This window comes from Carex rostrata, chromosome 7, assembly GCF_964058835.1.
Source record: "Carex rostrata chromosome 7, lpCarRost1.2, whole genome shotgun sequence".
In the NCBI taxonomy this organism is placed as follows: domain Eukaryota; kingdom Viridiplantae; phylum Streptophyta; class Magnoliopsida; order Poales; family Cyperaceae; genus Carex; species Carex rostrata.
Window position 1 is genome coordinate 6,742,643 of NC_135924.1, and position 56,908 is coordinate 6,799,550.

The following is a 56,908-nucleotide window of genomic DNA, read 5'->3' on the forward strand; positions in this document are numbered from 1 at the left end:
AACGACAAAATGAAACACAACAAAATGCTTGTAACTCGGTGCATTGACCGTGAAACTACCGGTGGTGGTCCATCGCCATATTAAATCATCCTTTCGTTGTGGCACGTACCAGCTGTGATAATTGCACACTCATGTATGCCTTAATTCCATTTGAGCCCGGTTTGACAGATTTGACCATGAATAAGTTTGCTACCGGCATTACCTCCTAGGCCTGCCGCAATTAATGTGATGTTCCATGCATGAGCGTAATGATTTGGTTTTTTAAGATACCACAACCCCAATTGTTGTAATGAGTCTTTTAGATGAAACTTTTACATAACTACTAGAAATATATATAAAATTTGGTCTAGAAGCACATGGACTGAAATTAACAAATATATGATAGGTTACACTCATATCGATCGGAATGATTTTCTGCAAAATTTCAAATGATTTCAATAGACATAATTTGATTTCAAGTTCGTTGATCAAAATGCTTCCGCTGATGAGATGATTTCAATGTCAATGAATTTTAAACATGGCACACATTTTGTTTAATTTACGACCATTCTGCTGCACAACTCTAAAATTTAAGGTTTTGGCACCTCAACTTTAGTTTCCTTAAGAACTCCTTAACTCAATCTACCGAACAACAGTTCCTTGGAAGGACTTAAGACCTCCCCTTAGACAAAAATTTTAAGCCCGCTCTCTCCTCTACTTAACGGATCGACCACCTTAGTGTCTCCTTAAGCCCTTTTTCATTATCTCCCTACCTTATTAAGGAGCTTAATGTCTAGATTCTGCAAGGGTTGTGATTAAAAGTTAAATTTTCGGAATTAATATCAGCCATTCAATTTTCAGATCACATACAGCAGAATTTTCTAAATTTTACTCTTCAACACTTAAGACCCCACTGTTCGCGCCACATAGGATCCCTAAAAACCTAAAACAATTCTGGCGCTCCATCTCTTCACTCCGCTAAAAAATAATTCTGGCGCTCCGTCTCTTCACCCCACTCCGCCCTTCTCTCTCTCTCTCTCTCTCTCTCTCTCTCTCGCGATCTCTACAGTTCGTATTCTGTCGCAACTTCGCCTCCTCCTCTCTCTCTTTCTACATTCGCACTCGCAAAATTGCAATCACAAGGTTAGTGTCCTCATTTCGAATCGCACTTACATATGATATTTGTTTAGCATGATGAAGTATTCAACTTCAATTTTAAAAACCAACTCCAGTGAAATTTGCCCTAAATTAACGAAATCTCTTCTTACTTTTCACACCATAGCAATAGCTTCACATGGCTGCTTCTGGAATCAAGCCTGGTTTTCCTGTAATTTTGCGAGAATTGGAACCTTCATCTCCAATTTTCAAGCATGGTCAATCCCTTAGAGTTACAGGAAGGTGAGTTAGAACACTCATCCCATTTAATCTTTCTTCATTTCATTTCCCTTTTCATGTATCAACATATCACCTTGTACCAGCATTGGTACCATACTGACCGGGCGGATGTGGCATTGATGTACCAGTATTGATATATTATAGTAATAATACTATTAGTTGTTTTATTAACATACCACCTTGCACCATCACTGATACTGTAAAGTGAATCACAGTTATGTATTGATTGGTACCGTTTGATTCCTTTTGTTCCATCCTCAGTCTGATTGGAAATTTGGGCAAATCCGGTCCTTGGTGAAATGGGGGCCCAGATTCAAACTCAAAATTTGGATTACTGTCGGGGATCCGAGGCATTGATGCACCAATATTGGTATATTAAGGTAATAATACTGTTAATTGTTTTTTATTATTTTGTCTAGGCTTGAATCTTATCAAGCTGAGACTGGAATTGCTGAGATTAGCGACGGAAATGTCAGTTTGAAAATCGTCACCCAGCATTTGATCAACCTCATTTTCTGTGCTGGCTCTTTGTACCAGTTCATTGGTGAACTGGTTATTGACTTTGATACCCAAGATGTATGACAGTACAAATGAATTTGATAATATTACTGAAGGTATATGTTTATAGCATTCCATAACATTATTTTACAAGAATTATTAATTTAGAGTATTATTCTTACTAACAAATAAGAATCTTACAAATATAGAGGAAATCAACATAATGGATTTGTGTGAAGAATTTGTTGCACCTGTCATCACTGATCGATGTGAAGGTACGATTGTTATCCCATCATGAAACATTTTAATAAAACAAAGTTGAGCCTCCTCTTGTCTGGTTTACCTGTATCCTTCCTGGTACGAGCTTGTATGCTTGCTGGTACAAAAACATAGTTTTAGCTTGTTGACAGAAAATTCTAGTGATCAACTTCAATTCCTTTTTTTTTCTTTTTTTTTATGTTCTGTGTGATTTTAATGCTTTTATGGGGATTTTGGTACCAGTTGGGTATTTCCTAACTTTGCCTTGTAACTTCTCTTTTGATCTTTTACAACTATGCATAGCACAGATTGGTCCATACTATGGATCAATATTTTCGTTGTACAGACCCAGAAAATTTACTAATTAGAAATTTCAGAAAAAAAAATAAAATGACACCAATATGTTGCAAAACTACTGATACTTGCTACAAACCAGGCTTTTGAAATCAATGATTGTACCAGCCACATACGTAAGTGAAATCAAGCCCCACACATACTGGTGTAGCATATGATCAAAACAGCCACTAAATAGAAAACAAATAGAAAAACATAGATCTAATTCAAATATGTTCAAACTGCTACATCTACATGTAGAGGACATTCATATGAATATAATGAAAAAGGAATTTCTCTATTTGGAATTTTCTGTGATTTATAATCGATTTTAGAAGTTCATCTTTTGAAATTGGGACTGGTTCAGGAAAATTGCTACCAGCCTGAAATTTGTCAGTTACAAAACCACCTGTTCATCATAGTCCCTGAGCCATAAAAATTCTGAAATTAATTAGGCATAAAGTTCAAGTATTGATGGTCATTTTCATATAAAGAACTCCAAATTTGGCCCAGCCAATTGCTCTCAGAAAAAATCACAAATCAGACTGTCAGAATAGAGAACTGCTGGTTCCTGAAATTTGTCAGTTACAAAACCACCTGTTCATCATAGTCCCTGAGCCATAAAAATTCATCCAAATTTTGCAATTTACCCAACGCCATAACCCATAGATCAAATTAAGGCGATACCACGCGGCAAATATCTCACAGGTAATTAACTTGTGACTACCTATTTAATTAAATATCTTAATCTTAATCTTAATCTTAACTATCATTACTAAACTATATAATTGGCAACATATATTGACTTTGTTTTAGATGTTCTCGGTCAAGTGAGTTATGCTCACCAAGTGAATTTCGTCGAATGGAGAGGTCGAGAACTTGTGCCTTCCGTTAAGATATATCTATTTCATCCGACGTGAGTAATAATAATAAACAATACTTACTAATTATAATTTGAATATTTCAAATCAAACATTAAAGGTTCACATAATTGCTTACAATGTTTTCAATGTTTAGAGGAACTGTCATTCCATTGTTGATGGTAGGCAAACCCTTCGAGAACAACCCGGGAGTCCTCCAAGCTATTGAACAAAAGTCTATTATTTTCGTCACTCGGGTGAAAGTACTTGTTGATACACCATGTATGTAACAAATTTATATCTTTTATGTTTATTTGAAATTTTAAAAACTAAATTTAAACTAAATAAATAAGAATATTTTACAGATAATCATTTGCTTGTCACGGATATTTCCACTGTCCATTTTAATCCCCAGATGTCAGCGTATTGAAATTACTTACTTTAGTACTTTTAGGTTGTTTGTTTTGTTTTAGCTTTGTATGTTTATGGTTTTTATTAGAGAATGTTATGTTTTTTTATTTCTATATTCAATTCAGAAATAATATCTTTGGTTTACATTCAGCGATATTTATTTTCTCTATTTTTTTATGAAAAAAAAAATTTAGTAAATTAGGTTTTCTACTACATAATTTGTTCCCGTTGCTGTGCACGGGCACGATTACTAGTTTAATTATTATATACCATTTGTTCTCTCTCCTACTTTGAACGGTTCCCTAGGCGTGCAAAGAGAAAGTTCATCTTCTACGTTTTTTTTATTATTATTATTTGAAACCCGTAGGTATTGCATATATTGAAAATAGTCTCACCCGATTACATCATTCCAAATAAAATTACAAATTAAACCTACAAGAAATTGAGATAGCAACGAAATCGTTATACGTACATAACCTAACCTCCGTACCAAATTCACCGGCAATGGTAGCAACGAAATCGTTCATTTGATGCAACAGATGATTTCGTGCCGAGATGCTCTACCTATAAAGATCTCATTTGACGGGTTTTCGTTGCCACAAGAGGCTTGGTGCTAATATGGATGAGATGGCGTTTGGCTTCTTTCTCTCTCACCTCCACCGTGCCAACGTCAGATCCGGTGCTTACCACAAAAGTTTTTTTTTTCTGTCTTTTATTTCTAAAATGGCGATCTTCTTTTCAACCATTATCAAAGTAGAACATGTTTTAATTTAGACATTAGAAAATTTGCACTACTGCTGCATTTACAAAAATAAACATTTCTCAGACGTAGCGCTTGTAGGACCTCTGTTCTCCATAGTTTATTATCTTTGTTTGATGTGATAATACCTCAAACATACAGAAATCTCTAGACATATTATAAATTTATAATTAGATACCCCGTAAACATTCGTAGTGTACAACAAACGTACATATAATATATAAAATGAATCTCGACTATAGATAAATAATTTCAGTTCCACCTTAAAATTAAGCTAGTAAATTGTTAATGAAATGACGACTAATAAGGATGAATTTTAAATCACAGATTAAGCTTTAGTTTTAGGCTTTTGACTGCAGAAGCGATTAGAGTTGATAGATCATGAGCTTCTCAACCTTTCATCCAGACCAATTTTGTAGGCCTCTAAGATTTCTACAAAATTTGGAATGTTAATTTGCAACTCCCTTAGCTTCTTACGAACTCGACCTGTCCACGTATGAAACTTGCTTACCTCCGTCTTTGCTCCTGGCAATCCGATCATTCGAACTGAAAAGATGGATACAAGCTAGAGATCAGTTTTCCAGAAACTTAATTACTCTTTGAAAAATAGTAATTAAAAGTAGGTCCAGTTGATTTAAAATGACAAAAATTGCAGCATCTTGGCATATTATGCTCGGTGATTGAGGTAAATTGGTTTTATGTAATAGATCATCAAGGAGGGTTTAACAAGAAGAATGCTTCAGTTTTGGAACCTCCAAATGAAATAGCTAGAATAAATTAAGAAAAAAGAAAAGACGATGATGTGCATACGATCAAACAAGTTGTGCTGTTTTATGTAGTTTCTCTGCTCGTATGCCATTGCACTGACAAAGAAGTGCGTGGATGATGCCACACTTCCCCAAATGTGTTGCACAAGTGCCCTCTCTTCTTTGTCTAGTACAATATCTGAATCTCCAATGCGTCTAAGATCATTGATAATGTCCTCTAAAATTACGACATTCTCATCTTGGCTCTTTTCATGAAGATTATGCTCATTTTTCCTTGTAGCTTTGTGATTCTCCAAAGGCACTAAAAATATAAGAACCGTTAATATTAATTAGTGTAATGGATGAACTCGACCTGTTTTACTCCTTTTTTCAAATATTTACGACTATCACTAGTTCACTACTATAGAATCATCAAGTAATCGGATACTTTATCTGTCATATTTTGTCTGTACATGTACATATAATGGAAACGTATATGAAGTAATACACAGATACCATGTTTATGTGGGCTTCGTAATATAGGTTGCTCTTGAAACACACTTCCAACAAAAAAACCTGAAAGTTCAAAAGCACACAGTTCTTTGCTATTCAATGCACAGTATTTAATTATTCCAATCAAGGATTGCCAAACCACTTTATGCTGGGGATTAATAATCTATACATTTTACTAGATAAATAAGCAACACTAATCACCTGTTTTTGGTAATTTCTAATCATTCGTTTGTAAAAGCATACTAAAGCCCCTTCGTTTGAATAAAATTCCAAAACAACAGAAGCAGAGGTGCATTCAGAAACAATTCCGGATATTCACAATACTCGTCTTTATTAAGGTACTCTAACAAGCATGGATTTGTAATTATGAATTCTGCAAATTAGATATGTCCAGAAATAACTTTAGTAGGAATAGAAAAGAAAGAACATGAAGCCCCTCATAAAGATTCATTCGCTCAAATTTACACGAATAAAACTTGAAAACCTTACCATCTTTTAAAAGAGTCAAGGCATGAACAGCTTCCCAGCCTACCTCCTTCCATCTTTTAAATTCTCTAATTCCAGTAAACGTGAAACAATTTGTAGTCCTTCGAAGGAGTGAATCAACAAGTAGAGCAATAGTGAGGCAATGGTCAACTTGAGAAATATAATCTGGTAAATTTTCATTTGAGACTTCACATTTCTCGGTCAATTCTTTTCGAAATGCAGCTGACTCGTGATCCTCATACTCATCACGGTATGCATAAATTTGTTCTGTAAAATGTGTCCCACCATTCTCCCACCAGTCTACCAAGGATAAGTTCTTCAAAATCCAACCTTTTATTTGTAGAAAATGTCTCTCTATGTCCACAATATCCTGATAAATCCTCTCGAGGTAGAGATTAAACAACTCATCAGAGAAAACATTCATCTCATCTGAAAAGGACCAAATAACAAATACAAATCAAATAATAATAATATAATAATTACATAAAATATATAATTGTAAGAGTTCGTCTTTCTAAAAAGATCCGATATCATTTAACAGAAGCTATTTGCCTAATGAACTAACCTTCAGCTCCAATTAAAGGTGCCGAAATACCATCCAATACTTGAACATAAGATCTCTCCTCGTCTTCGAGGGGAGGGAAAAATGCAAATGAAGAACATTTCAAATCTTTTGAAGCCAACATGAACTTGTGCTTGTAGAACATGTAGCTCTTCTCATTGCTCCCACGAATTACTGTTGCTATCTCATATCCTTCTCTTGTACCCATCAAAGGTGTAAGTTTGGAGACTGCTTAACAAAACAGGGATCAGTTCATTTAGACCAATTCGGTTTGGGCTCTTAATTAGTACAATGAACTACAAATGTTTCTTGAGATGAATATATCACGTGCAATGTAAAACAAGATTGATGGTTTGTTTTTGTTATTTGGAATATTGATTTTGAATCATAATTAAGGCAAGGGTAAGCCATCTACATTGCAAAATTGTAATATAGTTTGTTCTATACACAGATGACAAGTTCAGCCACTTTTTATTTTCGGCAATACTTCACCTTTCTAATCTTATACAAAAAAAAAAGAAAAAAAAAGGTTCAGAACTTCTAAACATAAAAGCATCACTCGTGAAATAGATCATGATCAATGTTTTTTGTTTGTCACCAATCTGAAGGTGATTCTACCATCATGCATGCGTATACGTAGGCTTTTTTCGACACTAGAAGCAAATACAAAACCGATAACCCCTAATGAAATTCAATACTATAGAATCCTTTTTTTTGTAATAAATTAACTTGCAATTCACATGTCCATTTTTGTGGTCCATAAAATACACATCAGCGTCATAAACATAGCCATTATCAGCAGATAAGGTAATTCTCTTATCACTTACCATCTTCAATATCCACCTTCAACAAATATTCTGACAAATCTGCCAAATGTGGATTGAGTTCCATGAGCTCTAATGCATTGTGAAGTGTTAGAAATAGGTTAACCCTCCCTGCAAATATCCTTGAATCGATATCCCCTGTCACTAAAACAAAATGACAAATCAGTCATGTAACTTTTAACAAGTGCAAAAGAAATAAGAGGTATCTACAAATAAGATGAGAAGCAAGAGATGAGAAAATAAACATAAGAAAAGCAAGAGAGATGAGAAGTACATAAAGCATGTGAAGCCCCAACATGGAAGGCCAAGATAGATCTTGTGTATTTTTTGATAAGTAGGTAGCGTCCTATTTCATTATCTGATGGGGGATCATACAAACGTTTTCGCTCCAACCAACACAGTTGATACAATATGTTCTTCAAGCATTGTTTCCTGTCTCTTGTTTTAATGCAAGCGCTCAAATCACAACTGAAAGTGCCTATCAATTCAGATCAGAGGTCCTTAATTTCCATTAGATATTATGAATAATAGAAAGGTTCCATATATAAGTGGTTTGAAAGTTGTTTTGGTTGGTCAAGCAATGCTGTACATAAACTATGTTGACCTAATTAAGCCATGTTATACTCTCCAATCGATATATAAATATAACAGGAAAACATACCTTCAGCCGAGGCAAATTCTTTGCTCGAAACAACATGAACTACATGTCTGAGCGCTTCCTCAAATAATCTCTCTTCAGCAGCAGTTGGAAGCAATGTGCTCTTGCTTAGTTTATTTATAATTTTATTAATATATGCAGTTCGGCCTTCTTTGGATTCCTTTGCATCCATGGCTCTGGTTGATGCCATTAAGAAAGTATCGGTTCATATATATATATGAGCTTTAATTATTTGATAGAGAGATCAGTACAACTTAATTTGGAGAATTTATTAATAGATATATATAATTAAACAAAGGTTGACGATACTTCGTCCACTGCAATCTACACGTACCAAATTGAATAATTTAATTTCAGGATTAATACCATATTTAGGAAAGGTCTGAATTTTTTTACTAACTTATTTTACACATTAATTTAATTAATTTTATAAACCTTAATTTTCATTTGTATGTACGTATAATTTAAGAAAACTAAAAATATAGATGTGTGTATAACTAAAAATATAGATGTGTGTGTGTACACACACACACACACACACACACATATATATATATATATATATATATATATATATATATATATATATATATATAGAGTTAGGCTGGGGTGCTATGGATAGCATAGTGGCCTCCCGTGCTACGGCTCAATATTCAAGTTTTCAAAATCCAAACGGTCGATCCGAACCGTTCATCTTATTCTCGATATTAATATCTGCTTGGAGACCAAATTTTATAATTTTTTGAATTTTTTTACTATTTATTAAGCCACTTTGAAAATCGCTAATCCAACGGTTTTACTGTTTTGTGCAGCCACCGTTGGATCAACAATTTTGTAAAATACTTAATAAATAGTAAAAAAATTCAGAAAAATGTAAAATTTGGTCTCCAAGCAGATATTAATATGGAGAATAAGATGAACGGTTCGGATCGACCGTTTGGATTTTGAAAACTCAAATATTGAGCCGTAGCATAGAGGCCTCTATGCTATCCATAGCACCCCAGCCTAACTCTATATATATATATATATATATATATATATATATATATATATATATATATATATATATATATATATATAGAGTACGGCTAACGCGCTTCCTCTAGCATATGGGCCGAAATGCTTCCGGTGAAAATTTGAAATTTCAAAATCCAAAAAGTCGATCTGAACCGTTCATCTTCTTCTCCATATTAATATCTGCTTGGAGATCAAATTTTACATTTTTCTGAAATTTTTTACTATTTATTAAGCCACTTTGAAAATCGCTGATCTAACGGTGGCTTAACAAAACAGTAAAACCATTGGATCAGCGATTTTCAAAGTGGCTTAATAAATAGTAAAAAATTTCAGAAAAATGTAAAATTTGGTCTCCAAGCAGATATTAATATGGAGAAGGAGATGAACGGTTCAGATCGACTTTTTGGATTTTGAAATTTCAAATTTCCACCGGAAGCATTTCGGCCCATATGCTAGAGGAAGCGCGTTAGCCGTACTCTATATATATATATATATATATATATATAGAGTTAAGCTGGGGTGCTATGGATAGCATAGTGGCCTCTATGCTACGGCTCAATATTCGAGTTTTCAAAATTCAAACGATCGATCCGAACCGTTCATCTTATTCTCCATATTAATATCTGGTTGGAGACCAAATTTTATAATTTTCTGAATTTTTTTACTATTTATTAAGCCACTTTAAAAATCGCTAATCCAACGGTTTTACTGTTTTGTGCAGCCACCGTTGGATCAACAATTTTGTAAAATACTTAATAAATAGTAAAAAAATTCAGAAAAATGTAAAATTTGGTCTCCAAGCAGATATTAATATGGAGAATAAGATGAACGGTTCGGATCGACCGTTTGAATTTTGAAAACTCGAATATTGAGCCGTAGCATAGAGGCCACTATGCTATCCATAGCACCCCAGTCTAACTCTATATATATATATATATATATATATATATATATATATATATATATATATATATTTATAGGGGGGATTACATATATACCACTCAAAAATATTGAAATTACGTATTTACCACTCTAAATTCTATAATTACGTATTTGTCATTCTAAATTCAAAGAACTCACATATTTATCCAATATAATTTTAGTAAAGAATTAATAGCACTCTCTCCTTAGACTCGTTCTCCTGTACATGGAATCTGAATCAGGCTTTGAATAACTTGCGCAACTGCTTGAATCAAAGAATATATTAACAAAAGCGGTTTTATTATCATCAAAGTCCGTAGGTCATACTACCTTTCATTAAAAAAAACCAAAATATACATTTAAAAGCCCATCATTCGTTGTTATTTCCTCTATTTCCCTTACAAACTAACCAATACCAGTAAATACCAGTATAGCTTTTAGATTCTCTTTTCATCTGATACACTCCTCTAAGCACATGCATGCAAGAATAAGATGTATTCCAACCTCTATATTTGAAAATTTTCTTCATAAACTCTCCAATCAACGGTTACCGGTGGACCAAACATTAAACAATAACTTGTCATGATTGAATTGTCAGTGTAAAAAATGCACTCCCCAATCCCTTTTTGTATTACAGCTTGAATTTTTTAGTGCCCTTGCTTGTACACTTAGGGGACAACATACTTGTTTATTTGCTGATTTAGGGAGCACCATACCGGTACAAATCATGTACCAATCTCCTGTACATTCAAATTATTCATATGATTATACTATACAAATCTCCTATGCATTATCTTGTATTGATTTTTATTAAATAATTATCCAGTTACTATGATTCACTCCATACATTGATTTAGACCATACTGGTACATATCTCAGTTCGTTCTTTTTTTTTTTTTTTTTAGAAACAATCCTTAAGCATATATTACAAACCAGAGAAACAAAAACTGTATTGTACTGGTGAAGGGAGAATAGTGATTTATAGCGATATGATCAAGATTAAGGAGCTTACTCGATTACGGGTAATTCTACTCCGATCTCCCATCTTGGTCTCTCTTCCTCTTCTTCGTATATCATCTCTATAGACTGATAGATTATTAGAATGATGTTGGAAAAGCAGGAGAGATGAGAAGGTTTTAGTCCACGGGAAGATAGAGTCACAATTTTGGCGCTAAAGAAAGGCGGGAAAAGTCATGCATCAAAGTGGGAGGAGGAAGCAAAATCATTAAGTTGTTAAATGCCACTAAAAGTAAAAATATTTTTATGGTTAGTAAAAAATTCTTACAAATAAAATTCAGACATGTAGTTTTGTGATGATCTCGAATATAATGACCATTTTTTAAATGCCCATTAGTTAGACAAATTTGGATATGAATTGCTAATTTCAGTCATTTTCAATTTTTTTTGTGACACGGCACAGAGATTTGTGGTATTTAGATACTTGTGTATCTCTAAATAACGAATTGCTAGTTGAATTAATTAGAATTTGGTCTCTAAGAACATCTTAATTTAGAGATCATGGGATACGGAGAGGATAGTAGTAAAATCATATCCATATCTTCTTTTTTTCTAGTATGAATAAAAATTAGATATTAGACAGATACGCATACAGATACATATCGGATCACATATTTGTGTAAAAAAAAAAATAATATTATTGATAAATACTAAAGTTCATAATATTTATCTAATTATAATAATGAAATACATAATTTTTTATAATATATTTTAAATTATAGGTATATATTTACTATTAGATACGGATATTTATATTCACATGAATATTCGAACAATAAATATCAATATGTAATTTTTCAAATAAGGATCGGATGTTATCAATTTCGTTCTCACCCCTACCTATATGTATACAAGAGAATTCCCCATGCAACATCAATGTACTTGTAATTCTCTGTTTTCTATTGAATTATACCTACCCACCTACCAATACTTTTCAAAAAAATAAAAAATAAATGGTTAAAAAAAGAGTTACATCTTTGGTCCTTGTTGTGGGCCGTAATTTAAGCCCGATTCCCAAGCTTGCAATTATTACAATTATTACTTTCTCAACTTGGGTCCTGCAAATTGCAATTCTTTAATTTAGTGCTGGCCCCAGTTTGAGTATCATTTATTTCCTTATGTCAGTATCGGTGGAGAGTTGACACACTTCTAACATTTATGGCTTTTAAAGTGTTACAGAAATTCAGTAATGAAGCTGTTGTACAAGAAATAATTAGCAAATATCTTTGAAAATATTAGGCAATGTCTCAACTTTTGCACCTATAATATTGACAATTTCATGTGAAATTAGACTTCAATTGACGGCCTAAAAAGGTTACTCCGTGGGGACCTCAATTAGTCATCCGCACCAACAAAAATTAATAAATAATCAACCGACTCACAAAAGAGTCGTCAAATTTCCAATGACTATATCACTAGATAGAAAAGGAATACTAAGTATTCTAAATTTCTAATCATATATATATATATATACAACCAAAAAGAGTCAATATTAATTTTCTCAATTAGCTTAATACCTAATTAATGTGCACGATTTTCAAACTCTCTAAGACTCTAACACACCCCTCAAATGTTTTATTGTTTTGGAAAAGCTTTCTCGCACTAGAGAGAAAACAGAAAAGATAATTGAATCCTCAAAATTGCTCAACTGGCATCAGACCATGTAATATCCAACTCATTACTCTGTGATTGCGGCACACCGAGCTGATCCCACACGGCTGGTGAAGCCATCACGACGTTCTCCACACACGGTGGTGCGTTGCCTTGCGCCACATCACATCCATTCACCGAATCACACTCTCCTACTACTCGCGCAGACACGCTATTCCCGTTGTTCGCATTGATAGTTATATTTCTCATACACCGGGACCCACCGTTATACCAGCCGGTAGACAACACGACCACCACGTCATCATCAGTGTACGTCTTGTTCTGGCACTTGGCAGTTGTGTTAGCAAAGCTAGTTTTGTACATGATTGCGGGTGTCGCGCTGGTGACAGGTGGCGAGCAGTGATATTGCAGATAAGTCTGACCGGCTTGACAACAGCTAGCAGCATTTCGTACCCGGCAGTAACCGCCTTTGCTTTCAATGAAACCGGAGGCATGGCACGTCCCAACGATTATACGAATGGTTGCTTGATTTAATTTGGGCAGCATGAGGATTGTAAGAATTGCTGCAAAAAGGAGATGGAGGAGAGGTAGAGAAATGGGCATGATAGATGGGAAAGGGATATGGATGCAAATGTAAATGTAAATGTAATATGTGGTGATAGCGATTCAGGTGTGAATAATTAATTTTGGACGGTTTCTGGTCATGAAAGGTCAGTTTGGGTCACATTTTTTTTTAATGGTAGATTGGTAGGTGTCATTTGTTATTATTTCCTTTTTGATGTAATGAATTGCTTTGTAATTCTGTGGGAATTTGTAATTCAAAATAATAAATAGGTTAATTTGCCCCTAGAAATCTTACAAATAAGTCCCAAATTGTTCATTAATTATGTAACTTCTGTAAATGATACGCGACCTATTCTCGTATTACTATTTTTTGACAGAATTCTTTTTTAATTTTGAAAATGTAAAAAAATTGATATTTTTTATATATTAAAGATAATTTTTTTTAATTATGTTCATATCACTAATTTCAGATTTCTAGTTCTAAATTATAAATATCACTACTTACATATTAAACCTGAGCTACACTACAATGATTGTATTTTAGAGCAAGAGATTGAGAATATTCTTATGTCTGAGTTCCTAATGACTAATGAGCAATTGTTTTTGCTTGCTTTGTTACATGATCCCATGCTGTGAGGTTAGTGCCACTAAATAACAGATTAAGTTGCTTTGTTAAATGATAGATATGGCATCCAAGCTATATTACCTCAGGCCTAGGAAAGGTTTCTGTCAGAAATTAAAAGAGGAAAAAAAACGGGGGAAAAGAGTAGGCGACTAAATTGCTTAATTGTGTGAAATTGTTTCCGGCACCGTTGCATATGTTAGACTATTGACAAGATAAGTATGACGTAGTGAGCGGCTACATGCACACCCGCCAGCATTTTGTCAGGTACCTGGCACCGTGTTTTATCAGACTGGTTTAATAGATTATTATATCAGTAGTGTAATTAATTTTTGAAAAAAGATCGTGCAACACAATTTACAGAATTTTTTTACCCCTAAAAAAAATTAAGGAGAAAACCGAGCCCCATCTTATTACTAAAAAAGTTTAAAGAAAATAATAGAAAATGGAATCCCAACTGTGCCGTACTTCACAGTTCACACGGTATGGATTCTCCCTAGTGGGATCCAGGGGCAAATTTGTGATATTATATCTATTTTCCACATAAATCAGAAAAGAAATAAATATTACAAAGTTACAACTTCCAATCAACAAACTTTCTTTTTCGCTCAGTGCGGATTGTGGAGTACACTGAGGAAAGGACCAAACCCACATGTTGTCCCTGTTCTTAAATCTCTTTACTTGTCTCTGCTATTTGGTTCTGGTGTAGTATATATTCCCCGAATACAATTTAGTGAATTTGGAAAATCAGCTCATTAATTATCCTAGTATCATCCTAAATCGCACCCCAAACCTCGCAATGAACACCATTAAGCATCAGACCAAGTAATGGGCACTTCCTGCTCACTGGTCGGTATACCGAGCGCATCCCAAACCGCCGGTGAAGCATTAATCACATTAGGAGGGCATGGCGGTTCGTAATTCTGATCAGTCGTGCAACCATTAATCGAATCACACTCATCTACTACCTTTGCCAGCACCGACTTACCATTGCCGTTTAATCTTATCTCCTTTAGACACCGGTTTCCACCGTCATACCAACCGGTAGATAGCGCAACTACCAGTTCAGTGTCATTGTGGTAATTACCTAAGAACAGAAAAAAAAAATTAATATTTTACTAACAAAACTGATTGAATAAGTTGTATTTCTATAAACTACATTTGACTATAGCAGCATGTAAATAGAACACGATATTGGAACACAACATACCGTCGCACTCAGCCGGAGCCCCACCATCACTGCCTTGGGAGAAGCTCCCGATATCCAGCTTGGCATTGGTGGTGTCGGTGACAGGAGGAGAGCAGCGATACTGGGCATACAGTTCGCCGGCCTGGCAGCAGTCAGCGTAGTTCTGGGTGGTGCAAAACCCAGCCTTGCCGGTGAGGAAGCTGCTTGCGTGACATGTGCCGACCAGTATGCGTATAGCTGCTCTGTTGAGGCTTGGAAGGGAGAGAAAGATGAGCAGAGAGGATAGAAGGATGAGGGAATTAGAGTTTCTCCAAATCATGATGTGATTTGGAGAGTCAAAATTGATGAGAAAAATTGGGAGAGTAGGTGTGGTGGATGTTAGTACATACTGTGGTGGATAATAGTAGAAAGAGGGACGAATGGGACATGGTGACTTGGGAAGACTATACTGTTGACTTCATCCCCTGTTCGGTCTCCAATTGAAAATGGGTATGAAGACAGAAAATTGAACTAAAAAAATACTGTTTTCATGAGAAAAAAAAATTCAGTTAAATTAATTTTTTTTTTTTTAACACAAAAACAGTAACGCAACCGAACAACCTCAACGAACAAATTTGTGGGAATATCCACCTGAACTACTTTTTCTTTTCTCAATTATATGCCCGTACGTATGTCCGTCTTTTACAATGGTGGAAGACTTCATCTCATCCATGCTTTTCAACTGTTCAATTTGAAAATTAAGTAGTTTTTGGTTTAATGGCGAAGTAAAATGGTTATTATGTGAAATGTAATAGATTCGAAATTTATATAGAAAAAATTATTTATTGTAATAACAAAAATATTAAATAATTAGACAATTTACTTGACAAAATGTGATACTGTAATATTTTGATATCATTTTTTTTTCAAAATAGATATAGTATCCTAGAATTTGAATAGTTTAGAAGAACTATGATATTTTTTTTATTTACTCAGAAGTGACTTTTGAACTGAGATCAATAACTCAGATTCAATTTTTTTTCTAATAATACACAGATAAATATTTTAATTTTTCTTACAACTACAAAAATTTCAGTTTGAAAAATGTTGATCCGGATTATTTGTGACAGTCTTTCTAATAAATTCAATTATATAGTATTCCATTTATTTCAAAGAAATATAAATATATTTCTAATATTTCAATACAAAATAAATAAATCATAACATTTTCTATTTAATTAAAAAAACAAATCTGAAGAACAATTTTTCAGAATCCCAAATCTGAAAAATATTTGGGAAATATTTCCAAAAAAAATTCTCTGTATCAGGAAAATAATTATCCGATTTGAGCAGATTTAGAAATAAGTTGAATTTGGATGTGGATTTTGAAATTTTAAAAAAAAAGTTAGATATTAATAAAAATTTCGCTAAATTACCTCATGTCTAGGAAAGGTTGTTGTCAGGAAAAAAAAAAAAAAAAATTAGGCGAGGGGTGTGTTTGCGTATCCTCTGAGATATCTCAACTTCTGCGTGACCGGCGTTTACTGAATAAGAACGGGGATAGTGGAGGCCTGGAGGGGGCGTATTATTTGTGCTTTAAGATTCGTGCAGAACGTCTTTCAGAAAAACCTCGAGTTTGAGATATCTCAGGAGATTCGAATTAAATTGGTGACTTGTGTTGTGTGAAATTGTTTCATGCACTGCTGCACTTATTAGACTATTGACGAGATAAGTTTGAGGTGTCACACGGCCACCAACATTTTGTCAGGTAACGGATGCACCCGGAACTGATTTTATAGAATATTATATTAGTAGTTTAATTATCTTTTGAAAAAAATATCTTGCAATACAATTTAGAGAAAAATTGAAGAAAATCAACCCTTATATTACTAAAAAAATTAAAAGAAAATAATAGTAGCCCATGACTATGTCCAGCAATTTTTTATTTTTAGAAATATATAAAATATTTTGTTAGTAAAGAGATGAACTGAGCTATATTGGTCCGAATTCAAACTCAAATTTGGATTAATTTAGAGGAACCGTACCCGAAGGTCTATGGATCAGTGTTGTAAAAAACGCCCGTGACGGTCGATTAATCCGTGACGGTGGCCAAACCGTCACGCATATCCTTAACGGAAGCATGTTTGTGGTGGGACCCGATTAATCAGACGTTTTTTTCGATTAATCAGTTGTTTTACCGATTAATCAGCCGTTTTACCGATTAATCGGCCGATTATTTCCGTTTATTTCCGTTTATCTCAATCTTTTTCAGTAATTTTTTTTCACATTGATTTTTTTTTTATGTGATAGTGTGTGATAATAAGTTTTATAAATCATGTATTGCAGTTTTGTTTGTGCTTGAACATACGTTCAATATTTTTTATATATGTTTTTTTTTCTTACTTAATTTAAAATTAATTAATTCTTCTTCTATTTATTTATCATATATTTTTCTTACTAATTACTGATGTAATTTTTTCAATTAGTACGACATATTTATTTATGAAATTAAGTTGTTATTATAAATTAAATTTAGTGATTTTATATTAGAATATTTCATTTCTTTCACATAATATGTTATTAGTATTTGAAAAAAGTTTAACTCTATAATTTATTTTTTCATTAAATAAATGTGTTACTGACTCATGTAAAGTGCTTGTGCGTTAAAAAAAAAGTGTAATATCATGTTATAATAATAAAATTGAGTTAAATTAAGTTAATTTGATAAGTTTAATGAGTTAAATAAATTATTTTTAATAAATTATGATATACAAAAATTTAATAAAAACATTAAATTATTCGTATAATTTCGATTAATCGGCCGCACCGATTAATCAATTGACGGTACTCTGTCCGTCCGATGACCACATACCGTTCTTGTACGGCAATAAAATTACCTTTCCCTTTCCTCCCCATTCACCCGCCTCCTATTCTCTCCCCTGATTGTACGGCAATAAAATTACCAAATTAACCCTAGATCTGTTCTAATACGTGTCGGCGAGCAAGTGAATACATTCATTGAGTCGTGAGCTCAGTCCGATTCAACCTTTCCTCAATGATCGGACAGGGGGCCTAACCTAGCCGGTTGCCTCGGCCGCTTTCGAATCTGCTTCATGTCGGCATCTTTGTAGGGGGGGGTTTCTGCCTCTCATTCGGAAAGCTTGAATCCAACTGAGCTCACGATTTCTAATATTGAGTTTAGGGTTTAGCATTTAGGTCATAAATGTGGGCATTCTATTAGGGTATATCTCAAATTATGCATTTTTGGGCTGATCTGTTCATATAAATTGGGATGTCATGCTAGTTGTTGAGATTTTTCCATCAGTTTTTATTGGATTCACATTAGTAGTCATACCAGAGTCACCTAGATGGCTCGTGATGCAAAACCGGGCTGATGAAGCCCGGTTTGTGTTGATCAAGATAATAGGTTCTGAAGAGGAAGCGACCGAGAGGTTGGCCGAGACAGAGGTGGTTGCGGTGCTTAAAAGGATGCTCATTACCAGGTTGGGAATCCAGTGCTTTCAGCAGATAACGGGTATAGATTCGACTGTGTATTACAGTCCGACAATACTCAGAACATCTGGTATACAATCTGATAACACACTTCTCGCAGCAACAGTTACAGTTGGGTTCATGAAATCCTTATTTATATTTATTGCAATTCTTCTTATAGATCGTGTCGGGAGAAGACCACTATTGTGACAATTTGCTAGTTTGTTTTACCAAATTCTCTCTATTTACCTGTCAAAGGATTGGTTTTTACACCAACCGGGATCGCTGTAGCCATAGCAACTGTTTGTGAAATGTTGCATTTTTTTTTTCAATTGGCATGACCCCCATATCTTAGGTGATGGGATCTGAGTCTCTGAGATTTATCCTCGGAGAGTGCGGGTCCAGGCGGCAGCACTTGGATCGGTTGCCAACCAGGTTAATTAGTAGCGGTCTGTCATTTCTGTCTATCTGCGATGCCATTTCTGTAGCTGGTGCATTCTGTAATTTTGGGATTTTGTCAGCACTTTCGGTGGTATTTATGTATCAATACGTGCGAGAGACGAGAGACGAGAGACGAGAGACAAAAACTTGGAGCAGATTGAGGCGTTGTTTGGTGATGAAAATGGGGGATGGGAAGGAAAAGAGATGAAGCTTGGTTATGTAAAGTTTTAAGGCATACTTAACAAAGGACTTCAGTATTGATCACGAGCTGATTCACTCACACGACCATTTTTTTTATTTGTTCATTTTTGGGTGCTTGAAGGTGGAAATAGGAGAAGTAGAAACGAACAAAATAAAATTAATGTCTTTGTTTTTCAGACTTGCCTGCATTTCAAAAAATTACATATCCATGGAATATAATTTTGTACAATGGATATACATAAATGTCAAAGTTGAGCTGTGGTAAAGAAGCAACATTCAAAAAACACAACCAATTATTTTCAAAAAAGAGGGATTTATATGTAAAGAATAGACATATTTTGTTGAGGAAACATGTCAAGTACTTGAGCACACTTTGTGAATAGTGAAGTGTTTTGCGTTTTGCATTTGGATATAGATTCCATATGTTGTCTATACATTTGTTTACTGCATGTCTCTGGATACAACAATTTACTGATGAAGTAACAACTAAAGTCAAGGGAGAACGCATTTGTGAAAATCTCCGGGAAGGAGAGCGAACCGAGCGTTGCAGCTGGAGAAACATGACTGAAGCTATTGTAACAAGATTTAAATATAATAGCATAATTGTTTCTTTTTATATTACTAATTTACTATTAGTCAGTATTTTTAATTGATTTAATTGATAAATGGGTATAATTATAATATGGCAAAGTCATTTTTAGATGAAGAAATAACTAATTTTGATGTTTTGATGGACTTATATCTAAATTTCTCATTTTTTTTTATTATCGGGATTGGTGTATTATTCTTTTATTTAAACCGAAACGGACAAACGGTCCTATTAAGAGAAATTAACATCACAATGACATTTCGACAAAATGAATTAATAATCAATTATCCAAGTTAAATTTCAATTTTCACATTACAACAATTTTACTTTACTTTGGAAATTAAATTGATGAATTAATTTTGAAAATTTCATAGTTTAACAATTCTCGCAATTCAATTTTTGCAACGGCAACATAATATGATATTAGTAAAACAAATAATAATAATAATAATTTGAGGTGGATCCCGCAAATTTGCTCCTTGACAATGAAACCAACCGTGTAGACTTCCTCTCCCTTACCTCCCCATTCATCCCTGCCCCTGCTTCTACGGCCATCAAATTACCAAATTAACCCTCAATCTGTCCCAATTTTTCTTATTAATTTCAATTCTCCAAATCACATCATCAGCTGTGCCTGTGCATCAAACTATGCAGAACTCTAATTCCCTAATCCTTCTGTCCTCTCTGCTTATCTCTCTCTCCCTTCCTAGCCTCAACAGAGCAGCCATACGCATACTCGTCGGCACGTGCCACTCAAGCGGCTTCCTCACCGGCAAGGCCGGGTTCTGCACCACCCAGAACTACGCCGATTGTTGCCAGACCGGCCAATTGTATAACCAATACCGCTGCTCTCCTCCTGTCACCAACACCACCAATGCCTTGTTGGATGTCGGGGGCTTCTCCCAAGGCAGCGATGGTGGGGCCCCGGCCGAGTGTGACGGTACATTGCGTACCAATATTGTTTTTGTTGCTTATTCAATCAGCTTTGTTAGATACCAAAAAAAAAAAAAAAAAAAATCAGCTTTGTTAGTAAATGATTAAAAAAAATTGTTCTTACTTCTTAGGTAACTATCACGAGGACACTGAACTGGTAGTTGCGCTACCTACCGGTTGGTATGACGGTGGAAGCCGGTGTCTAAAGAAGATAATAATAAATGGCAACGGGAAGTCGGTGCTGGCAAAGGTGGTGGATGAGTGTGATTCGGTTAATGGTTGCACAGCTGATCAGAATTACGAACCGCCATGTCCCCCTAACGTGATTAATGCTTCGCCGGGGGTCTGGAATGCGCTCGGTATACCGACCAGTAAAATGGAAGTGCCTATTACTTGGTCTGATGCTTAACAAGGTTCTATGCTTCATGTAGAATTAGGATGATGCTAATGAGTTTATTTTCTAAATTCATTCAATTGTATTAGGAGAATATATATATACTAATAGCAGTGAGCAGTAAAGAGATTATAGAACAGTGAAAGTATGTGGATCTGGATTGCTCGTTTCCTTGATGCACTCCACAATCTACAATGAGACACTACGAGGTGTCTCCGAAAAGTAACAAGTGTTTTTTCAGGGTCTATGAGCGAGTAAGCTGTAAATTTGTAATCTCTTCTCTGACTTATGAGCAAAATAGAGTCGTAAAAAGTCACAAGTTTGCCCTTGGTCCCACCAGTGAGTCAGTGAGAACCCATACCGTGTTAACTGTGAAGTACGGCTGTATGGGTGGGCCCGGATCCTCTGAACTCGTAAGATCTCCGAAATTTTTATTAATAAGAAATATAATAAAAAAATATTCAGATTAGAGAATGCTTTTCGTTTTTTTTCAGATATAGGGAAAACGTTTTTAAATATCGCGGCCAATGGCCGTTGTGGTTTATCACGGCCATACTTAGTGCCTTATTAATCGTTCTAACTACATTAACCATTCTAATTGAACCAGAGAAAAAACCGGAAAAAAACCCTGTCCGTTATGAATAGAAACGGCCAGCGCGGAAAAAAAAAAAATTACTGTCCGCAATAGATAGTAACAGCCAGCGGAAAAAAAAAAAATTCTGAAAATGCTGTCCGTGATGGATAGCAACGGCCAGCAAAAATATTCTGTTATCTTAGGTGATTGTTTCCGTGATACGACTTTGGTCCACCCGTCGGTCACATGACACACGATATGTCTGTCTCGCTTTTCCAGGAATCAGCTTTAACAGACTCCTGTCAGTAATTTTTAAAGGGAGAACTTTTTGTCCAAAAGACTTTGGACAAAGCCTTATTCAACGTTATGTCCTGCACCGTCCGATCTGCATCAAAATGTGCGCGAACGCTTTATATATCAGAGTTTATGCGTTCACAAGGATCTTAAAGCAAATCGCACGCTTTAGAAAGAATTTGGATGAAAACTATCCATAGAACATATGGACGAAATCTGATCTCTTTCATAATCCGTCAATAAAGAATTTCGCTTGATTTTCTCTCTCTCGCACTCTCCAGTGTGTACTCTTTGATTTTCAATTTAGTAATTTACAGTAGAAGCTGAAGCTCACTGTAAAAAAATAGTGTAAAGTTCGCTGAGTGGCATTCCGAAAGCTGTCCAGTTTTTCGCTGGCCGTTGCTATCCATCACGGACAGCATTTTTGGAATTTTTTTTTTTTGCTGGCCGTTGCTATCCATCGCGGACAGCAATTTTTTTTTTTTTTTTTTTTTTCGCGCTGGCCGTTTCTATCCATAACGGACAGGGTTTTTTTTTCCGGTTTTTTCTCTGGTTCAATTAGAATTGTTAATGTAGTTAAAACGGTTAATAAGGCACTAAGTATGGCCGTGATAAGCCACAACGGCCAGCGGCCGCGATATTTAAAAACGTTTTCCTTATATCTGAAAAAAAACGAAAAGTGTTCTCTAATCTGGATATTTTTTTATTATATTTTCTATTAATAAAAATTTCGGCGTAAGATCTTGTTTGGATGGAGAGTAGAAGAAGGGAGAGAATGAAAAGAAAATAAAAATCCGTGGACAAAATTATGTCATAAATAAAGAATACGTAAAGGTTTAATCTTTAATCATTACAATTAATAGAATTAGTTTTTTTTCAAATTCAGAGTGTAACGGATGAAAATAAATTTTGTTGCAAATATATTTTAAAAAATAATACAAATGTCAAATACTATATCTTACTTATATAATTTTCATACAAATTTTTTTCACAATCCTTTAACAGTCGAATTTCACATTAATCTTCTAAATTATAATCAATCAAACAAGAAATAAACTAGAAAAGAAAGTTAAAATTATTTTTTCTCATTAATCATTCAAACGCGAAAAAGTTAAATATATTAATCTTCATTTATATTCCATTCCCTTCTATTCTTCACGTTCCCTTCCTTCCTCCACTCTCCATCCAGACATGGTGTAAAGTAACTCAGAGTTTGAGTTTGAATTCGGACTGTCCGATTAAAATTCGAATTAAGTTGAAATCCAAGCAGTCTTTTACTATTTGTGTAAATTTTAATTGAAAATTTCTGAGGACAAAAGGTTAAGTGACTCAAATTACGGTCTCTCTGAGCTTATTTAAAAGCTGCTTGGACATTACAAAATTAGAAATCACAGATCCATAACTCATATGCTAAAATGTTATATTTAAAAATTATTAAATTACACAAATTCTCTACTTCTAATAGTACGTATAATTTTTTAGACTCCAAACATCTATTTGTCCAGATAAAATATCTCAGCCATTCATTTAAAAGATCTCAACCACTAATTAAAAGCATATTTCAATCTCAATTATTAATCAATAATTTTGATTTTATATATCAATTACATGTTGTCAAATGTGTTGAAGTCTAGCTACATTCAGTTAAAAATCAATCCACTACATACAAATTGTATTATTTAAGACAAAGTTAACCTTTTCTTTTTTCTCTATTCTTGTACGCGGAACACGCTCATCGTTTCTTACTATTTTAGTTTTTTATATATTTTTTACTATTTTTGGTGCATCCTCGAGAAGATTCCACGGTAATCATATTGCTTAATTAGTAGCATGGCCACTTGTTAAGTAATATTCAGATATTATATATTGAGAAACATGATTTAAAGTTTTACCTACATTTAATTTTGTATCGTATTTGATTTGACTGACAAACTAAAATTAATTAATTCAATATTACATTGGCTTAATCAGCTTTTAGGATCATCCAATACTTAAATTATCTAACCTCAACCCTTATGTTCAGATTTATTCAATAATTCTCTACTCCCGTAGCATATCTATCAGTATTTTGTTTCACTTATTTTTAATATTTTAACTATTAGAATAATCTTTTTTAAATTAAAAAAGTGAAAGTAAGTCTATATATTAATGTTCTCGATGAATATTAAAATAGTTTCACTATTATATAGGCAGTAAATAAGAAAGGTAGATCATTTAGTGTGTGCCTGTGATCATATTAATTTCATTTTGCATGAAATTAAATTAACTTATTTATTGTTTTACTTATCATACTTTTAATATTGATACATCACTTACATCACATGCATACAGGGGTGAATCTACATGACACTAGGGGTGGGCAATTGCCCTACCCTGGATTTTGAAAACTAATTTACATAGTATGTGTTTTGAACTCTTGCCCTACCCTGGAAAAGTTTATTGTCCTACCCTGCTGAGTGTTAAGTCTATGTTTCATTCTTCATGTACAAAGAATTAGGTTTTGGCAATCAATTTCGCCCTCCCCTTATTCTCCTCGGTCATTTTTATTTTATCGTATTTTTTGTGATTTTTGAATGATTTTTTGGAGAAGAAGATATCCCTTCATTTGCATAGACGTGCAACACATAAACCAAAATACTGCACTGTTCGGTTTTCATAAACCACACGCAGCACTTGAATAAAATGAAATAAATGCCTCTATGACTATTAAATTGTTTCTTTATTTCAACATAGACGTGGTGTATGCGGACCAACACTTCGAACCGATGCGGTTTTTTATGAGTCTCTTCCAAGATTGGCAAGAATATGAAGCGCTGGATTTAAAACCAGCACCGTCTCGCTGGCACTAGTTGGCTCAGGTTTTTTGGGTCCACATGTAAAATTAAATGAGAAAGAGGGGAAGAGGTACTAAATAATTTTTTTCGGATGAACTGAGATAGGTCAGGTGATACTGATTTGTGGGGGCCAATTGTGAATTCACACACATCCCTTTCTTCTATTTTTTTTTCTCTGTTTTATTCTTTTGTTATTTCTTCTCCATTTCAAAGCTACTTAATGTCTTCATTTCCCATGATCTAGCAAATTTGCTAATTGCTTTTAAATTTTTTTTCCCGTTTTTCATTTAGTTTATTATATATATTTATTATTTTAGGAGTTAAAATACAGTTATTAATATACAATTGTAAGAGCTTAATGATAGATTTACGAAGATTAATACCGAATTTCTTATTTATATATCATGCTTAGATCCGAATTTTTTTTTATGTTGATTATTTTTTATTTAGTATCCAATTAGTTAATTAGTTTGAACCTAATTAGCTACTTAAATACGTGACTATATTTTTGCCATACCCTAATAGAAATCCTAGATCCACCATGGTGTTCTACTGTCATGACAAAAATATTTGGAGTAAATTTAATAATATATAAAAATAATTGGATATTTTTTGTGATTATGAAAATAAAATTTACGACACGCATACATCATTGTTCATTAGATGGAGAAAAGGACAGAACACAACACAGTTGAAATCCATCATCATATATCATCATTATTATTATTGTACACTTATTACATTAATAAAGAAATTAAAAAAAAATGATACAGCAATATATCAGAATTAATGCAATATATATTTCATCTTTCAACAAAGTTTTACATAATTTTATTTGACCCATTATGGTCATAAGATAAAAATATTACAGGCAAAAGACTCATGACAGCGTCAGATCCACTGTGAACAAAAAAAGGTGCTTATTATTTTTTCAGATTGTAGCATACTGGTAAATGCAGTCAATAACAGTGTCACACAGGGGCTGCCTTCGTGGGGAGCAACACCAACCATAGCAATGTACGCAAGACTGGTAAAAAATGATCAAGAAAAGAGGAGGCATTGTTGTTAATTTGAATAATGCATGTTGTTTTCTATGTTCAAATTTTCTGAAGGGCAGTGAGGTGATAGTCGACAAGGGGATGTTACATTATTTAATTTTTTTTGTTAGATTTCAGTCTCTCTATTAGAAAGGTGCAATGAGCAATGTTATTCAACATTGTGACTATTTTGTGTATGCATTTTGTTTTCTTTGAAAGTTCGAATTGGGCGTCACAGATTAAGTACTGGAGCTCTTGTAATTTGATAGGTCATATTTCTAATTTTAACTAAGAATGTTATTTTGGTACTACAACTCTCTTTTTTAAATGTTACGTGAGTAAATGTGTTTATTATTTGTATCTATACTTACATGACAAGATATTAATATTAGCAATATTTAAAATTAATATTTTCATATGTCATTGAGTGTCATATAGAATTTTTTTAATATAATATATTAGGTACAAACAATTCACACATGAACTATTCACATTATCCACATGATAAGGTATACTTGCAATATTTAATATTTATATTTTCAAACGTCATCTAGTGCCATATGCAAAAAAAAAAAATTGATACAATATGTTAGATATAAATACTTGACACATGAACTATTCACACTTGCATGACGATTTATAAATACTTGTTATATTTTATATTAAAATTTTTTTCGACGTCATCTAGTGTCATATGAAAAAAATAAAAATAAAATTTGATATAATATATATATTAGTTACAAATACTTGGCACATGAAATATTCACACTTGTATGATGAGATATGAATACGTGCAATGCTTGATATTAATACTTTCAAACATTATCTAATACCACAAGGAAAAAAATTAATAGAATCTGTTAGATACAAATATTTGATACATAAACTATATACACTTGCATGACGAGGTGTGAATATTTGCAATGCTTGATATTAGTGCTTTCAAACATCATTTGATGTCATAAGAAAAAAAAAACTATTAATAAAATCTTTTAGATACAAATGCTTGATACATAAACTATTCATACTTGCATGATGAGGTATGAATACTTGCAAGACTTGAAATTAATACTTTCAAACATCCAGTGCCATATAAAAAAAAGTAAAAATAAAACCTTCATAGCTTCTATTAGTTACTAACACTTGACATATGAACTATTTACACTTGTATGACGATGTATAAATACTCACAATACTTGAGATAAAATATGTTAGATACAATACTTGATACATGAATTATTTACACTTGGATTAAGAGTTATTAATACTTACACGACGAGGTATGAATACTTGGCCACTGAGAATCCTAAAGTACTTCATTATGGATCTGATTTGAACGAATAAAATTGCATAGAAGATATTCGTGATTTTATATTGAATTGTAAAAAAATTAAAAATTTGAAATAATATGATAAACACAAATACTTGATACATGAACTATTCACAATTACATGATGAGGTATAAATACTTGCAATTTTTTATATTAATATTTTCAAATGTCATCTAATGCCATAAGGAAAAAAAATTGATGGAAATATGTTAGATACAAACACTTGATACATGACCTGTTCTGTCACACCCCGGAACAGGGGGTCGCGCAGTTTTGTTTTAAAATGCGGTTTTGTTCATGCAGATCTATATATATATATATAAAACGTTATGTTTATGTGTGTGGGCCCGATTCTATTAGTATGCGGGGGGTGGCAGGGGGGCGGCAGCCCCCTGCGAGCGTTGTCTGAGGTTACGAAGCACCGCTCAATAGAGCCCGGAGAATTTGATTTCAAGGAAGTCAAATGGCATAAAAATCCTTTAACCGACGGCCCAGATTAGTCAAATTATCATATGATTTGATTTAAAACAAGTTTGGTTCAAAACCGATTTAATTTGGCTAAGTTATACCCAAAACAGTATTTTTGGGAACCCATTGCGGCCCGCAATAGGGCTGTTGCGGCCCGCAACCCTTCCCAAAATTTCCAGCCTCTGCAAACTGCCTCTGACTCCATTCATTGCGACCCGCAATGAATTTATTGCGGCCCGCAACAATTTCCAAATTTCCCAGCCTCTGAAGGGAGCCTCTGCCTCCATTCATTGCGGCCCGCAATAAAGTCATTGCGGCCCGCAATGACCTGGTTGGAAGTCAGCCTGCGAACTTCCCTCTGTCTGCTCTCATTGCGGCCCGCAATAGGGTTATTGCGGCCCGCAATAAGAGTACTGTTTTTCATTCCTTTGCCCATTTTCGTGGAATTTCACCCCGTTTTCAAACCCGATCAAATCCCCGTATACTTAAACAATTACTCCCCATTCACTGGACCTTTTAATGACATTTTAAAAATGCAATTTCAACATTTAAATCATAACAACTATTTAAAACATACCGTTAAGGTTTTATAACATAATACGGTTCGATAACAACCTATACATCAAAATAACCGACTACGGGTTCAACTACACATTCAAAATGGGTACAAAAAGGGTTTGGCATAACCTATAGCCCAGCCTAAACTCACGTGTCGAGCCCGAGTCCCACTTCACTCGCGTTTACCTGCACATATCAATTCAAAGGGAAAAATTCCCCGAGGGGAGGGGGTGAGAAAACCTGTCATCCGTTTTCTCAGTGCGGAATTTAAAGGACTACTGGATTTGTGCGAAATCCATCACCAGAACTAAATACACTAGCAATAGGGCATCGAGTTATTTATTTACCAATAACAATAAATGCACATGTACCAGGAATAGATTCAAACGGATTTCAATTCACATTTCATCAACATCAATCAACGAATTTCCAGAAAGATTTGGTTTCACAGATATAATATATATAAGTCTGGTTATGAGGTACAGATATCAACTATCTATCGCCTCCGGCTTAACAGTTCTATTTTCTGGTTTCAAGTCATACAATCTCATCAATTCATCACTTAAAATAAACACGGGCATATTCCGCGAATATGCAACAGAATACCACTTTTCTCAAAAAGAAATCACTGACACTATCACTGAATCACTGAATCACTGAACCACTGAACCACAGTTCTACCTAAAATTACACTGCACTTCCCTTACCCAACCGGTACTGGGTTCACTAGGGCCATTCTCCAGATGCGCATAAGGGTCCTGGATGAAAGTCTAGTAGCTAGCTAGACTTTCCACTATGATACACTGTTCACTTCACACAATCAATCCAAGTCATACTGTGGTTCCACTCACTTATTCAAAACGACAGATCAACAATCGATAAACCGTACCAACATGAGAATCATAACAGTTATACAATTCAATTTCACTAATATCACAATTAATGCAATGCGGCAACAAATGCTTTCAATCAGAGATTCAACATGCTATGCACAGTTTATTTAAATCAAGCAATCAACATAAATATAATAATATGCACCGTTATTTAGTTCTACGAATAAACCCCAAAACAGATCCCGTGAACCCCCGCACCTGGTTACGTAGGGCACGCAGAGGGTCCGCGATCTCGCCACTCGGTAAGCTCGTCAATCCCGCTAGCCGTGCTCGTTAGGATCTATACATAGGTCAATTTATTAAATTCTGGCATTTTTACAATTTAAACCCTCAAATCAATTTTTTTGGGAAAAATCCGTAAATTGGAATTTGGTTGCACTTTGGAACACGAAATCAATCAATTTACACTTTAGAAACAACAAAGGCACGGAATAATCAATTTGGTACGATTCTACGGGTTTTCACCGAAACCCTAAAAACAAGGAATCACGAAATGAGAGAGAAATAGAAACGAGAATTACCAATGGAACGGATGGATGTGCGAGATTTGAGCTCCTCTTCCTAGATCTCGGTTTTCGGGCAAAATGGTCACCGGGGTGTCTCTCTCTCACTCTCTCTCTCTCTCGTTCTTTCTCTCTTGGCGGAAACAAAGGAAAGAAGAAAAGAGATGGGGGCAGGAAAGGAAAGGAAGGAGGGGAAGAGGAGGGAATGACAAGGGGCCCCCACTTGTAAGTGGTATTTTTGCAAAATAAACCCTCCACTTGTTCGATATTGTTTAAATGATTTATATAACCCCAATTGCTCCTCTCTCTTAACACAATTAATCGTATAATTATTTTTCACCATCCACGTCACTAATTTCGTATATACGTATATATATCTTATTTGATTTAACCACTTATTATTTTAATTAAATCTGAATTTTAAAAGTTCACGGTGTTACATGTTCACACTTACATGACGAGATATGCATACTCGCAATATTTGATAATAATATTTTTAAATGTCATTTAATGAAAAAAATATTGATAGAATATGTTTTATACAAACACTTGATACATGAACTATTCAATTTTACATAACGAGGTATTCATATGTGCAATAATTAATATTAATATTTTTATACATCATCCAGTGCCATATGGAAACAAAATGAAAATTTCATAGAATCTATTAGGTACAAACACTTGACATATCAACTATTTACACTTGCATGACGATGCATAAAGACTTGCAATACTTGATATTAATTAGGTACAAACACTTTAGAATGAATTATATACACTTGCATTACAATGTATGAATACTTGCACGATGATGTATTAATACTTACACGATAAGGTACTCACAACGAGGTATGAATACTTACACGATAAAGTACTCACGACGAGGTATGATACTTGCATGACGAGGTATGAATACTTGTTAGATGAACAATCCGAAAGTATGTCATCATGGATCTCATTTGAAAGAGAAAATTACATAGAAGACATTTGTGGTTTTAGATTCGCAAATTTCCACACAGATCGTCCGAAATATTGGCGAGATTGAACGGAGAAAAAAAACACCTCTAAAAACATATAAAATATGAGTGTGTGATATGTCCAATTTTGTTTTTCCAAAATACTTGATATCTTTAGGTATGAATACATGCTTGACGAGATATGAATACTTACACAATAAGGTATCATGACGAGGTATGAATACTTGTGCGACAGAGAACCCGAAAGTATGTCATCATGGATCTCATTTGAAAGAAAAAATTACGTAGAAGATGTTTGTGATTTTATATTCGCAAATTTTCTCACAGATCATTAGATATATTGGTGAGATTGAACGGAGAAAAAAAAATCCACCTCTAAAAACGTGTAAAAGATGAGTGTATAATGTGTTCAGTTTTTTTTTTTTTCTGAAATACTTGGTATATTAGATATGAATACTTGATATATTATATATTAACATTTGCACGCATATGTATCCATATTTGCGTGTGTCAGTTATAAAATCTATCAAATATTAAGTGGCCCCCCACTTAATTATTGGTCCCCACAAGTAATCATTGGCTGGAGGATGAATGGAGAAAATTAATTAGGGGATAGTTAGTCGATCCCAAATTGTAAATGGGAATTGCATTGGGAGATGAGTGGCGACAATTTTGTCCCAAGGGATTTGGACAATGCTTTAGTCGAAGTAGAACGAGAACCGTTTAATCTATGTCAAAATTTGTGCTGATGGTTTAGTTTGTTCTAAACTTGTTCGCACGAATCTTAACTAAAATCATATGGTTTTAGCGTTTTTAGATAAAATTTATCCAAAGCTTTTTGGACAAACTCCAATTCCATTGACTGATTGTTGTTAACTATCAAGGAAATAAAACTTTTGACTGAATGTGACGAGGGTGTTTGCCTGTCTTCGCACAGTAATTTTACACTTTGATTTAGCAGTGAACGATTTCATCAAAGTTGAACACGGCTCTCACCTCTGTATAATGTTTGCTTTCAGTTAGATACGGTTTGATGACGGCTCCCCTCCGCGTACTTTTGGAGCAGACCCTAAAAGTTTCACATATATTTTTCTCAATCGTTTTCAATTTATTACTCTTGTTGTTTTGAGCAGCGACGTTGTTTTAAGTTCTCCAAATCTACTTCACAAGTAATACATTTAAATATAAAATTTATACATTTATAAATTTTCAAATTAATTTAGTATAAATTTAAATAGTTAAAAAAAATTTAATAATTAATTTACATGCATTCGTTTTTTATCAATTTTTTGTAACTGTTTGTCTTTATACTACTAGGTAGATTTAAAAATGTTCTCATCCAGCTTTAAAAATCAATATTTCTAAATTGTACAGCTATGATCCTTCTCCACCTAAAGAAACCGTGACTATCTATTATTAATCCATGGATGCTCTATTAAGCGTCCGACCAATTGAATAATCGCAGCTTGCCCCGTATTGGTCGGTATACCGAGCGTGTGCCAGACCCCAGCGAGGCATTTATGACATTATTCGAACACAGCGGCTTTTGATTGGTCGTGCAGCCGTTAACCGAATCACACTCATCCACCACCGACTTCACATTGCCATTTATATATCCTTATCTTCTTCAGACACCGGCTTCCTCCATTGTACCAACTGGTGGACAGAGAAACCACCAGGTTGTCATTGTGGTATTTATCTAATAACCAGAAAACATGATTTGATTTTATTAGGAAATAATTAACCACTGGTTGATTTAGATTGTAATTGTTTGACACCTTACTATGCAATCATTCAGCAAAAGCGCACTCCCAATGACTGCCAACAGACATTTTTTTAATTTTAGAAATTAAAGAATCAAATTATCAGAAATAAGATGTATTATCTTTTTTCTTAGATCCAATAAATGGAACCGAATTATTTGTTCGATCTTAATAGTTTCTGTAAGTTGTAATGAATTTTTACCACATAAGATACGAAAATTACTTTGAAAGCTCAAATTTTTTATATATAGACGCATTAATACTTGTGAGATAGATGAGTTTCAACTATTCGGATTCATCATTTGAAATTAATTTAATAAATTTTAGAGTTGAGCTCACAAATAGACTTGATAAAATAAAATAAAAAAACACCCTAGTTTTACTCAAAATCACAAATGCATAACTCATATGCTAAAATTGTTATATTTAAACATTATTAAATTACACAAATAATTCTTAAATGTAACTATTGGATTAAGTAGTTTTTTTCCATCACTAATTTACAAATTTTTACAGATTAATTTGAAATAAAGAAAAAAAATATGAATAAAGTATATTTCACTGAATACACATGAAAGTTATTCAATTATATTTCGTAGTATTTCAATTATATATATTTTTGTAAAAGATAATTTAGTATATTTGTTGTACTACGTGTCCTGCTTCTTGTCATGCATTTGATATATCTTCTTAAATTATTTATTTGTTACTTATTTTATCGTATTTCAAATGTTTATATCTTTTATCGATTGAATTCTTTTAGTTTCCTCCAATATTTTGGATGAAAGAGAAAATCATATTGCGCAACTGAAATTATATAAAATCAACACACTTATGTTCAGATCTATTAAATAATTCTATTCTACCATTGAATATCTGTCCGTATTTATTTGTTTCATTTTTTTAATATTAAGTAACCATTTAAAAAATCTTTTTTAATTAAAAAATGGATGTCTGTATATTAACGTTCTCAATGAATATTGAAGTGTTTCACTATTATATAGACTGTAAATAAGACAGGATGTGTCTGCGGTCTTATATCAGTTTCATTTTGTATGAAATTAAATCAACACATTTATTGTTTTACTTATCATACTTTTAAGATTGGCACATCACGTGCATGGTGTTCTACTGTCATGAGAAAAAATTTCAGAATAAATTTAACAATAGATAAAAATAATTGGATATTTGTTGTGATAACGAAAATAAAAATTTATGACACGCATACCTCATTATTTATTAGTTATAGAAAAAGACAACACAACACATACAGTTGAAATCTATCATCATTATTATTGTACATTTATTACATTAATAAAGAAATTAAAAAAAATTATACGGCAATATATCAGAATTAATTTAATGATATATTCATCTTTCAACAAAGTTATACAGAATTTTATTTGACCCATTATGGTCGTAAAATAAAAATATAACAGGCAAAAATGAAAAAATCTTGATCAATTTTTTTTTTACTGTCAGAGCAGATATGGATGGTTTTGCTAACTTTCACACTGTTCAAAAATATGATTAGTTGTTTCTATTCTGTCTTCAATACAATACAGATTAATTAATTGGAAAATACAAATTTTCCCATTTCAATAAGTTGAATTTTAATTTTTATAACTTTTAATAATTCAGAAAATTGAAAAATTCGTTCGGTAGAACAATATATAAATGATAAATCTTAACTGATTCCTTCCATGCAACCTAAAATAACGTACGCACAATCATTTCTAAGTGACATCAAATTAACCTTCTTAGTTCTTTCAGTAGATAATTAATTTATAAACCTTTTCAGAATAATTGCAAGGAAGAAGCTGAGGAAAACATGCAGCCAATTGGAGAAAACAAAAGCAAGATAGTTCTTAAAATGAAAACCATATTTAAACAACTTTTATATTTTTCATGCTCTAAAAAAAATTGTAAAAACAATATTATTTTAGATATTCACGATATATGGAATCACTAAATTATTTAATTGAAGAGAGTACACAGTCAAAATAGTACATAGGTATTTTACACAGTAAAAACAACACAATGAAATTATTGTGATTCTAGCAAGGGAAATAAATCTGCTACGATTCCAACAAGAATTGTAGGACCCTCATTTTCCAATCTAACCATCAATATTTTAAAATGCACGAATTCTAAAAACAATTGATTTTCATGTACGAATCTCTAAATAAATGAGTGGTTGGATTTGAAAAAGCAGGTTCCTACGATTCCTTAGAATTGTAGCAGATTTGTTTCCTCTGGCAAGTGGCCAGTTAGAAAAATATGTACAATATGATTTTCTTTTGTTTTATTGCAAGCTAGTATTGGCACATCCGCACATGTGAAGTTAGTGTACTATAACTCTATAAGATACATTTCAGGCTTTTTTTTTTATTCCAAGTACTAGGCACATGTGAAATAAGTAACTATAAACGGCATATTTGTTCTCTTTGAAAGAAACTTGCTTAATTTTGAGGTTTAACGCAATTGTAATTTTGAACTAATGTAAATTAATCAACACATGCAGCCAATCAACTATATTTGCTTGTGCACTATTGTCAGTTGAGAATATTTTTTTATATAAAACAAAGCATTCAATTCTAACCGAAAGAGTACATTCATGCTCTTCTTGTTCACATTCACGACTAGAGAGTGATTGCTGGTACTTGGTACTTGTATATTATTAAGCTCGTGAATTGGAATTCAGTCTTTTTACATGTAAAATTCGGTGCAGTCTTTAGGCACATGTGAGACTTTATAAATCGCCTGCCCATTAATTGTTCTATATATTGACCCTGTGGCCTGTGCAATTTGCAACCTCATAACACCTCATATCAAATTAAGAAGAGCTGTGTTACTATCTTAACTCACTCTTAATCTTCTATGGCCAACAACAGTTGCTTGGTGGCAACACACCACGGTTAATTATCCAACCGATGAATGTGCACTATATATAATCAAATGGATGTTAATTATGAACCGGGGATTTTTCTTTATGTTCTTTTGAAGAAGACGTATGCTGATAGCATTCCAATTGCAACCGTTCGAGGTTTATGTGAGGACTATGTGAACACAAACATTCCCCAACATGCATATGCCTATGTTGATATAATACGCGGTAACTTTAATTTTGTTTTCTATTATCTCAATAGAGTTGATTTTATAATTTTTTTTCATTCAAACCTACAATATTAGATATTTTTAAGATTTAATAGAGTTTTATATTTATTTATTTTTGTTTCTCCATTTTTTTTGTGATCATACTTGCATATCTGATAATTCTGATTTGTTTTAGCTAATGAGATAAATAATTTACACCAAGTAATCTTTGATGATGATTTAATTATGCAAAATATTTTATAATTTTTGAAAATATTTTACTATTTTTTAATATAGCTACAAAATCTTTGTTTTCGGACTGTTCAAAAACAATAATTTTGTACTTATTTGAAAAAATAATAATTTTTTTTTCAAACACTATAAAATTTGATCTCCAAGTATATTTTAATATGGTTATCATGATGAATGGTTCGAATCAATAGTGTTTTTTTAAAGTTAGTGACTTTAAATGTCAATTAACGAATTTCGTTGATAAAAAAAAAATTTCTATAATTTTTTTTATTAATTATTTAAAGAGACCCAAGATATTTAAAGAACCTTGGGTCTAAACAAGCCTGGTAATTAACTATGTCATACGCTGTCATTATGTCACTCTAATATCTCTATATCTATCTATCTATCTATCTATCTATCTATCTCTCTCTCAAGAAGTTCAAGATTTTAAAATGGAGAAAATTGCAGTAGCCGCTTCTCAGGCAATGACATTAGCAGTTCAATTAGAGATGTTTCATCGAACTGATCCAAAGGTGCATACGACATTAGTGAAAATTATTGCTCACGCCATTTGCGAAGATCTTGAGATTGAAGAAGCCAGAGCAATATTTATTAATGAGCTACGGTCGTACTTAGACATTGCACCCCTGCCTCTTCAGCTAGTCCCTGCAGTCTATGGTTAGTGTAAATTATTGTTTGCATCCTCGTACCTTGACCAAAATTATGATTTTCTATATAAGCGCCAAATTGTCGTCATGCGTACTATATATGACCAATATTTAATAACAGTAATGATTTAATATTATGAACAACATAGTTCCCTCAAATCCATGTGTTGTTTGTATAGTTTGTATAGTTAGCAATAAAAAAAAATTAGATGATAATTTTGGATAGTTACACATCGAAGACAGGGACTTTATTCCTTTTAACTTTTCAAACAAATAGTTGATACGATTGAAGAAAAGTTGGTAAATCGATTAGGTCGGGTACTAGAATGGCTCGATGTTTTATTTTATTTTTTTTTATATGAAAGGGAGGGTTTCTCACATTTTTCTGATTAATAATTATGGATGGATTGTGGGTACGTTATGGATAATTCTATGAGCAAGTTTTACTCATTTCTACTCGGGAATGTTTTTGAATCTCATAAAAACAGATCTTCTGGTTTTGTTTAGGATATGGATTATGGGTTTTTGTTGGAATTCAGATATTTTTGCTAATTCGGGTTATTTGATTAATGAATTATTTATACTTTATGTGCAGGCTATGAAGCGAGTAATTTCATGGAAATAATATTTAACGATGAGGGGCGCATTCTTTTAGAAAATTTGAGACAAGAGACTATAACACAGGAGCCCATCCATTGTATAAACAGAGTTAACGCGCCAGTAGCAATCCCATCCAGATATTTATCAACCGGAAGAAAACATGCAGATTTTAATAGCATATTGACCAGATTTAGGAAGGGTGAGACACTTTTTTACAAACATTAAATTGTAATTAATTAACAATTAATATTGTTTTTTATTTTATTTACATTAGTTGATTTATAAATACATTTCAGGATTGGATGCTCTAAACATTCGAGGTAATAGACTGATGAACCTCGATTTGGCAATAAAATTGTTCATACCAATGAGCTCTAATGAATAAAGAACCATTGCGAACTACGTTCATGTATCAACAACAGGGGATGCACAACGGATAGTACAATATGTACCGCTAGAAAGAAACCCAGTATATATTCAACTCGAACCCGTTTAATGTACCTACGGTGTACGGTATACGGTGACGCATTCGCATATGATATAATTTGATTTTAATTCTGTTTTTTTGTTTGTTTAAGTACGTAGTATGTGCTGTATGCCCCCAGATAATTAAATATAGAAATTACTGATAAAAGGGTCCTATATATGTTTTGGTATGTGAAAAGAATATTTGTAGAAAACAAATTCTGGCCAGACTTAATTTGGCCGGTTTGATGCTCCTTTGACAACCTTGTTATATATTATGCATGTCATAGGCATCCTACTGTTTTAGCCTTTAGCAAAACTTTAACGACCCCAGAAGAAGATTTTAAATGCTTGGTTTTTAACCCAATCAAAGGTTTCTAACGTCAACAATGCGGCAAGCTTCCCTCTCAAAGAGGAGGTAATACAGATTCAAATAGAACCTCCAGTTTGTCACTAACTAGTATAGTCTCAGTACCAAAGTCAACAATTAACATAATTAATTAGAATTCTGAATTTATTGAGTTGTGTGAACGAACAACCTATATATGTGAACTGGATGCTGCAATTAGAAAACCTAATTTTGCATTTTTTGCGAATGGCGACATTACAAAATGTACCGACGTTAACTTGTACATTTAATAGATTACAAAGTGTGCATGCACGGGATACTTATTACAAAAAGTACAATCTGAGATCCCATGCAAAACACCTTGTCACACACGAGCAAGTTATCATTGGAAAAAGAGAATCAACATAAAAAGACAAGCTTATATAAAAGGAAGAAACTCATCATATCTGGCACAAAACAATCTTACCTGTGCATGCCATTATGAGCTAATTCTAGAAAATTCAATAAACTAAAAAAAAAAAATTGTGATCTGATTACATAGAACATCTGTATTGAAGTTCCACATCTCGAAAGTAAATGATACGTAAACGAGCGAGTATCAACCTGAAATTATATAGAAATGAAGATAAATAGACTTACCGCATTTCGCTTAAGTCTTCCCCTAAAGAAGAGGTAGCGTGCTTCTTTTGACCGGGTTTCTGATAAGCACTTATAAGTTATAACATCACAGACCTTGACATTTGGTACATAAGGAAGTATCACATCCTTTGCAAGGCATACTCGTCTGGTTTGTGCTTAATTTGTACCTGAATTTTGTTTCTACAGCTCAAGCACCAAGATACGTCTATTTAAAGAGTGCTGAAGTTCCACAACAGTTGAGGAGCAGTAGATTTAAAAATGTTCCCATCCAACTTCAAAAATCAATACTTCTAAATTGTACAGCTATCATCCTTCTCCACCTAAAGAAACCGTAACAATCTACTATTAAACCATGGATGCTCTGTTAAGCATCTGACCAAGTAATCGTTGCTTGCCCCATGTTGGTCGGTATACCGAGTGCACGCCAGACCCCCGGCGAAGCATTTATGATATTGTTCGAACACGGCGGCTCATAATTCTGATTGGTTGTGCAACCGTTAACTGAGTCACACTCATCCACCACTGTTGCCAGCACCGAGTTGTCATTGCCATTTATCCTTATCTTCTTCAGACACCGGCTTCCTCCGTTGTACCAACCGGTGGACAGAGAAACCACCAGGTCCATGTCATTGTGGTAATTATCTAATAATTAGCCAGAAAACATGATTTTATTAGGAAATAATTAACCACTGGTTGATTTGGATTGTAATTGTTTGACACCTTATTATGCAATCATTCAGCAAAAGAGCACTCCCAATGACTGCCGCCAACAGACAATTTTTTAATTTTAGAAATAAAGAAACAAATTATCAGAAATAAGATGAATTATCTTTTATTTTTTTACCGATCCAATAGAGAGAACCGAATAATTGGTTTGATCTTAGTAATTTCCGTAAGTTGTAACTTGTTTTTGCCACATAAAACCCGAAATTTATAGGAATCAAATTATTGATTCGATTTCAATATTAGTAACTATGAAATATGTGAACCCTCTCCTCTCTTTTTTTTCTCTTCTATCTTGAAGGCCGAACTCAATTGAAAAAAAATCAATAGTGGCTCGGTCTTATTAATTTTTCACACTGTGTGGTTGATGATGCGCTTATTGTGAAAATCAGCAGGACAAAGCCATTAATTCAGTTTCATTAGTATTTTTTTTTCAATGAGATTGAATTATTAGTTTGTTTCCGATAATCTAATTGGCTAACAGAGGCCCAACATTTCACAATGGTTTTGGTGTTGCATAATTAATTAAAAGTCTAATATATATAAGTACTGGAAATGATAATAAATAGATAATGGATTAACAATATTTGTATTCAACATACAATCACACGCGGCAGGGCCACCAGCATCGCTGCCTTTGGAGAAGCCGCCTATATCCATAACAGCATCGGTGTTGTTGGTAACGGGTGGGGAACAGCGGTACTGCGGGTAGAGCTCGCCTTCCTGACAGCAATCAGCATAATTTTGAGTGATACAGAAGCCCGACTTGCCGGTAAGGTAGCCGCTCGCGTGGCACGTGCCAATCACCATGCGGATAGCTGCTCTGTTGAGATTTGGAAGGGATACAAATATGACTAGGCTGGGAAGGAGGAAGAGGGATTGAAAGTTTGGCATGTTTAATTTGATTTGAAAAATGGTGTTGAATTTCTTCCAGAGAGGGTATTATTTTTTGGAACTGGTGGAGGTTGCTAGCATAAATTGGGTTGCCTACGGGCTTGCAAGTTGCAAAGAAAGAAAAAAAAAAACTTGGTATTTCTAGTAGAAACATGATCGGCTCATCTCAGTCTTCCTTTTTTTTTATTTTTTTTTACTCATGTCAGCGTTTGATGACAACATTGAGACACACAAAGTTATAAAAATGTATATAAGATTATGCTTATAATTCTTATCAACTGCATGCGGTCAAATAGTACGACTATACAGAATTATTATTATTATTATTGTTATTTATTATTATTGTTGTTGTTGTTATTATTATTATTATTTTAAATTACTCACAGACACGAACTGCCTTCTAGACTATTTTCAAAGATATTAGACTTCACCAATATATATATTTTAATTCGGTGGATTTATCAATATGTGATTTCATGGTGTTTTTATTTTTTAAACGTTAATAACTTTAAATTTAAAGTTCAACTATCAAAATAAAACTATTAAATTTAATGTATATCATTTTCTCAACATATATAAAAAAAATACGACATTTCGACTTTTAATTGATCAGTATTAAGAGTGATAATTTGAACGTTAATTTTTTAACTTATTAATTTATATAAAAACCAAAACTAAAGAGTAATAATTCTTTCTTAAACATACATAGATAAAATAATATAGATTACATTTTACTATTTTATTTTAAGATGTACGTAACTTTTAAATTTCTATTTTGAAAAAAATAAAAATAGACACTTAAAATGTAGTTTCCTAGAGCTCTTTATAACTGTTTTCTTATGAAAATATCCTTGACTATTTTTTACTGTCCTTAGCATTGCATTCAAATTTAATTATGTAATAGTTTAATTGTTCTTGTTATATTAATGTAAACGTGTCAAATGACGTTTCCAATATACTCAATATACAATTTTTTTTTTAAAATTAACATACTTATGCGGAGAATAATTTAGTTAATTAAGATAAGTATACTAAATAATGTAATTACTTTTAGTACAATAGTAATTATTTTAAAAAATAAGTTTTTTAATAGAGTTAATAAATTTATAGTAATATACCATCCTTATATTTCTCAGACTAGATTCTTAATTTTCCATGGTGCCAAACGATTTATTGTGACTATAATTTAGGTATATTCCAATAAATGCTTTTCATTTTTTTAATAATATATTATTGATTCTTCTTCGCTCAAGAAATTGGTAGAGTCCACTTGGATAGGAGTTGACTTGAGCCTTGCAATGTAAATGCACCTTAATTTAAGTAGATAGATGATTGGATCCGGTTATACCTTCCTTTTAACAACTCTTTGTTTTCTTTTTAACATTGACGATTACTTATATGACTTCTGTATTAATATCGTCTCTTAAAAGTTATAAATATATATGTGTTAAAATGAATTAGAAAAAAAATATTAAAAGGAATTGGTTAAGTGTTTATAAAAATAATAGCTTTGTTAAAAGTAACTGAATCAATATTTTTAAACACACGCTGTCACATAGTGTTTTGAAAAAAACTCAGCCGGTCCAGACTCAGACCGTGAAACCCGCGTAACCAGATCGGATTGGGATAGGTAGGTTTGATCTGATCCAGACGGGTTACAGGACGTATCTTTCTTAGTTTTCTCTACTACAATCGTGCCAACCTGTCCAAGTCTAGATCTGTAGACCGTGGTAGCCTAGACTGTGAAAAACCCGTTCCATAACGAACCGAACCCTGCTACCCCCCCCCCCCCCCCCCCCCCCCCCCCCTCCCCTCCACTTTACACAGTCTAACCCACCATAATTTTCGAATTTTTTGAATTATTTTAAAACAATAGATTTAAAAAAATATATATATCATTCTAAAACAATTGGCTACAAATAATAAAAAAAACCACCTAGATCCGTGGGGTCCAGACTAACCTGTGGGGGTCTGAACCATGAATCAAACCACAGATTTGAGCTCTCTTCTAAAGCCAAACTGCTTGAATTAAACTATCTTGAATCGTAGACCGTGGACCGCTAGACCGAACCGGACCAAACTGCTTCATTTTCAAAACACTACTGTCACATGGTCATACATGATAATTTGTTAAAAGTAACTAACTCTGATTAAAACTAGTTATCAGTGTTACAAATTATAACAGTAATCACACATCTTACCCCCAAAAAAATATTTATTGAGTTAAAAAATCTGACGTGTTCTTCAATATATTTGTCCTTTCTCAGACGAAACACACAAAAAAAAAAGCTTTTGTAGTAAAGAAAATATTAAAAGAAGAGAAAGCTCGCAAGTTACAATAAAAAGAAGAAAGCAAAACAATTTTGTCTCCTCTCTATTAATTAAATATTTTTCTTATTATAAAATAAAATTTAGAGTCAGTACGGAAGATTGTGAGTTTAAAATTCGAATTTTTTTTTTTAATAAACATTAGAATAAAAGTTGACAAGTTAAATCTCTGTCTTTCTCATCATAAATAACATAAATAAAATGTAGAGAAGTGAAATGTTTATTTATCACTCATTCTCTCTCCTTCGGCTTTCTTCTTATTTATTTTTTTCTTTTTCTCTAGCATGTAAATTATGTTTGGTTCAAAGAAGGTGAAAAAAAAATTAAGAATAAAAAAATGGAAATCAATGAAAAAAAATATTATCATATTTTTCACTTTTTATTTTCTTTATCTTGTTTTCCTTCATAACAAATTAATTAAAAAAAGGAAAAATATAAATTTTAGAATATTAGCTGAAGTCTGATTCTCTTTTAAATAATAATTCTTCAATAGAATATCAAAAGGCTACACAATGGCAACCATAAATAATCATAATTCAATATAATAGATGGTGGGTTAAAAATTGGAATAGAATTTTTATGAACATTAAAATTTAAACTGGTATATATTCATCTTTCTCTTACAAAAAAAATTCTCTTTTGAACCAATCAATTTGTTTTGGGTCAAAGTCAACAATTATCAGTACCATCAAATTTGACGACAGTAGCAGATGCGAACTCGCTTGATACCAGTAACCAGACCAGGACACGGACACGGACACACCATCTCAAGTCAGACTTGGTCGTGTCAATTTCCAATTTTTCCATTCATTCATTCATGTAGTTGTAGTCATGTTCTCAATTCGATCACCTCAGTTTTCGTTTTCCCTCTTTCTCACATGTCACCGCTGCTCTTCCCTCCAAACCCCCTTCTCTAAAACCCTAAATTCCACCTCTTTCCCTCGTCTCACCCTCTCCCTCTCCTCCCCGGCCGCCGCCATGTCCTCCTCCTCCTCAGGGAAGCGCTCCATCAATGACGTCCTCATGGGCAATGCTCGTGCCGCTGCCAAAAAGACCAACAAACCAGCAGCGCCGCCGTCTTCATCCCAGCCCAAGAAGGTCAAAACCCTTGAACAGTGTTTTGGCGCCAAAGAGAAGGAGACTGAGAAGCCAAAGGAGATGGTAATTGAAAAATCTGAGAATGTAGCAGAGGAGAAGACGAACTCGATTGTAGAGGAAGAGCTGAAGAGTACAGTCAAACAGAAAGTTAAATCTCTAGAGAAAGGCACTTCTTCTTCCTCACCAAAGAAACCCAAAACCCTGGCTGCTTGCTCTAAACCAAATAATGCACAAGAGAAAACCTTGAAACCTTGCCAAGAAGAACAAGAAAAGCCACAAGATAAAGACCCAGAATCGGATCCCTCGCAAGAGAAGAAGGCGAGTCTTGAGCTGAAGAAAAAAGGTGAAAACTTTGACCCGAAGAAAGCGGCATTCTGGAAACCAGGCGAACTGGTCCCATTTCGGTTCTTGGCATATGCACTCGATCTCATCTCGAATGAATCGGGTAGACTTGTAATTACCGACATTTTGTCGAATGTGTTCAGGACAGTCTTAGCCACTACACCTGGAGACCTTCTCGCAACAGTGTACCTTGCGGCCAATAGGATTGCGCCACCTCATGAAGGGATAGAACTTGGGATTGGGGATGCGTCTTTAATAAAGGCACTTGGCGAGGCTTATGGGAGGAATGATGACCAGGTCAAGAAACAACTCAAGGTAATATATGAAAAGTATAGTTTTGTATCCAAATAACATACTAGTTGCATCTATGCATTAAACTAATTTTTCCCGATTTTAACGGCATGGCAGGAACTTGGTGATTTGGGCCTTGTAGCTAAAATGAGCCGTTCGTCCCAAGGAAGGATGCTTTCTTACTTTAGTAATTCTCAGAAGAAGAAATCTCAAAGTTTGACAATCGCTAAGGTGCTGGATACCTTTCGTACAATTGCAAAGGTGAGATATCTCCTTGTTGTTCTTTCTATAGGCTGGTACATTACCTACCAGTATATCTGAGAGAGTACTGGTACAGCATAAAGTGGCTTTTGTCCTCATTTTATTTTTCTGAATATCAATCTGGTACAGCTGGGTTTTTGCTGGGGCAATGCTGGACAATTTTGTCTCGTTTTGTTTACCATGATCTATTGGCATTGTGGATTGACTGCCACTGGTACCCGCTTGACTGGTACAGAGCCAAATTCTTGGTTTAGCTGCCCTCTTCGCTGAGTGTCAGCTGTTTTTGTACTTTTCATCTTTTTTCTCCAGTTTTGTTTCCTGGGCTTTAGATATCTTGTGACCTATTTACTTGATTTTTTTTTTAATTAATTTATATAATGGCCTTTGCTAATGTGGGTCTACTTTTAAAGATCAAAACACTTTAGCCATAAGAGTGTTCTTCTCTTTTCTTAATCCAAGTAGGAATCTGGAAAAGATAGTCAAAACAAGAAAAGAGAGCACATGAAAGCACTCCTAGTAGCAGCTACTGATTGTGAGCCCCAGTATATCATCCGTCTTCTTCAGGTAAATCTTATCGACTGTCTCTTTTGCCTTTCTCATCAATGTATGTTAATTTCATCTTTGCACTCTGCAGTCTAAAATGCGAATTGGGTTGGCTGAGAAAACAGTCCTGGTTGCCCTTGCACACGCCTCTGTTTACTCGGAAAATTCATCTTCAAAAAACCAAGCCTCTCTTGAGGAGGTAACAGCTTTATCTTGGTTTGCTCTAAGTAATAATAAATATTTAATTGGAAAAGACTAACTAATCAGCCCTTGTAATAATTTACTAAAATTGTAATTACGTCACTTTGCTTTTTTTCTTTTTTCTTTTTGTGAATTGTATTATATATCCTTGTTAAGACAACTTAGTTGTATGAACTGTGAAGGCTGCTAGAATCATTAAGCAAGTATATTCGGTTCTACCAATCTATGACAAGATCGTGCCGGCACTTCTTGATGTTGGTGTGTGGAAGCTTCAAGAAACATGCAACTTCTCTCCAGGTGTGCCTGTGGGTCCCATGTTGGCAAAACCAACTAAAGCCGTGTCAGAAATCCTTGATAAGTTTCAGGGCACAGAATTTACATGTGAATACAAGTATGACGGTGAACGGGCTCAGGTATTGTGAATTTGGTTAATTTATTTTGTAGTTCTGTCTATTTTGTAGTAATTTTAATTTCTTTAAAATGATTCATTTTTATATATTTTTGAGAGAAGATACATTGCATGGAGGATGGTACAGTTGAGATTTACAGTCGCAATGCTGAAAGGAACACTGGAAAGTACCCAGATGTGGTCAATGCCGTATCGAGGTATCAATGCAGCCAATTTCAAAATTTATCATTGTGGTCCAAATATGTAATTTAAATTTTATGGCCAAAACCTGAAACAAAATCTTTTAGTGAACTTGAAATATTTTAGTGTTTTTAACGAGTCTTATTGGATAAGGTTCTAGGGGAGCAACCCAAATTGTTCCTAAATTTAACTGCTTTGTGTTATTTATATTATAAGGCAGTTTCAATTTATTATTATATTATTATTTCTGTGGGACACCTTGTACAGATTCAGGAAACCTACAGCAAAGACTTTTGTTCTAGATTGTGAAATTGTTGCGTATGATAAAGAAAAGCATAAGATCTTGCCTTTCCAGGTTAATATTCCATGTTTGCATTAACTAAACCCTAAATTTCTTTCTTCTATCCAACTCTATTAAATATTATGATCACCTTTTGTTCCTTTATTTCTCTTCCAGGTCCTTAGCACTAGAGCCCGTAAAGGAGTTGTTATAAGTGATATAAAAGTGTCAGTTTGTACCTTTGGCTTTGACATTTTGTATTTAAACGGCCAACCTCTACTAGAAGAGCAACTCAAAGTTCGTCGTGAGGTAACATAAATTCAAAGTCAATTTAGGATGTCTTATCTAAGTTTTGTGTAAACTTATATTTCCGATTATCTGAGAATTTTATGCTTGCAAAAGAGTATGTCCTTTTAGACTACTGAGATATTCACCGGCGCTTTTGACAGCATCTTTACAACTCGTTTGAGGAAATACCCGGTTTATTTCAATTTGCCACTGCAATAACATCAAATGACTTAGAGGAGATACAGAAGTTTCTTGATACAGCTGTCAATTCCAGGTACGTATGAAAACTTATATATAGTATGGCCTTGTTGATAATTTGATTATTTTTATTTGCAAATACTGCCTCTTGGTATATATTCACCCCAATTTATCTAAATAGACACGACCTGCATTATGTACTTGTGCTTTTACCTCTCGTATATATTTTTTACTTGTGATTTTATCTCTCACATATATATATATATTTTTTTCATTCTCAAAGTTGTGAAGGGTTGATCATCAAAACAATGGATAAGGATGCAACTTATGAACCTGCAAAGCGGTCAAATAATTGGTTGAAATTGAAGAAAGACTATATGGATAGGTACATTATATGCTCTCAAATTAGTCGGTTGATATTCTTGCCAGTTTGGATATATCCCATTTTGTAGAGTTATCAATTTTTTTTTATAATGTACGGCACAATACTTCACAATTTCTTATACGGGGAATTGCTTATTCTTTATGCAGTGTAGGGGACTCGTTGGATTTGGTGCCTATTGCCGCATTCCATGGCAGGGGAAAGCGCACTGGTAAATGCGGGATATTGTTCATAACTTCTACATGATAAATATTGCACTTTAGTTTGGTAGATGTACTGTGGTAACTTTTATGGTCTGAAGCTGCGCATATTTATTTATTGTTCTTGCAGGTGGATATGGTTCATTTTTACTTGCTTGTTACGATGAGCAGAATGAAGAATACCAGACGATATGCAACATAGGTAATATTTGAGCATCTTTTCATCTGCCCAGAAATAAAAAATATATATTATTTGGTGCACAGAAGATTTTTTTTTTTTCATTCTCTTTTAAAAATTAGGTACGGGGTTTTCTGAGGCACAATTAGAGGAGAGAACTGCAAGCCTTCGGAGTAAAGTGATTCCCAAGCCAAGGGTAATTTTAATTCAGTTCAAATTCATATTATAGCTTTTTCATTGTGAGTCTATGGTAATATTATACATATTACACAGCAGTCTGCACTATGGACTCATATCTTTGTGTTAAAAGGCCAAACAGTCAATCTAAACCGTTCAACATGATCTTCATATGAAAATGTTCCTGCAGATCAAATTTTACATTTTTCTTTTATTTTTACTGTTTTGTTAGATAGGTAGAAAATCAGATTGAAATTTATGGACCATTCAAAAGCAGTGATTTTCTACCGATCTAAAAAAATTAGTAAAAAATCCTAAAAAAAGGGTAAAGTACATTTTCATATGGAGATTATGTTTAATGGTTAGGATCGACTGTTTGAACTTTGAAAATAGAGATCTGGATCCATTAGCATGGGTCGATTTGTAATATGCATATTACCATAGTCTCACTCTTTGATTGTTGTCTTTGTGTGTGTGTTTTTTTAATTTTTGGTTAAAATTCTCAATTCTTTTTTTTTTTTTCCGACTTTTCACCTAAAACAGGCATACTACAGATATGCTGATACCATGAACCCTGATGTGTGGTTTGATCCATCGGAGGTAAAGATGCTTTTTAACTTATTTGACTTTATAAAATTTAGAACTGTTGTTCTAAATCACCTCAGTAGTATGTTATGGACACGTGAAAACTGTAATAACCTTCAAGTGAGGGAAAAATGTAGAAAAACATGATTCAAGCACCAATTGATTTCTTTTAATATAAAATGTGGTCAAAAAGACTTTCATTTAATACTAATATCCTTTGTTTTGTATGATAATAGGTTTGGGAGGTTAAAGCGGCTGATTTGAGCATCAGTCCTGTTCACCGTGCTGCTAATGGTATAGTGGATCCCAATAAGGTCTGTAGAACTTTAAGCCTTCTGCATTGAGTTCTACTCTGCATAGTGCGGATTGGTCCATACTATGGATCAATATTTTCGTTTTCAAAGTTGAAATAGTCGATCTGAACTGTTCAACATGACCTCCATATGAAATTTTACATTTTTTTTAGATTTTTTAATATTTTTTCGATAGGTAGAAAATCACTATTTTTAAATGATCTAAGAATTTTTAGATCAAGTGATTTTCTACCTATCTAAAAAAATAGTAAAAAATGTAAAATCTGCATTTTCATATGGAGATTATATGTTGAACGATTCAGATCGACAGTTATTGAGATATTGATCCATGGTACTGACCAGTCCGTGCAATGCATAGTGCCATAGCTTCACTCTTGTTTAATTATCTCTAAAATAGAGATAACAAACTTGGACATTTTTTTTATTGTTCTTTGTAGGGAATTTCACTTCGGTTCCCTAGGCTATTGCGCATTCGGGATGACAAAAAACCCGAGCAGGCAACAACATCAGACCAGGTACGTGAAGTATATCTATGTTTTTTATTTTTAGCCTCATTTGTTTTTACTTCATGATTTCTTAAAAAAAATCGGCTTTTCTCTTTTCAGGTTGCAGACATGTACCGTGCTCAAAAAATTTATCATGGCAATAATAATGACGACGAGGATGATGACTAAGCATATTATGTATTTGCTCCTTGTTGTTCTCAAGGAGGTACGTTAAATATATGATTTATTGGTATAATAATCCTTGTAATTATACTTGTAGTACTGCTCATTTATCAAGCCAACTGGTACACACTATTATATACCCATTAAAATACCGATATGAGAATTAAGAAGCTTATATTGGCTGGAGCTTGATGCCTAGGCCTTGGTTAAAACCAGAAGTTCATGAATTACACAAAAAAGAATAAAAATATAGATTATTACAAAGCTGAGATTATTACAAATTTCAGACAACCCTTGTTTTTGAAGCCATTGTTATGTATCTCAAGCACCAAAATTAGATGTCTTAACCTTTTCTTTTTCTTTAACTTTTCTTTTTCTTATTTTTGTGTCGAATTTCAAGTTGAAATGTTTAATACAATGGAAATCTATGCCCCAGGTGTACAGGATATTTAATGGTGGGATGGCATCTGATTATGCAACATTGCTTGAGATTTCCTATTTTATTAACTTTTTTCGTTATGGAGCAGTCTCCGCTTGTGAATCTTTATTGCTTCTCAATCAACAAAGGTGAGAGGTATGGTTGAGTGTTTTTTTAGAGGGAATATCGTCATCTTAATTTTTTTAACCGCTGTAACTTCCAGCGCCAAAAAGTTAAAATTTGCAGAAAAAAAAAACTATAAATTTGTTCATCAAAGTTGGTCTGAAACATTTGTTTTTTCACTAATCAGAATTCATTGTGTAAACAGTTGCTTAGGATTTCTAACAACATAATTGTTGTTTATTGATTATGATAGTTTGCAAAAAAAAATGTTTCTTTTTTATGATTATTTATACTAATATTTCCTGATTCATCTATTTTTGGTTACTTTTTCAGGGTATTCATTTTTAATGGTGACCCAGAGATCCTAGTTCATGGCTTAATTTTCCTTGTATGTAGAATATGTTGTATATCTATTGTAATGTGTTAATCTACAATTTTAGCTAGGAACGAGTTTGATGTTTTTGTTGTGTGCATTATGATGTGTTAATCTTCTGATGAGACAAGTTTTTACAGAGCAAGCTAAGTAGACAAAATTTAAGGGGGAGATTTAAAAAAAAATTAGTGAATCGATCTCAAAATGACCAAAAACACTCTTTTCTCTTACTAGTCCACGACGCCACGTCAGTTAGGGAGGTATTTAAATAGATTTAAAAGATAAATGTTAAAATAAAATTACTAGATATGATTTATGTTATTTTTTTTATGTACATGTAAAATATCAATATTAATAAATTCTTTATAAAATTCATATAAAATCAAAATCGAAAAGTGATAATTTTTTGTGTATGTAAAAAAATAAAAGTGGTCACATGTAACAATTTTATTTTGACATATAAATTCAAAATTTATATTATTAGCAAAATAAAAGTGAAGTTGTTTGAACCCTCATTTAAACTCATTTAAATAATGCCTCAATTATCCAGCAAGGTTATAAAACCTGAACATGCGGCTGAACTGAAGCATTAAAATCTCTTCATCCGTAAACAGTTGTTCAAATAATAATTTAACATGTCTACATCTGCAAACTTTGACTACTTACAAGCTAGTTTACAAGCAGTTCACTAGCCTAAAGGCCAAGTTGCAACAAACTGAGAGCAAATTAATCAAAACATCGATTGTTACAACAGGTTCCTAATTTTGAAGCCATGAATGCAATAATTGACGATTCACGGTCAAGTCAGATCAATCAACACAAACGTAGCTGAGTCACATAGAACTAGGGTTTCTCTGTCATCTCATAGTAGACTGTTTAACAAAAGATCTACCTCCACAACTGGCATTAGCACAAAAACAGGAGTTCAGCTAAGCACAATTAAAAAATATATATATCTATCTATCTATCTATATCAATATGCAGGGGTTGTGGTACTCACCAGTATTGGATGTTGATGTTTAGAAACCGTACATTCTCGATGGATTGTGATAATGTAACTGAGCCTTCTATTATCTGATCTTTCTTTAGTTCCATTGGATCGAATAAATACAGGATCGTCTGACCTCAAGGAAGAAAACAGAAATCTGTTGGTTAAATCAAGGTCCAAGAAGAGTGGGGCCATGGTACCATGCATACCGCAGATTGGTCCATATTACAGATCAATATTTTTGTTTCCAAAGTCCAAATAGTCAATTTGAACCGTTCAACGACATCACCATATGAAAACGTACTTGCAGACTAAGTTTTACATTTTTTTTAATTTTTTTACTATTTTTTTTAGATAGGTAGAAGATCACTACTTTTGAATGGGCAAGAATTTTTAGATCAAGTGATTTCTACCTATCTAAAGAAAAAGTAAAAAAAAATATAAAATTTGATCTACAGGTCCATTTTTATATAGATCGCATTGAATGGTTCAGATTGATTGTTTGGACTTTGAATATAAAGATATTGATCTATAGTACCATAGCCTCACTTGTCCAAGAAAATAGATAGCATATTACACTATATGCACAAGGCAGCAGAAAAAAAATACAATTCATCCAAAACAGGGTACTTAGAAATTATATGAATATGTTCCTTCAAGACTGCTAAATAGGTAGTATATATTATTTTGTGAAAAAAATAAAAAATTGAAAACAATGAAACTATTAGAAAACCTGTTGCCAGTGGGTAGGATAATCCTCTGGTGCAGTTGAAAGTACAACCGCAGCATCAGAATTTGCTTCAGTGCCTATGGGCCCATTAAACTCAACATCAAACCAAAATCCGAACCCATGAAGAGGAGCTAAAGACAGAAAAATTAATTAAAAAAATAAGAAAAGATAACCAATAATTTCAATAAGAAATGACCTGTCAATGATTAGCACTCACCTTGAAGCATTGACGAGAATTCAAAATTTGCAGTGATAGATTGAAGTTCTTCAACTCTGATAGTGTAACAATCAACTTGCATAATCTGTTCACAAAATTTCACCATGCAATTTTGGTAAATATCAAATCGTCCAATATACATTGTATTTACAATTTTACATAAAAATAAAACCAGTATTGGGAAATAAATAGTTGGAGCATCAAACCCATTAGTTTACACCACTAAAAATTGCAAATTCTTGTTTGAAAATTTCTCTCACAAAGAAAACACTTACCACACAGGGCCATGTCAGAACACTTTCTCCTGTAATTGTCTCAACAGAGGGCTCAATAAACGCACATTGTTTCGCCAGAGACTTCATTGAGGACACTGATAAGACAATAATACATAGCCCAATCAAAATGCCCAGAAAAAAAAAAAAAAAGAATCTGTACTAACCTAAAATAAGCATATCAGAAAGAGACCAGGATTGACAAAACTCTTACTTTTAATTCCATAAACATCTTGCCAAAAATCAATGCTATCGTGATACCTTTCAGGATTTGTGATTGGTGCCATGTAAAGCTGAAATTCATAAATAGATGCGAATGGCTGATGTAAATATTTGCAGGGTGGATGCAAATGCCTCAAGAGTAGAGTATATGAACATTCAGAAACTTACTGTAGCGTGAGAGGGAAGAATAAGCCCTCCTGGCTTCAGCCATTTATCTCTTGCAAAAATCACACTAGCCAGCATACTCTAATATAAATTCAAATGAAAATTTGAGAAATAATAAGAACAGTGGTATTTGGTTGAGGCCTAAAGTTTTGGAGGCCTAAGTCGGTTATTCCAACTTAGGACGGCCTAAGCTACTTATGTTTGGTTAAGGTCTAAAGTTATGTCATGGCTTAAGCTATTAAGAAATAGTGTCAACTAAAGAAAAGGAGAGGGAAAAAAAATTGAATAGTCGCTGACAGTGGGGCCATAAGGGGCCTATGTTTCGTGGAAAAATTGAGGCCTCAACCAAACACCACCACAAGAACATCTCCTCTCTTAATAACAACAAATGTTCCTCATAAGTCATACCTCATAAAGTAGCATATAGCCCATCCATTCAGATATAATGACATCAACTTTCTCTTCTATGTCCACGTCCTGTCAGATTCAGGATTTGAAAATAATTAAAATATTTGGAACTGAGAAAATTGCGTGTACAAAACTTGGAATATAAAGTACATTGCTGCTTATTTATTATGAACTTAAAAAAAAAGGATAAGGAAAAAGAAGAGCAAAATGCGCACCTCAATTCGTCCATGTAAGACAATGATCTTGTCAGACAAATTGTTTTCATTTACAATATCTGCAGCCTGAGATTATTTTTTCCAAAAAGGAAACATATTAGTTAATTTATCTACTAGAAGAAGGCAATATCACAAAAAATACTGAATTAAATTAGTAAGCACAAAGAATGTGAAAGCTCTACCTGAACAGCAATGTCGCTTGCCTCAACAGCATATACCTGACAAGACAATATATCAAATTCTAGTTAGTAATAACTATAAATCCATATTTCCGAGCTAGATAGAAGGTAATCAATGATTGCATCCAAAATGCCTTAACTTTAAAGAAAAAGGTAGAGCTGTGATTACCCGTCTAGCACCAGCAAGGGCACAAAATATAGAGAGTACACCGGTGCCACATCCAACATCTAACACAACCTATGAACAGTGACTTCTTGTAAGAAACATAAAAGGAATTTAGTCAAAATGATTAATTACTACAGTAATACCTTGCCAGAAATGAAATCTTGGTGTTGTCTAATGGCATTTCGGTAACTCTCTGTTCGAACTCGATCCTGTTAAGATTCCAATATATTAACCTGTTAGAAGGCTAGGTTAACATAATCAGCAAGTTAAATAGAAAAGTGAAAAGTAGCAGTTTACTCCCTCCGTCTTCTATTTTTTCAAGCCCCAAAATGATGAACATTTCATACAAAAACAACTAACTACATAATACACACCAATTGGCTGCTTTCAGCAATTAATTTACAAATATTAGATACTAATTTCAAAATAATTATCAATTTGGATAACGTACGTCACTAATGTGGCACGAATTGATTATAAACAATAAAAGATGACATAATATGCTGTATACACATGCTCACATAGTTCAATGCACAAAAATTAATATATCTTTTAGAATTATCACAACAAAATTTTGCGTGGTGATATATTCAAGAATTGTCAATTTTGATGATTTTTATATGTTTAAATGAAATTTAAATTGACTAAAATATCAATCCATATTTGCAATGTGATGTAGATGCATTCAAGCAGTAGATAATTGCAAAAAAAAAATAATTAATGTGCTAAGAATTAGTTTAAATAGCCGCAATTAGCCTACGGGCAGAGAAAAATTCATCTGACTGTTACCAACTTCTTACGGATCCCCAAAAAACAGTTGATGATCCAATTAAGGAGTACATAAATAGACTAGCCTGCCATATATTGTGTATATGCCGGTGCATGCATCTTATCCATACAGTTATCATAATTAACTAACCGGTGAAAGAAATCACTGAAACCAAACCTAATCATGCTTAATAGCTGTCTAAAGAGCATTTTACTGATGTTGGCTTAATAGCTTGACAGCTGTTTTCAATTTCTACCTAATTTTACTGATGTAGATGCTCTAATTAGCTAATTAAGTGGCTGATAATAGATACCTTGAGCATCTCTTCATGTACGCCCAAATGGGAGTACGCTTTGAAGTAGGCAATATCAAAATCCGTGCACGGTGGCGCCGTCGGTTGGCTTGCCGGAGCGAAACGTCCAGCACCGCCGCCGGTGAGCCTCGGCCTTCCAGAACGCCCCCTTGACCGCCGTACCAGCTTCCCATTACCTAGCGCTGTGTCACCTGGCCCCATTTGCCAGAGAAAGGGAGCGAGAGCTAGAGAAAGGAGATTTCAATAGTAAGGGTTTTGGAGAAATCGGGGATAAGCGAGGGATCTAATTTTCTATGGACAGTCTCCTTGTTTCTTTTCTTTTGCGGTAATTTTATATGTTGTTGTGTATGTAGTTGATTTGTTGAATGAATCTCGTACGGCCGTGTTTTGATCTTAAAGAAGTCAAGAACTGTGACTGACGTGAGACTGTTCCCTTGCGTACAGTCCAGAGCAGCCACTTGCCAGTAGGCAGCGAACGGGTATCCTCTCTCTCAGGTAAAAGTAAAGCGGAACGCACCGAATCTCCCACTCCACTGGATAAAAAATTTCTTTTTTTAAAGTTATTGACACAAGAATCTTTAGTGAATTTTAAAATTTAAAATAAAATTATACTAATATTTAAATATTAAAATTCAATCTGAATTCACATGTAGTGACATTAGTCTTTTGCTATACCCGAAACGGGTTAAACCCGTTTTACCCGGCCCGTATTCGTTACCCGTTTGACCCGTACCCGTTGCCCGGGTCAAACGGGTAGACGGGTACGGGTAATATACGGGCCGGACAAGGCATTTGAAAAAAAAACCCGTTGTACCCGTACCCGTTTACCCGCCTACCCGTACCCGCCTACCCGTCTACCCGTACCCGTTACCCGTACCCGACCCATTCCAAATTTGAATTTCAAATTTTTTTGGCGGCCTCCTTTTAAATTTCAGATCCAGTGCAATCCTAAGGGATTGTAGGGTCCCTCCAATTCCAAATCCAACATTTTATTTAAATCTGCTACAATCCTAAGTAAATTTGGGCCGTTCGTTTCTATTAAACAGAAAAAAAAAAAAAAAAAACCCGCCCGGACCGGACCCGTACCCGTGGTACCCGTACCCGTCAACCCGCAACGGGTACGGGTAATAAATGGACCGGATAGAGGTTTTGGGAAAATTACCCGTCTACCTGTCACGGGTTTTACCCGTACCCGGCCTACCCCTTTACCCGTCCTACCCCTTTACCCGTCCTACCCGTTACCCCTAACGGGTTACCCGGAACGGGTCACGGGTAACCCGTTAGCAAACCACTAAGTGACATTAGGAGTAGAAAATTTCTATTCACAGAGAGAGACATGTAATCCGGTTCTAAAGTGGAACCCATAATTTTACGATCAGATTTATTTAAATGTAGAGGTTCTTTTTAAGATTTGTGTTAAGTTAAAAAATGGTCTAAATTCACTAATTCTATCGAACAGTATCCTTACAGAACCTGGGAGGATCCGAATTCATAGGCAAGCCATTATTTTTTTTTTTATTGTCTATCTCATTCTTTAAGGGTGTGTTCGGATTTTACCGTTTACGTGAGAAAAAAAAAATCACTCAGATTGAATTTTTTTTTTCCCACGTGAACAGTAAAATTTAGTTCAAAAATTTTGCAATTCCGTTTCTATTCTTATTCCCGTCCGTCTGCCGAACACACCCTAAAGGAATTGAGGAAAATCTGATGAACAATATATCCAATTTAATCTTATGTAGTTATTTGATTCATACGAACATAAAATTAGATCAAGTGTTTATGAATCTTAATGCGGATCAGACAATCTAATCATATATTAGACCGAATATTACATGATGCCAATCTGATCGCCTCAGCTGTTTTTTTTTTCTCAAATCAATAACAACATATCTGGATTTTAAATGTTTATATATCTATTTTTAAAGACATATATTAAATACTAGCATCGTACCCGTGCGTTGCAACGGAAACATATTATTTCATTATAAAATATTATAAAATGAAGAAGATCAAGCGTTTCATTATTTTCATGACCTTTTTGGAAATCAACCATTCAAATACGTGCTGCACAAATCTCAAAGCAATAATAATACTGATACGATACGATACGGATACGGCGATACGACAATTTTCAAAAATGAAGGATACGATACGGCTATTAAGAGAGTGGCTAATATGCATTCGGTTGCATATGGACCGAAGTGCTTACGGTCCAAATTTGATTTTTCAAAATCCAAATGGTCGATCTGAACCGTTCATCTTGTTCTCCAT

The 56,908-nt window shown here is 33.7% G+C and overlaps 6 protein-coding genes, 1 long non-coding RNA gene and 2 pseudogenes across 11 annotated transcripts; 5 read left to right on the plus strand and 4 right to left on the minus strand.

The window, feature by feature from the left end:
• The first annotated feature begins 828 nt into the window (after positions 1-828).
• Positions 829-2,092, plus strand: LOC144556480 (CST complex subunit TEN1-like). Its single transcript, XM_078304835.1, has 2 exons — positions 829-1,377; positions 1,794-2,092. The coding sequence occupies exons 1-2, from the start codon at positions 1,274-1,276 to the stop codon at positions 1,954-1,956; spliced, it is 267 nt and encodes an 88-aa protein (XP_078160961.1). The 5' UTR covers positions 829-1,273; the 3' UTR covers positions 1,957-2,092.
• A 440-nt stretch (positions 2,093-2,532) lies between these two features.
• LOC144556482 (uncharacterized) lies at positions 2,533-3,598 on the plus strand. The gene is made up of 3 exons (XR_013512465.1): positions 2,533-3,171; positions 3,280-3,379; positions 3,481-3,598. It is a non-coding gene; the product is annotated as an uncharacterized LOC144556482 (long non-coding RNA).
• Positions 3,599-12,811: 9,213 nt separating this feature from the next.
• On the minus strand, positions 12,812-13,487 carry LOC144556479 (kiwellin-1 pseudogene; annotated as a pseudogene). Its single transcript, XR_013512463.1, has one exon. The product of XR_013512463.1 is annotated as a kiwellin-1 pseudogene (transcript).
• A 1,010-nt stretch (positions 13,488-14,497) lies between these two features.
• LOC144556476 (putative ripening-related protein 1) lies at positions 14,498-15,611 on the minus strand. Its single transcript, XM_078304833.1, has 2 exons — positions 15,246-15,611; positions 14,498-15,122 (listed from the first exon to the last, which is right to left on the minus strand). Exons 1-2 carry the CDS (start codon positions 15,541-15,543, stop codon positions 14,845-14,847), a joined length of 576 nt encoding a protein of 191 aa, XP_078160959.1. The 5' UTR covers positions 15,544-15,611; the 3' UTR covers positions 14,498-14,844.
• Positions 15,612-18,063: 2,452 nt separating this feature from the next.
• Positions 18,064-19,991, plus strand: LOC144557109 (putative polyol transporter 4 pseudogene; annotated as a pseudogene).
• Positions 19,992-20,453: 462 nt separating this feature from the next.
• Positions 20,454-21,503, plus strand: LOC144556478 (kiwellin-1-like). The gene is made up of 2 exons (XM_078304834.1): positions 20,454-20,866; positions 20,991-21,503. Exons 1-2 carry the CDS (start codon positions 20,575-20,577, stop codon positions 21,266-21,268), a joined length of 570 nt encoding a protein of 189 aa, XP_078160960.1. The 5' UTR covers positions 20,454-20,574; the 3' UTR covers positions 21,269-21,503.
• A 17,289-nt stretch (positions 21,504-38,792) lies between these two features.
• LOC144557375 (kiwellin-1-like) lies at positions 38,793-40,172 on the minus strand. Its single transcript, XM_078305938.1, has 2 exons — positions 39,865-40,172; positions 38,793-39,181 (listed from the first exon to the last, which is right to left on the minus strand). Exons 1-2 carry the CDS (start codon positions 40,154-40,156, stop codon positions 38,904-38,906), a joined length of 570 nt encoding a protein of 189 aa, XP_078162064.1. The 5' UTR covers positions 40,157-40,172; the 3' UTR covers positions 38,793-38,903.
• A 3,074-nt stretch (positions 40,173-43,246) lies between these two features.
• On the plus strand, positions 43,247-50,198 carry LIG1 (DNA ligase 1). Of its 3 annotated transcripts, XM_078305152.1 has the most exons (20): positions 43,278-43,645; positions 43,679-44,239; positions 44,333-44,476; positions 44,939-45,040; positions 45,111-45,218; positions 45,403-45,633; positions 45,732-45,826; positions 46,077-46,164; positions 46,267-46,398; positions 46,539-46,651; positions 46,859-46,960; positions 47,107-47,168; positions 47,288-47,359; positions 47,458-47,531; positions 48,056-48,112; positions 48,334-48,411; positions 48,849-48,926; positions 49,017-49,122; positions 49,516-49,646; positions 49,954-50,198. In XM_078305152.1, exons 1-18 carry the CDS (start codon positions 43,316-43,318, stop codon positions 49,083-49,085), a joined length of 2,496 nt encoding a protein of 831 aa, XP_078161278.1. In that variant the 5' UTR covers positions 43,278-43,315; the 3' UTR covers positions 49,086-49,122; positions 49,516-49,646; positions 49,954-50,198. The 3 variants fall into 3 exon arrangements, with proteins under 3 accessions (XP_078161277.1, XP_078161276.1, XP_078161278.1); XM_078305151.1 differs by having other exon boundaries at positions 43,247-44,239; positions 49,516-49,653; XM_078305150.1 differs by having other exon boundaries at positions 43,247-44,239.
• Positions 50,199-50,592: 394 nt separating this feature from the next.
• Positions 50,593-55,026, minus strand: LOC144557267 (putative protein arginine N-methyltransferase 6.2). 2 transcript variants are annotated; one of them, XR_013512583.1, is made up of 13 exons: positions 54,638-54,956; positions 53,699-53,764; positions 53,559-53,627; positions 53,393-53,428; positions 53,211-53,276; positions 52,996-53,064; positions 52,591-52,668; positions 52,415-52,493; positions 52,204-52,298; positions 51,929-52,013; positions 51,715-51,842; positions 50,994-51,117; positions 50,593-50,893 (listed from the first exon to the last, which is right to left on the minus strand). XR_013512583.1 is itself a non-coding variant. In XM_078305819.1 (13 exons), exons 1-13 carry the CDS (start codon positions 54,836-54,838, stop codon positions 50,851-50,853), a joined length of 1,134 nt encoding a protein of 377 aa, XP_078161945.1. In that variant the 5' UTR covers positions 54,839-55,026; the 3' UTR covers positions 50,593-50,850. The 2 variants fall into 2 exon arrangements, 1 of the variants encoding a protein (XP_078161945.1); XM_078305819.1 differs by having other exon boundaries at positions 50,994-51,112; positions 54,638-55,026.
• Positions 55,027-56,908: the final 1,882 nt, after the last annotated feature.

Coding starts and splice junctions, on each gene's coding strand:
- LOC144556480 (XM_078304835.1), top strand. CDS start 1,274: ATGGCTGCTTCTGGAATCAAGCCTGGTTTTCCTGTAATTTTGCGAGAA. Junction 1,378..1,793: donor TCCCTTAGAGTTACAGGAAG/GTGAGTTAGAAC, acceptor TATTTTGTCTAG/GCTTGAATCTTATCAAGCTG.
- LOC144556476 (XM_078304833.1), bottom strand. CDS start 15,543: ATGATTTGGAGAAACTCTAATTCCCTCATCCTTCTATCCTCTCTGCTC. Junction 15,123..15,245: donor GGCTCCGGCTGAGTGCGACG/GTATGTTGTGTT, acceptor TTCTGTTCTTAG/GTAATTACCACAATGACACT.
- LOC144556478 (XM_078304834.1), top strand. CDS start 20,575: ATGCAGAACTCTAATTCCCTAATCCTTCTGTCCTCTCTGCTTATCTCT. Junction 20,867..20,990: donor GGCCCCGGCCGAGTGTGACG/GTACATTGCGTA, acceptor CTTACTTCTTAG/GTAACTATCACGAGGACACT.
- LOC144557375 (XM_078305938.1), bottom strand. CDS start 40,156: ATGCCAAACTTTCAATCCCTCTTCCTCCTTCCCAGCCTAGTCATATTT. Junction 39,182..39,864: donor TGGCCCTGCCGCGTGTGATT/GTATGTTGAATA, acceptor GCTAATTATTAG/ATAATTACCACAATGACATG.
- LIG1 (XM_078305151.1), top strand. CDS start 43,316: ATGTTCTCAATTCGATCACCTCAGTTTTCGTTTTCCCTCTTTCTCACA. Junction 47,169..47,287: donor TGGCAGGGGAAAGCGCACTG/GTAAATGCGGGA, acceptor TTGTTCTTGCAG/GTGGATATGGTTCATTTTTA. Junction 47,532..48,055: donor AAGTGATTCCCAAGCCAAGG/GTAATTTTAATT, acceptor CACCTAAAACAG/GCATACTACAGATATGCTGA.
- LOC144557267 (XM_078305819.1), bottom strand. CDS start 54,838: ATGGGGCCAGGTGACACAGCGCTAGGTAATGGGAAGCTGGTACGGCGG. Junction 53,429..53,558: donor CCCTTGCTGGTGCTAGACGG/GTAATCACAGCT, acceptor TTGTCTTGTCAG/GTATATGCTGTTGAGGCAAG. Junction 51,113..51,714: donor ATCCTACCCACTGGCAACAG/GTTTTCTAATAG, acceptor CCTTGAGGTCAG/ACGATCCTGTATTTATTCGA.